At 40.0% G+C, this 72,089-nt stretch overlaps 1 protein-coding gene across 3 annotated transcripts; it reads left to right on the forward strand.

Moving 5' to 3' along the window:
* Window positions 1–29,846: 29,846 nt before the first annotated feature.
* Window positions 29,847–33,249, forward strand: LOC138378216 (spindlin-3). Of its 3 annotated transcripts, XM_069463549.1 has the most exons (3): window positions 29,847–30,120; window positions 30,428–30,654; window positions 30,958–33,249. In XM_069463549.1, the coding sequence occupies exons 2-3, from the start codon at window positions 30,430–30,432 to the stop codon at window positions 31,204–31,206; spliced, it is 474 nt and encodes a 157-aa protein (XP_069319650.1). In that variant the 5' UTR covers window positions 29,847–30,120; window positions 30,428–30,429; the 3' UTR covers window positions 31,207–33,249. The 3 variants fall into 3 exon arrangements, with proteins under 3 accessions (XP_069319650.1, XP_069319648.1, XP_069319649.1); XM_069463547.1 differs by having other exon boundaries at window positions 30,428–33,249; XM_069463548.1 differs by having other exon boundaries at window positions 29,847–30,081; window positions 30,428–33,249.
* The last annotated feature ends 38,840 nt before the right edge of the window (window positions 33,250–72,089 follow it).

Raw genomic sequence — 72,089 nt, forward strand, 5'->3', positions numbered from 1 at the left:
ATTGATTCTTGCAATCCATGAGCATTTTAGGGTTTTTCATCTGTTTTCATCTTCTGCAATTTCTTTTCTCCGTGTTTCATACTTCTCCCTATTTAGGTCTCTCACATCCTTCATTAAATAGATTCCTAAATATTTAGTGTTCTTTGATGCTATTGTGAAAGGGGTTGCATCTTTGATATGATTTTCAGCTTGACTATTATTGCAATATGTGGATGCTACTGATTTGTGTGCATTGATTTTGTATCCTGAGAATTTACTGAATTCATTTATCAATTCCAGGAGTCTCTAGGTTGAATCCCTGGGATTTTCTAGATGTAATACAATATCTTCAGCAAAGACTGAGAGTTTGACGTCCTCTGAACCCATTTGAACAACGTAATTCACCTCTATTGTCTGATTACTCTGGCAAGGACTTTCAGCACTATGTTGAATAGAAGGGGAGGTAGATGGCAACCATGTCTGGCTCCAGTTCTAAGTGGGAATGCTTTCAGTTTTACACCATTCAGTATAATATTGGCTTTGGGTCTGTAGTATATGGCTTCTTATCATTTTGAGGTAAGTCTCATCTATACTTATTTTGTTAAGTGTTCGTATCACAAAAGGATGCTGAATTTTGTCAAATGATATTCTGCACCTATTGAGAGAATCATAAGGCCTTTGTTTTGACTTCTATTTATGTGGTGAATTACATGTATAGACGTGCTCATGTTGAACCATCCCTTTCTCTCTGGGATGAAGCCCACTTGGTCGTGATGGATTTTTTTGTAAGCACCTGAATTCAGTTTGCTAGGATTTTATTGAGAATTATTGCGTCTATGTTGATAAGGAATATTGGACTATAGTTTTCTTTTTTCGGGGTGATGCTGTCTCATAAAACGTGTTGCGGAGGATTCCTTCCTTCTCAATGTTGTGGAATAATTTCTCGAGGATAGGCATCATTTCTTCTTTGTAGGCCTAGTAAAATTTGGGTGTGAAACCATCTGGTCCAGGACTTTTTTTTAGAAAAGTTTTTTTTTTCAGCTTATTATGGGGGTACAAAAGTTCAGGTTATATACGTTTCCCATGTACCGCCCATCCCCCCGAGTCAGAGCTCCAAGCGTGCCCATTCCCCAGACAGTGTGCATTGCACTCATCATGTAGTTATACCCCCATCCCCTCCCCCCAGAAAAGTTTTTTATTGATCCTTCCATTTCAGTACTTGATATTTATCTGTTCATGAATTCTATTTCTTTCTGTTTGAGCCTAGGGGGGCTGTGTGTTCCTAAGAATTTGTCTTTTTCCTCCACAGTTTCAAGTTTATGTGCATAGACATTTTCATAGTATTCATAGATGATATTTTGTATTTCCATAGTATCACTTGTAATTTCTCCTTTTTCACTTCAGATTGAGCTTATTATAGTCCTTTCCTTTCTGCTTCTGGTTAATCTAGTAAATGGCATGTCAACTTTGTTTATTTTTTCAAACAACAAACTTTTTGTTTTATTAATAATCTGTATAGTTTTTTGTTATCAATTTCATTTAGTTGTTCTCTGATATGGGTTATTTGCTTTTTATGGCTGGGATTTGCATTGGTTTGTGCATTCTTTTCCAGTTGTTTGAGATGATTCATTAGACTGTTTATTTGTGATATTTCTGTCTTTTGGAAGTAGCCATTTATGGATACAAATTTTCCTCTCAGGACTGCTTTAGCTGTGTCAACAGATTTTGATAACTTGTGTCTTCTTTATCATTTACTTTAAAGAATCATTTGATTTCCATATTAATTGCATCCTTAACCCAATAATTGTTCAGCAGAAGGTAGTTCAGTTTCTGTGACTTTCTGTAGAGTTGAGTGTTTCTGTTGAAGTTAATTTCTAATTTTATTCCACTGTGGTCTGAGAAGATGCATGGCATAGTTTCTATTTTTTAAAGTTGGTGAGACATGTTTTGTGGTTCTAGGATATGGTCAATCTTAGACAATGGCCCATGAGTTGACAGGAAAGACATATATTCAGTGTTTTGGGGTAGAATGTTCTGTTAATGTCTGTCAGGCCCATTTGTTGTACACTTCTGTTTAAGTCCTTTGTTTCTTTGTTTATCTTCTCTTTCTAGAATCTGTCTTGTTCTGTCAGACGGGTGTCCCAAGCCATTATGGTGCTGTTGCTTATCATCTTGTTGAGATGAAGTAGGATTTGCTTTATGAATCTCAGTGTACCTGAGTTAGGTGCATAAATATTTAGAATTGTTATGCCTTCTTGTTGAATTGTACCCTTTACCATTATATAGTGACCATCTTTGTCTTTCATTATTTTTGTTGATTTGAAGACTATGTTATCTAAAATCAGAACTATTATGCCAGCTTTCTTTTGGTTTCCATTTGCATGTAATATTTTTTTCCACCCCTTCTCCTAGAGTCTGAATGCATCCTTGTAGGTTAAATGTGTTTTCTGAGGACAGAAGATACTTGGCTTGTGTATATTTATCTATTTAGGCAGCCTATTTCTCTTTAGTGGGCAGTTGAAGCCATTCACATTTATTGCAAGAATTTATAAGTGGGGCAGATTTCTATTCATCCTCTTGAGTTGAACTTTGTTGCTTCGTTTTCTCTCTTGAGCCATTGTGGTATCTAGCCTTTGACCTTTAGCTTTTGGATGATTTTACACTGGTGACTGTCTTTTGTGCTGATCCCGTGTAACGCTGCTCTGACCACTTCCTAGAGGGCAGGTCTTGTCTTGATGAATTCCCTCAGTCTTTGTCTGAGAATGTCTTTATTTCTCTTTCATATAAGAACCTTGGTTTTGCAGAGTACAAGATTCTACACTGGGCATTACTCTGTTTGTGAAGACTGACAATGGGGCCCCAGTTCCTTCTGGCATGTATGATCTCAGATGAGAACTCTGCAGTTAGTCTGATGGGTTTTCCTTAGCAGGTTACCTGCTGCTTTCACCTTACGGATCATAGGAGGGCCTGTTTCATTTTTATTTTGGCCAGTCTGATGACTATGTATCGTGGTGTCTTCCTGTTTGCAATGAACCTCTTAGGATTCCTTTGAGCTTCTTGTACCTTGTTATCTAGATTTCTAGCAAGGCCAGGGAAATTTTCCTCCATTACATCCTCAAATACATTATCCAAACCTTATGCATTTTCTTCTTCACCCTCAGGGATGCCTATGATTCTTATGTTAGGCCTCTTCACATAATCCCATACTTCTTGTAGGCTTTGTCTTTTTTTCTTATTTCTTTGCCTCTAAGCAAAGCTTCCAGGGAGGGCCTGAAGCGGTCCCCCTCAACCAGAAAATATGGGTGTGGAGGTGGGACTGTCTGATACCTACAGTCTGGCAGTTGGAGCAGACCTTGCTCCTTTTTCCCTCCACCATTCCACAGTTTCTCCTGGGATTCTGCTGGTAGATAGGACCTTCAGCCAGCTGCGTTCCCCCATGACTCTGATGTGTGTGGGCACGTTCCCTACCCAGGATCTCATTCTGAGCTGGAAGCACGGCCCTCCCATGGGAAGAAGGATGCCCCTCGAGCATGCTGCAGCAAGGATCCACTCTGATCTGCCCCTGAAGGCACACACACCTCAGTAGACTAATTCACAAATATCCTGAAGGCGGTAAAATGGTCAAATAGAGGTGACCTCCTGGCTTCTCTGCTCCCAGAGAAAGAGGTGAAGAACTCGAATGGCTACACACATGTCGATCACTCCTCTGCAAGAACAGTGTTGTGAAACTACAGAGAAACAGCATGGGACACGCAACGCAGGAAAAAAAGGTGAAAGGGAGATAAGTTTGCAAATGCTGGAGAGAGCAAGAAATACAATAGGGAAGATAATGCGGTGAAAGAGGATTGTGCCCACCCATCCAGCCAGTGCAGTGTGATCTGAGCCACAGGAGGATGCCCAGCTCCCCCATAGACCTCCACACCTACTCAAAGAGTGAAGTGCCTGAAGTCAGCACAAAGTCATGTCACAGGATGACAGGCTCTGTGGAGATAGGACAATTTTAGGAAATATTTTGAACTCCCCAGTGCTCTGTGCTAGGACTGTACTGGGTGGGGGAGGGAATGGTCTGAGTGATCACTTCCCGTGACTGCTCGAGGGAGTATGGAGACAGGCACCTTTCCTCTGGTGGTCAGCGGGGCCAGAACAAAGGATATGAACACTGAAAAGGGGGCTCTGCCTCTAGTAACCACTGACTGGGCTGGCTAGTGGCGGGACAGAAAGAGCAAGATCTTTTGCCGGACGGACATGAGATTCTGGGACTGTGACACAGAAAAGACAGTGGGTGCTCTGCTGATTCAGCTTGCCAAACTGGCATCTGCCAACTCCTCAGCAGTCACCCACCAGCGCTTGCTCTACACGGGTGGGTGGCTGCCATTTGGGGGGGTCCACAATCCAGACGCTGTGGGTCAATATGGTTTTGGGCAGCAACCCTCCCTCAGCCTGGTGATTTTCACTCGGTGTGGTGGGCTCTGCCCTTGGAGGTGGGGATAAGTGAGAAAAGCCACTTGCTCTGTGCAGCTGGCATGAATCCACAGGATGTCCATGATCTGTTGATTCAGCTAGCCTGGCCTGAGTCAGTGGGCAAATTTTGATTGCTACCCACAATGCTAGTTTCCCATTGGTAGGAGACACTGGGGCACTGGGCAGTCTCGGGTATCACCCCTGCCCTAGTGCAGCGACGTTCGTGCCAGGAGTGGAGGACTCGGCCCCTAGAGATTGGGAAAAGGGAGAAAAGCTGCTTTCCCTGTGTGACTGGCGTGAATCTGCAGGGCCTTGGCACAAATGAATAATTGGCATTACATTGATTTGGCCCATGGGACCTGCTTAGTTCAGCTAATAAGAACATAATTCTAGGGTGTGGTCTCCACATCTGGGTGGCTCCCAACAGTGGGGTTTGTGGTCAGGGAAGGAAAATCCTGGCCAGAGACCCCAGCAGGTGCACCAAGTGAACAATCCCATCAGAAGCAGCCTATCAAGCGAGGTGGAAGAACCCTGACTAGCACATTAGTGGCTCCACCTAGCGGAAGATTAAGCAAACATAGAAGCACACACATCCAGGCTGGTAGGCAGCAGCTGTGATCTGCCTTGCACTTTCCCCCACTTTAAGGGGGAATAGAGTCCAAGTAACCAGCAAGAGGGGCTAGACACTTCCTAGAGATTGGGACATTAGTATTCCCCACCCAGAGCACCAGAGACCAACACGGAGGAATCAGATTACCTTGATAACAGGCTCCTCCATGCAATCTACAACCAATGACAGAGAGGATAACCCCATAGCTTAACACAGTGCCCTCCATCTCAAGCTATTAGAGGGCAGTGGAGTAATACACACAAGTGCAATTCACCATGTGGGAGGTTAAGCTGGGGGACCAAACTCAATAATCTCCACTGGCAAGAGGTGAAGAGAATACGTCAGAGGTAGCCCAACTTGCTAAAACACCTCCGAGACAATACAAGACCAGCATGCCTCATCCCACCACCATCAAGGAATGTCCCTTGGAGGCTTGAAGTTAGGGGCACAAACCAGTTCTAGCACTCCCAGTTCTCAAACAGGTACCCTAATGAGAAAGAACCAAAGAAAGAATGCAGGAAATATGAAAGATCAGAGAGAACAGTCACCCCCAGAAGAAACCATGAGACCCTCAAAATCAAATACAAATTTAAATGAAATGATTAAAATGATGGAGGAAGAATTCCGAATATGGATTGTAAGGAAACTCAAGAGAATTGAAGAGAAAATAGAAACCCAACACAAAGAAGCCACAACAACACAGGAAAAGTATGAAAAATTCTCTAAAGTAATTTAAATAATACAAGAGAAACCAACAGAAATCCTGGTGATGAAAGAGCCATTCAAGGAACTTCAAAACACAGTGGAAGGCCTTAAAAGTAGAATAGATCATGCAAAGAAAAGAATATCATAGCTTGAAGATAATACCTATGTGCTAAACAAATTAGATGAAGAAAAAGAACACAGAAGCAATACACAAGAACAAAACATACAAGAAATGTGGGATTATATAAAGAAACCAAATATAAAAATTATAGGCATCCCGGAGAGAGAAGACTATACACAAGGGCTGGGAAATCTATTTCTTGGAATACTGGAGCAAAATATTCCTGGTCTGCCCAGAAACCTAGATATCCAAATACAAGAAGCACACAGAACTCCTGGGAGACTCAAAATGAAAAGGCAATCACCACTTCACATAATTATCAGAGTGGCAAAAACAAACATGAAAGAGACAATCCTTTGAGCAATGAGACGAAAACAACAGATAACCAACAAAGAAAAACCTATCAGACTAACTGCAGACTTCTCAACTGGAACTCTACAAGCCAGAAGGAACTGGGGACCCATCCTTTATCTTCTAAAAGAGAATAATGGCCAACCCAGAATTCTCTACCTGGCATAACTAACCTTCATCTATGAGGGAAAAATAAAGACTGTCACAGACAAGGAATCACTGATGGAATTTGCAAAGACCAGACCTGCCCTGCAGGAAGAACTCAGACCTGCATTATACACTGAACAGTGTAAATAGACAATCACCAAAGAAAAACCACTCAGGAGCTAAAGTCCAGAACCTGGATTCTACAGTCACTCGAGAGGTTAAAAAAAAAAAAGAATTTACCCAAAAATGTGAACAGAAATCTACCACAAATATCAATCTTCTCAATAAATATGAATGGTTTGATTTGTCCCCTGAAGAAACATAGACTGGCTGAATGCGTAAAAAATTATAAGCAAAGTATCTACTGTCTCCAGAAAACACATCTAACCCACAAAAACGTTTTAAACTCAAGATCAAGCGTTGGAAACCAAACTTCCGGAAAAATGAAAACCAGAAGACAGCAGGGAGGGAGATTCTGATTTCAGGCAGCATCATTTTTACAGTAGAAAAATTAAAGATAGGCAAAGATGGTCACTATATAATGGTGAAAGGAAAAATCCAACAAGAAGACTTAACAATTGTTAATATTTATGCACCGAACACAGGAGCACCCAGATACATAAAGCAAATCCTGTTTGATCTAAATAGCATGATAAACAGTAATGCCATAGTATCCAGGGATTACAGCACCTCAATGACTGACTTGGACAGATCCTCCAAACAATAATAAGCAAAGAAGTAATGGACTTGCACAGAGCTTTAGAAGAAATGGATCTAACAGACCTCTATAGAACATTCCACCCCAATAAAGCCGAATATACATTCTTCTCCTCATCTCATGGAACTTTCTACAAAATTGATCACATCCCAGGCCACAAATCAGACCTCGACAAATTTAAAATAATAGAAATTTTACACATGTATCTTCTCAGACGATAATGGTATAAAACCAGAGATCCGTTCTAACAGAAACACTCACCACCTCACAAAGTCATGGGAATTAAACAATCTATTGCTGAATGACTACTGGGTCATGGATGAGATCCAGATGAAAATCAAAAGATTCTTCTAACTAAATGACAATGGGGACACAAGTTATCAAAATCTATCGGACACAGTGAATGGATTCCTGAGAGGAAAACTAATGACATTAAATGCTCACATCCAAAAACAGAAAGCTCACATTATCAACAAACTAATAAACTGCCTCAAGAGACTGGAAAAGGAAGAGCAAATTAATTCTAAACCTAGCAGTTGAAAACAAATAACTAAGATCAGAGTAAAACTAAATGAAATTGAGAACAAAAGAACTATACAGAAGATTAATAAAACAAAAGTTTGTTTTTTGAAAAGATAAACAAAATTGATAGCCCTCTTGCTAGGTTGACAAGAACTAGAAAGTAAAGGACTTTAATAACCTCAGTCAGAAATGAAAAAGGAGAGGTCACTACAGACATCATGGTAATATGAAACATTATCTTTGAATACTATAAAAATCTATATGCTGAAAAACTACAAAATGTGGAGGAAATGGACAAATTCTTGGAAACACACAACTTTCCTAAGCTCAATCAGGAAAAAAAAAATAGAATTCTTGAACAGACCAATATCAATCACAGAAATTGGAGCAGCATTAAAAAATCTTCCAAAAAATAAAAGTTCCAGACCATATGGGTTCACACCTGAATTTTACCAAATCTACAAAGAAGAACTGAGACCCATACTGCAGAAATTATTCCAAAATATGGAGAAGGATGACATAGCCCCCAATTCATTCTACAAAGCCAATATCACCTTTATACAAAGCCACAAAAGGACAAAACAAAAAGAGAAAATTACATACCATTGTCCGTCATGAATATAGATATAAAAACCTCAACAATATCTCAGCAAACCGAATTCAATAACACATGAAAAAAATAATTCATCATGACAAGATGTGCTTTATGCCAGAGATGCAAGGCTGGTTCAACATACACAAATCACAAATGTAATTCACCACATACATAAAAGCAAGCACAAAGATAATATGATTCCCTCAGTAGACACAGGAAAAGCATTTAACAAAATTTAACACATTTTTATGAAAAAAAAAAACTCTTAACAAAATAGGCATAGATGGGACATACCTTAAAATTATTAAGGCATATACGATAAACCCACAGGCAATATCATATTGAATGGGGAAAAATTGAAAGCATTCCCACTTAGAACAGGAACCAGACAAGGTTGCCCACTATCTCCACTTCTACTGAACATAGTGCAGAGAGTCCTTGTCTGAGCAATCAGACAAGAGAGGAGAATTTACAGTGTCTAAATGGGGGCACAAGAGGTCAAACTCTGACTGTTTGCTGACGATATGCTATTGTATGTAGAAAATCCCAAGGATTCAACCAAGAGACTCCTGGAATTGATAAACGAATGGAGTGAAGTCTCAGGATACAAAATTAATGCACAATAATCAGTGCCATTCATATACACCAATAATAGTCAAGCCAAAAATAAAATCAAAGACACAACACCTTTCACAATAGCATCAAAGAAAATTAAATATTTGGGAATATATTTAAGGAAGGAGGTGAGAGATATATATAGGGAGAACTATGAAACACTGAGAAAAGTAATTGTAGAAGATGTAAACAGATGGAAATTCCCACCATGCTCATGGATTGGTAGAATCAATATTGTTAAAATGTCCATTCTACCTAAAGTGAACTACAAAATTAATGCAATCCTTATCAAAATACCACCATCATTCTTTACAAATTTAGAAAAAATAATTCTACACTTCATCTGGAACAAGAGAAGACCTCATATAGCCAAAGCAATCTTAAGCAAAAAGGACAAATTGGAAGGCATCAGTCTGCCAGACTTCAAAATTTACTACAAGGCTATAGTAAGCAAAACAGCATGGTACTGGCACAAGAGCAGAGATATAGACCTTTGGAATAGGACAGAGATCCCAGACATAAAACCATTCTCATGTTGTCATCTAATCTTTGACAAAGTACACAAAAGTATACAATGGGGAAAAGAAACTCTATTCAATAAGTGGTGCTGGGAAAACTGGATATCCACATGCAGCAGATTGAAATTGGATACCCACCTCTCACCTCTCTCAAAAATCAATTCATAATGGATAACAGACTTAAACCTAAGGCATGAAACCTTAAAAATTCTAGAAGAGAATGGTTGGAAAGACTCTTTAGACATCAGCCTACGTAAAGAATTTATGAAGAAGACCCCCAAAGTAATCACAGCAGCAACAAAAATAAACAAATGGGACCTGATCAAAAATTTAAAAGCTTCAGCACAGCCAAGGAAACTATCATTAAAGAGAATAGTCAACCTACAGAATGGAAGAAAATATTTGCTTTCTACACATCCAATAAAGGGCTGATAACAAGAATCTATATAGAACTAAAGAGAGATAAAGGAAAGATGATGGACAAGAAAAATCTCCAGCCAGAGTGTCCCTGCAAGAAAGACAGATTTTAGAAGAAAGTAAAAAAAAAATGAAGAGGCAGACAAACACAGATCGGATGAGGGCTGGAAGAAGGGTGCCTGAAAATACAGGTTATTCCACAGTAAGAAGTTGCCAAGGATAACTGGAAAGAGAAAGGCCCCTGAGAGGCTTGGAGTCCAGGGACAAGGGTAGGTGGAGTGGTTAAATTCCCCTTCCCTTGCATCTTGGACTGCTGGTAGGCTCCTGAGCGGTTGGAGAGACCTGCCAACACTAGCCCAGAGACAGCTGCTGCCAGGGAGCAGTGAGATTCTTGCGGACAGGGTACCAGCCTCCCAGCTCCTTTGGGGCTCCTCCTGGCCCACAGACCCAAGCTGATCAGCAGGTGCCATATTGCTTCATTCTCCCCTTCCCTTTCCCTACACGTGGCTACTGAGAGAGACAATTTTTAGCAACCACCCAGAGGCATCTGTGTGGAATAGGACCTTTCCTTTTGGGGCCCAACAGTGGACTGAGGGTTACTCAGACTGTGAGCTACCTACTCGCCATCCCTCCCAGGTGCTGCTTGCCTGGTGACTCCAGGAGAGTGGGACAAATTTCAAGGCCAAGAGATATTGATCCAGATTCGGCACCCTTGGGTGACATAAGAACAGCACTTATCTGCCTAGCAGGGTCAGGGATTGACCTCCAGGGCCCAGAGGACAGGCCTGCAGAAAAGATCCCATAAATCCATGTCTTGATCACGTTGCACCAGGGCACAGTAGGGATAACTGTGAACGAGCCTACTGAGGTGTGTGTGCCTTCAGGGACATATCAGCATGCTTGAGGGGCAATGTTTCTCCCATGGGAGAGCCGTACACCCAGTTCAGGCTGCGATCCTGGGCAGGGACCCTCCCGGCCAGCATCACAGCCAGGGGAGATCCACTGGCTGGAAGTCCTGCCTGCTGGCAGAGACCCCGGAGTAACCACGCAATAGGAGAGGGTGGAAAGGAATGAGGCCTGCACCAGACTGCAAGTCTCAGACAGCCTCACCCCTACACACAGACTTTTTGGCTGAGTGGGGCCATTTAAGCCCTTCTCTGGCAGCTTCTCCCAGAAGCAGAGAACAGAACATTGACCCGTGCTAACAGCATTTGTGGTGCTTGAGGGCAGGCTCAACCAACCCAGCTCTGCCCAGCCTCACACCCCCACCTACCCCTACTGAGGTGGAGAATAAGGACATACTTGGACATCCCAGGGCACCACCCACCACCTGAAGCACTAGAGTGCCTCTCCAGAGGAACAAGAGCTGGTTACAAGACCCAAAATCAACCCTGCAGCCTGCTCCTCCCAGCAAGCTCCACCTACTGACAGGGAGGTCAATTTGCACACCCTTTAAGTGCATCTACTGACTCATGATACAGGGTGTGGTCAAATCTCACCCTCAAGAACCACCTCCTGGATCAGAGACTAAACAGGGCATGTCATTATTCAAACGACAACCTAAAGGTAAGAAGCAACAGCTGATCCAGATGAGAAGGAATCAGGGAAAGAATTCTGGAAGCATGAAGAATCAAATGAAAAGCACACTGGCGAAGGGGAACACCAGCTCTCTTGCAATGGACATCAAGCAGATTCAGAACATTAAAATGACAGAAGAATTTCAAACATGGATTGTAAGAAAACTCAATGATATGCAAGAAAAAAAGTGGATCACAACAACAAAAAACACACACACACAAAAATCCAGGACTTGGAAGAAAAATACACTAAAGAAATCGAAATGTTAAACAAAAATCAAATACAACTTCTGGAAATGAAGAATTTATTCATGGAATTATAAAACACAGTGGAAAGCCTGAAGAACAGGGTAGATCAAACAGAAGAAAGAATCTCAGGAATTGAAGATAACACCTTTAAATTAAATAAGTCAGTTGAAGAGATAGAGTGGAGAAATAAGAGAAAAGATCAAAGCATACAAGACATGTAGAATTATGTGAAGAGGCCTAACGTGAGAATCAAAGGCATCACTGAGGACAAAGAAGAAAATACACAAGGGTTGGATAAGCTATTTGAAGATCTAATAGAGGAAAATTTCCCAGACCTTGCTAAAAATCTAGATATACAGGGACAAGAAGCTCAAAGGACTCCTGGGAGATTCAATACAAACAGAAAGACACCACGACACACAGTCATCAGACTGATAAAAATAACCACCAAAGAGGCCCTCCATGAGCCATAAGGTGAAAGAAGCAGGTAACCTACAATGGAAAACCCGTAAGAATAATGGAAGAATTCTCAACTGAGACCTTACAAGCAAGAAGAGACGGGGGCCCCATTCTCACTCTTCTCAAACAGCATAATGCCCAGCCTAGAATCTTGTATCCTGAAAAACTAAGCTTTGTACATGAAGGAGAAATAAAGACCTTATCAGACAAGCAAAGTCTGAGGGGATTCATCAAGAAAGACCTGCCCTCCAGCAAGTACTCAAAACAGTATTACACACAGATCAGCATAATAAAAACTCATGAATGTAAAATCATCCAAAACCTAAAGGTCAAAGGCCAGATACCACAATGCCTCATGAGAGAAATCAAAGCAACAAAGTTCAACTCAACAGGATGAACAGAAATCTACCTGACTTATCAATTCTCTCAATAAATGTGAATGCAGCCAAAGAAACAGTCACGAGGAGTAAACAGACAACCTACAGAATGGGAAAAAATTTTCGCATACTACACATCAGATAAAGGACTGATAACAAGAATCTATTTACAACTCAGGAAAATCAGTAAGAAAAAATTGAACAACCCTATCAAAAAGTGGGCAAAGGACATGAATAGAAATTTTTCAAAAGAAGATATAAAAATGGCTAACAAACATATGAAAAAGTGTTCAACATCTCTAATCATCAGGGAAATGCAAATCAAAACCACAATGAGATATCACTTAACTCCAGTGAGAATGGCCTTTATCAAAAAGTCCCAAAACTATACATGTTGGCATGGGTGTGGGGAGATAGGTACACTCATACACTGCTGGTGGGACTGTAAACTAGTGCAGCCCCTGTGGAAAGCAATGTGGAGATACCTTAAACAGATTCAAGTAGACCTACCATTCTATCCAGCAATCCCATTACTGGGCATCTACCCAGAAGAACAAAAATCATTCTATAAAAAAGACACCTGCACCCGAATGTTTATAGCAGCACAATTCACAATAGCAAAGATGTGGAAACAACCCAAATGCCCATCGATTCATGAATGGATTAGCAAAATGTGGTATATGTATACCATGGAATATTACTCAGCTATTCGAAATAATGGTGATATGGCATCTCTTTTGTTCTCCTGGAGAGAGTTGGAACCCATTCTATTAAATGAAGTATTCCAAGAATGGAAAAACAAGCACCACATGTACTCACCAGCAAACTGGTTTCCCTGAGTGCACATTTGGGATTAACACCAATTGGGTACCGGACAGAGGTCGGCGCTGGGTGGAAGGGATGGGTGTATACCTACCTGATGAGTGCAATGCGCACTGCCTGGGGAATGGACATGATTGAAGTTCTGACTGGGGGGGATGGAGTGGGGGGAGGGGAGGAGTGCACACTTACATGATGAGTGTGATGTGCACTGTCTAGGGAATGGACACAACTGAAGCTCAGACTCGGGGGGATGGGGAGGCATGGGCAATGTATATAGCCTGATCTTTTGTACCCCCTTAATGAGCTGAAAAACAAACAAACAAACAAAAAAAGAAATTGTGCCCAGTGTACTCATACAACCATTATGTTTTTCAATTTCAGTACAATAATCAATAAATTATATGAGATACTCAAAACAAAACAAAAAAATAAAATAAAATAAATGTGAATGGCTTCAACTGCCCACTAGAGAGACATAGGCTGGGTGAATGGATAAATACGCACAAGCCAAGTATGTGCTGTCTTCAGGAAACACATCTAACCCACAAGGATGCATTCACACTCAAGGTGAAGGGATGGAAAACAATGTTTCACGCAAAAAAAAAAAAAAAAAGAAAAAGAAAGAAAGCTGACGTGGTGGTTCTGATTTCAGATAACTTAGTCTTCATATCCACAAAAGTGATGAAAGACAAAGAATGTCTTTATATAATGGAGAAGGGTAAAATTCAACAAGAAGACTTAACATTTCTAAATATTTATCAACCTAACTCAGGTGCACCCAGCTTCATTAAGCAAATCCTATTTGATCTAAACAACATGAGAAACAGGAACACTATTATAGCCAGAGACTTCAACACTCCTCTGACAGAACAGGACAGATGATCCAAACAGAAAATAAACAAAGAAACAATGGACTGAAACAGGACTCTAGACCAAATGGGGCTGACTGACATTTACAGAACATTCTACCCAAAAACCACTAAATGTACATTTTTCTCAACAGTTCATGGGACATTCTCTAAGACTGACCATATCATAGCCCACAAAGCATGTCTCAAAAAATTTTAAAAAATAGAAATTATACTATGCATCTTCTCAGACCACAGTAGAATAAAATTAGAAATCAATTCCAACAGAAACTCTAATCTCTACACAAAGTCATGGAAACTGAACAACCTTCTGCTGAACAATTACTTCATTAAGGAGGAAATCAAGATTGAAAGCAAAAGATTCTTTGAACAAAATGATAAAGCAGACACAAGTTATCAAAATCTGTGCAACACAGCTAAAGCAGTCCTGAGAGGAAAATTTATATACATGAATGCCTACATCCAAAAGACAGAAAGATCACAAATAAATAATATAATGAATCTTCTAAAAGAACTGGAAAAGGATGAGCAAAATGAACCCAAACCCTGCACAAGAAAAGAAGTAACAAAGATCAGAGTAGAACTAAATGAAATTGATAACAAAAAAACTATACAGGGCCGGGCGCGGTGGCTCACGCCTGTAATCCTAGCACTCTGGGAGGCCGAGGTGGGCGGATCGTTTGAGCTCAGGAGTTCGAGACCAGCCTGAGCAAGAGCGAGACCCCATCTCTACTAAAAAATAGAAAGAAATGATATGGACAGCTAAAAATATATATATATAAAAAAAATTAGCCAGGCATGGTGGTGCATGCCTGTAGTCCCAGCTACTCAGGAGGCTGAGACAGGAGGATCGCTTGAGCTCAGGAGTTTGAGGTTGCTGTGAGCTAGGCTGACACCACGGCACTCACTCTAGCCTGGGCAACAGAGTGAGACTCTGTCTCAAAAAAAAAAAAAAAAAACTATACAGGAGAGGGAACAAAAGATGGTGGAGTGGAGGTAACCTCCTGGATTCCTGCTCCCAGAGAGGGGGGCATAGATCTCGGTCTGCTACACATGAGTGGATTGCTCCCCCACAAGAACAGCAATGTGAATTGACAGAGAATCAGTGTGGGAAACAAAAAGCAGGAAAAGGAAAAGGTGAATGGGAGATAAGATCGTGAAAATCAGGAGAGTGCGAGATAATCAACAGAGAGTAGAGCATGGGACGGCTGCACCCGCCTCAACAGCGAGTGAGGTGGAATCAGTCCCACAGGAAAACATCTTGCTTCCCCACTGGCCTCCACACCCACTCAGACAGGGATTTCCCTGAAGTGGATGCAAAATCATTGCAGGACACGTGGGGCTCTGTGGAGAGGAGACATTAGTGGGAAGCATCTTGAACTCCCCAAGCTCTGTGCCAGGATTTCACTGGGTGGGGAAGGGACTGGTGTGGGCTACTGCTGGAGGCAGTTAGGAGACAGGTAAATTGCCTCTACTACTCAGTGGGTCCAGATCAATGGAGGTGAACATTAAATAGGGGACTCTAATCTGCAAACCGCCGTGGGCTAATAGACCCATTATGGGTGGATCAGAAAAAGTGAGAGCTCCTGCTGAACAGGCGTGAGATTGTGGGAGGGCGACATAAAAGAGACAAGGGGGCATCCTGATGACTCAGCCCCTTGACCAGGCACCTGCCAACCCCTGAACAATAACCCCCAGTGTTGGCGATCTGAAGGCAGGCAGTTGCCATTTGGGGGGTTCACTGTCTAGCTGCTCCCATGAAATACGGTGTCAGGTGGCTCCCTTCCCCCAGCCTGGGGCCTCTGATGATGAGTTCCACCCTTACAAGACCTACGGTCAACTATCTGGACCCATTCTGATGTGTGAACTCTGAGTGCTCCCCCAGTCATGAGAGACTGGCCCCTGGATCTTGCAGGTACTGGGGCACTGGGCAGTGTTACCACTCCCTCCCCCTAGCCAGCATCTTTCACGTGGAAAGTGGTAGGCACAGCCTCGGGAGGTAGGGAGAGACAAGAAAAAGCCACTTTCTCTCTGAAGCCAGTGTGAACCTTGGCAGCAGACCAAAAGTCGTCAACCCAGTGACTTTACTCGTCAGACTGGTTTTTGATCATCCAATCAGAACAAAATCCTGGGGCTGGACTTTTATCTCCAGTTGGCTGCTAGCAGTGGGATCAGCAGCCAGGGAACAAAAACCCTGGCAAGAGACCAAAACAGTCTCCCCAAGTAACCACTCCCACAAGTAGCAGCCCCCCAACTGTGGTAGAAGAACACTAAACAACACATAAGTGGCTCCCCCTAGTGACAGAGGAAGCAAGCATAGAAGCACACACATTCAGGCTGTTAGCAGTGGCAAACTGCCTTGCCCCTACAGCATCCACTGGAACAGAGCCTGCACAAGGTGTGTTACTTTCCAAATGAAACCTGAAAGGTGGGAAGCAAACATTGATCCAGATGGGAAGGGCTCAGTGAAAGAACTCTGGAAGTATTAAGAATCAAATGGAAAACACACCCCCAAAGAGGAACACCAGCTCTCTAGCAATGGACGTTAACCAAATTAAGAACACTAAAAGGACAGAAGAAGAATTTCAAGCATGTATCATAAGAAAACTTAAAGATATGCAAGAAAAAAATGGATAACCAACAAAAAGAAACCACAAAAAAAAATCCAAGACTTGGAAACAATTCACTAAAGAAATCAAAATATTAAAGAAAAATCAAACTGAACTCCTGGAAATGAAGAATTTATTCAGGGAACTACAAAACACAGTGGAAAGCCTCAAGAGCAGGGTAGATCAAACAGAAGAAAGAATCTCAGAGATCAAAGAAAACACCTTCCCATTAAATAAGTCAGTCACAGAGATAGAGCAAAGAAATAAGAGAAAAGACCAGAGTCTGCAAGAAATGTGGGATTATGTGAAGAAGCCTAACATGAGCGTTATGGGCATTCCTGAGGGTGAAGAAGATAATACACAAGAGTTGGATAAACTATTTGAATATATAATTGAGGAAAATTTTCCAGGCCTTGCTAAAACTCTAGATATACAGGCTCAAGAAGCCCAAAGTACCCCTGGGAGATTCATGGCAAATAGGAAGACACCATGTCAGGCAGTCATCAAACTGACCAACATATCCACTAAAGAGGCCCTTCTTCGAGCTGTAAGGAGAAAGAAACAAGTAACATACATAGGAAAGCCCATCCGAATAACGCTAGATTTCTCAACTGAAACCTCACAAGCAAGAAGAGGCTAGGGTCCCATTCTCACTCTTCTGAAACAGAAAAATGCCCAGCCTAGAATCTTGTACCCAGCAAAGCTAAGTTTTGTATTTGAGGGAGAAATTAAGACATTCTCAGATAAACAAAGACTGAGGAAATACACCAAGACAAGACCAGCCCTCCAACAACTACTTAAAACAGAGCTGCACATGGACAAGCACAAGAAACACTCACAAATGTAAAACTACTCAAAATCTAATGATCAAAGGCCAGATACCACAATGGCTCAAGAGATAAAACATAGCAATGAAGTTCTACCCAACAGGATTAATAGAAATCTGCCTCACCTTTGAGTCCTCTCAATAAATGTGAATGGCTTGAACTCCCACTCTAGAGACATAGGCTGGCCCAATGGATAAAAAAATACAAGCCAAGTATCTGCTGTCTCCAGGAAACTCATCTAACCTGCCAGGATGCATTTAGACGGAAAATAAAGAGGGGAAGCCAAAAGAAGACTGGTGTGGTGGTTTTAATTTCAGATAACTTAGTTTTTAAATCAACAAAAGTAATGAAAGACAAACATGGTCACTATATACTGGTGAAGGTTACAGTTCAACAAGAAGACATAACTATACTTAATATGTATACACCCAACGTAGGTGCACCCAGATTCTTAAAGCAAACCCTACTTGATCTAAACCAAATGATAAACACCAACACCATCATAGCCAGAGACTTCAACACCCCACTGACAGCACAGGACAGATCCTCCAAACTGAAAATAAGCAAAGAAATAATGGAATTACACAGAATGCTAGAACAAATGGGCCTGACTGACATTTACAGGACATTCTATCCAAAATGCACTGAACATATGTTCTTTGCATCAGCTCATGGGGCATTCTCTAAGATTGGCCATATCCTAGGACACAAAGCATGTCTTAAAAAATTTTTAAAAATCGAAATTATACCATGCATCTTCTCAGATCACAGTGGAATAAAAGTAGAAATCAACCCTAACAGAAATTCTCATTTCTACTCAAAGTCATGGAAGTTAAACAACCTTCTCCTGGATGATTATTTTATAAATGAGGAAATCAAGATAGAAATCAAAAGATTCTTTGAACTAAATGACAATGGAGACACAAGTTATCAAAATCTGTGAGACACAGCTAAAGCAGTCCTGAGAGGAAAGTTTATTTCCATAAATGCCTTTATCCAAAAGACAGAAAATTCACAAATAGACAACCTAATGAATAGACTCAAAGAGCTGGAGAAAGAAGAACAAACTGACCCAAAACCCAGCAGAAGGAGTGAAATTAATAAGATCAAATCAGAACTAAATGAAATGGACAACAGGAAAACTATGTGGGAGATTAATAAAACAAAAAGTTGGTTCTTTGAAAAGATAAACAAAATTGACACACCTTTGGCTAGACTAAGAGCAGAAAAGAAAAATCTCTAATAAGCTCCATCAGGAACATGAAAGGAGAAATTACAACTCATGCCATGGAGATATTAGATATCATCTATGAATTCTACAAAAACCTTTATGCACACAAACTGGAAAATGTGGTGGAAATGGACAAATTTTTAGAAACACACAGCCTCCCTAGGCTCAACCAGGAAGAAATAGATTTCCTGAATAGACCAATATCAAGAACTGAAATCAATACAGCTCTCTACAGGGAGAGCTATGAAACACTGAGGAAGGAAATAGCAGAGGATGTAAACAGGAGGAAAACCATACCATGCTCATGGGTCAGCAGAATCAATATTGTTAAAATGTCTATACTACCCAAAGTGATCTATATATTCAATGCAATCCGTATGAAAATATCAACATCATTTTTCACAGATACAAAAAATAATTCTACGCTTCATATGGAACTGGAGAAGACCCCACATAGCAAAAGCAATCTTAAGCAAAAGGAACAAATTGGAAGTCATCAATTTACCAGACTTCAAACTATAATTCAAGGCCATAGTAACTAAAACAGCATGGTACTGGCACAAGAACAGAGATATATACCCATGGAACAGAACTGAGAACCCAGATATAAAACCAGACTCATATAGCCATCTAATGCTTGACAAAGCAGACAAAAATATACACTGGGAAAAATAATCCTTATTCAATAAATGGTGCTTGGAAAACTGGATAGCCACATGTAGAAGACTGAAACAGGATCCACACCTTTCACCTCTCACAAAAATCGATTCACGGTGGATAACAGATTTAAACCTAAAGTGTGAAACTATAGTAATTCTAGAAGAAAATGTTGGAAAAACTCTTAGAGACATTGGCCTAGGCAAAAAAATTAAGAAGACCCCAAAGGCAATCACAGCAACAACAAAAATAAATAAATGGAACCTGATCAAATTAAAAAGCTTCTGCACTGCCAAGGAAACTATCATGAGAGCAAACAAACTACCTACAGAATGGGAGAAAATGTTCACATATTACACATCTGTTAAAGGGCTGATAACTAGAACCTACATAGAACTCAGGAAAATCAGCAAGAAAAAATCAAAAAGTGGGCAAAGGACATGAACAGAAACTTTTCAACAAAAGATAGACTAACGTCTAACAAATATATGAAAAAATGCTCAACATCTCTAATTATCAGGGAAATGCAAATCAAAACCACAAGGAGATATCACTTATTCCTAGTGAGAATGGCCTTTATTAAGAAGTCCAAAAACAATAAATGTTGGCATAGATGCAGAGAGATAAGAACACTCATACACTGCTGGTGGGACTTCAAACAAGTACAACCTCTATGGAAAGCAACATGGAGGTACCTTAAAGAGATGCAAGTAGAACTACCATTTGATCCAGCAATCCCATTACTGGGCATCTACCCAAAAGAACAAAAGACATTCTATGAAAAATACATCTGCACTACAATGTTTATAGCAGCACAATTCATAATTGTAAAGATGTGGAAACAACCCAAGTGTCCATCAATACATGAGTGTATTAATAAAATGTGGTATATATATATACCATGGAGTTCTACTCAGTCACAAAAAACAATGGTGATATAGCACCTCTTGTGTTATCCTGGATAGAGCTGGAACCCATTTTACTAAGTGAAATATCCCAAGAATGGAAAAAAAAAAAAAAGCACAACATGTACTCACCATCAAATTGGTATTAACTGATCAACACTTTAGTGCATTTATAGTAATAACATTCATTGGGTGTCAGGCTGATGGGAGGGGGGAGGAGAGGATGGGTATATACACACGTAATGGGTGTGGTGCACACTGTCTGGGAGATGAACACGCTTGAAGCTCTGATTCGGGCGGGGCAAGGGCAATATACATAACCTAAACATTCGTACCCCCATAATATGCTGAAATAAAAAAATTAAAGAAATAAATAGAAATTAAAAAAGAACTAAAGAAAATCAACAAGAAAAAATCAAACAACCCCATCAATAAATGAGCAAAGGACATGAACAAAAACATTTCAAAAGAAGACTAATGGCCAGCGAACATATAATAAACTCAGCATCTCTAATCATTAGGGAAATGCAAATCAAAACTACAATGAGATATCACCTAATTCCAGTGAGAATGGCCTCTACTATCACAAAGTCCCAGAATAAGAAATGCTGGCATGGATGTGGAGAGATTGGAACACTCTTACACTGCTGGTGGGCCTGCAAATTAGTACAACCCCTGTGGAAATTAATTGTAGATACCTCAAAGAGCTCAATATAGAACTACTATTTGATCCAGCAATCCTACTGCTAGGCATTTATCCAAAGGAAAAAAGACATTCTATAATAAAGACATCTGCAATTGAATGTTTATTGCAGCATAATTCACAATTGCAAAGATGTGGAAAAAACCCAAGTACCCATCAATACATGAGTGGATTAATAAAATGTGGTATATGTATACCATGGGATATTACTCAACTACAAAAAACAATGAACTAGCACCTCTTATATTGTCCTGAGTAGAGATTGAGTGCATCCTTTGAAGTGAGGTATCACAAGGATGGAAAAACAGGCATTACATGTACTTGCTATCAAATTGGTACTAACTAATCAACACTAAGGTGCTCACATGGTAGTAATACTCATTAGGTGCAGTCAGGTAGGGGATGGGTGGTAAATCCACAACTAATGGAAGTGGAGCACACTGTATGGGGAAAGGACACACTTGTAGCCCTGGCTTGGGTGAGACAAACACATTACATGTAACCAAAATATTTGTACCCCCATAATATCCTGAATTAAAATTAATTAATTAATTAAATATATATATATTTATATATATCCCTTCTGTGCCCCTGAGCATTTTGATTGAGACTGGGGTGTACAGGATCTGGCCGGCAGGCCTTTCTCCCAGGTCCTGGAGATGAATCCCTGACCATGCCATGGAGAAGAAAGCTGGTCGCAAGTCACCTATGGGGTGCCCAAGCTGGATCAATGTCCCTCCACCTTGGGGTTTGCCCTGCTCTGCTGGAGTCACTGGGCAAGTAGCACAAGGAAAGTCCAAGCGAGTAGGGAGCTCACAGAGGGAGCTCACATACATAACCTAAACATTCGTACCCCCATAATATGCTGAAATAAAAAAATTAAAGAAATAAATAGAAATTAAAAAAGAACTAAAGAAATTATGTATGTGAGCACCCCTCAGTCCACTACAGGGCCCCAAAAGGAAAGGTCTGAGCCCCGTTCCCTGTGGATGCTTCCAGCTGGTTGTTAAATCGTCTCTGTCAGCATCCAGGGATAAAGGAAGGGAAGAGAAGAATGAAGGACTAGTTGGAGGAAGGACTGCACACCGGTAGTCTCTGACACTCTCTCCAGGAGGCAGTTCTCCCAGAATGACCATGCTCTGGAGTCCTACAGATATCCCGAGGCCCACTGGGCCCCTGTGGCTCCTGCTGTCTGGGCTAGAGTTGGGAAATGTCTGTGTGGGCATAAGCAAGATGGATCCTGAGGAGTTGAGGCCCCTCAGGGAGAACAAAATCACCCAATGGGTACAGGAACAATATGGGGCCTGCCAACTGGTGTGGGTCTGTTGGATGGGAGGTGCCCTGAGGGAGGTTGGAGCCTCGTGCCCTGTCTGCAAGAGGCTTTCTGCTCACTGGTGGCAGCAGTCTCTGTACGGTATGGGCAGGTCTCTCCAGCAGCTTGGGAGCCCACCAGCAGTCCGAGATGCAAGGGGGGGGGGAGAATTTTAACCACTCCACCTACCCTTCTCACTGGTCTCCAAGCCTCTCGGGGCTTAATGCCTGCCGATGCCTTTCTCCTTCCAGTTCTGCTCCACAACCTCTTCCTGTGGAATCTCCTGTAGGTTCAGGCACCCTTCCTTCTGACTGTCATCCAATCTATGTTTGTTTGTCTATTTGGCTTTTTCTCTTTCATCTAAAATTTTTCTTTCTTACAGCGACACTCTGGCTAGAGGTATTTCTCATCCACCATCTTGCCATTCCCCTCCGTGGCTGTTAAATGAGGAAAGAAATGTCTTTTTAATAATCAGTTACATCAGGAAAATCAGGGAAAACTGGATGTACACATGCAGGAGAAGGATATTGGATCCTTACCTTACACCATATACAAAATTGTTTCAAAATAAACCAAAGACCTAATCATAAGCACTAAAACTATAAAACTCTAAGAAAGAATTATAGGGGAAAACCTGCAGGACAGTGGATTTTCCAATAATTTCTTGGATATGACACAAAGTCTACAAACATCAGAAAACAGATAAATTTGACTTTATTAAAATTGAAGATTTATGCATCAGTGGTCAATATCAACAGAATGAAAAGACAACCCACACAATGGAAGAAAATATTTGTAAATCACATATCTAGTAAAGAATTAATATTCAGAATATGTTAAGAACTCTTACAACTCAATAATAAAAAACATACACCAACTAAAAAATGGGCAAAAGACTTGAATGAATAGATATTTCTCCAAAGAAGAGATATAAATGGCCAAAAAAGGCATGAAAAGATGCTCAATATCACTAATCATTACGGAAATGCAAATCAAAACCATAGTAAGCTACCACTTCACTTCCATTATAATCACCATCGCAAACAATGGAAAATTGTGAACAAGGATGTGGGGAAATCACAATATCTTCGTATTGCCTATAGGAATTTAAAATGATGAAGCCACTGTGAGAAACAGTTTGGAAGTTCCTCAAAAATTTAAATTATCATATGATCCAGCAATTCTACTTCTTAATATATACTTAAATAAATGGAAAGCAGGTATTTGAACAATTATTTGTACAGAAATACTCCTGGCATCATTATTCGCAATAGCCCAAATGTGGAAACAAACATAATGACCACTGTCAGATGAATTGACAAACAAAATGTGGTATATATGTGCAATGGAGTATTATTCAGCCTTAGAAAGGGATGGGTTGTGATAAATTATGTTAACATGGTTGAATCTTGAAAACATTATGCTAATTGAAAATAAACAGAAAAGAACAAATATTATACGATTTCACTCACATGAGATATGAAGGAAAAGAGGTTATCAGAGGGAGAAGAAAGGAGGAATGGGGAGTATTTTTTAATGGGTACATATTTTATATTTTTCATAACAAAAATGATCTGGAAATGGATAATGGATATGATTACACAACAATGTGAATGTACTTATTGCCACTAAATTTACTCTTAAAATGAATAAAATGATTAATTTTATGTTATAGTATACTTCCCCCAATTTAAAATTCTGAAAAAAAAACAATGAATATAATACACTTCAATAGTATGAAGAAAAATGAAATAAAACCACGATTATCTCAAATGACACAATAAAGGCATGTGATAAAATCCAAAACCCTTTCATGATTAAAAAAAAATAGTCAACAAACTAGAAACAGAAGAAAACTTCCTCAACAAGATAAGAGACATATATGAAAAAATACCAAAGCTAAACTCATATTCAGTAGTGAAAGACTGAAAGATTTCCCTATAAGAGTAAAAGGGCAATAATATCCCCTCTTACTATTTCCATTCAACATTGTACTAGAGGTACTAGCCAGGGCAATCAAGGAAGGGGAAAAAAGGCATGTAGATTAGACATGAAAATGTAAGGCTATCTCTATTTGCAGATGATAAAATTTTATATAAAGATAATCCTAAATAATCCATTAATATCTATTAGAACTATTAAAAGAATTCAGTCAAGTTTCAAGATATGCTACAGATTACCCAAATTTATATGTTAATGCCTAATCTCCAATGTGATGATATTTGGAAGTGAGGCTGTTGAAAGATGATTAGGTCATGAGGGTACAGCCCTCATGAATAGGATTAGTGCTCTTATAAGAGTTCAGAGAGCTAGATCGCTCTCTGCTCTCTGCCATGTGAGGGTACAATGAGAAGATAGCCATCTGCAACCAGGAAAAGGGCCTATCCACAGAAACCAAATTGGCCAGCACCTTTATCTTGGATTTCCCAGCCTTCAGAACTGTGAGAAATAAATGTTTATTTTTTAAGCCACCCATTCTATGATAATTTGTTATAGCAGCCTGAACTAAGACAGGATAGAATATCAGTGCCCCAAAATTATGAGGACTCAATCCCATAAGACTTCCCCCACACCTCAGATACTAAATCACAAGTTCTAGGTTGTGACCTGTATTTCTGACAGATAGGCTATAAATTGAGGTTCCCATGACCCCCTCCTAGGGTTTAATTAATTTGCTAGAGCAGCTCACAGGATTTAATGAAACACTTTGCTTATATTAATATTTACCCATTTATTGTAAAGAATATTACAAAGAATGAACAGCCAGATGGAAGAGATGCATTAGGCAAGGTATGTGGGAAAGAGCAGGGAGCTTCCATGACCTGTTCAAATGAGCCATCCTTTAGGAACCTCCAGGTGTTCACCTATCTGGAAGCTCTCTGAACCTTTTCATTTGGGGTTTTTATGAAAGCTTCATTACATAGACATCATTAGTCACTGGTGATCAATTCAACCTTCTCCCCTCCAACCTTCTATTAATACACTGATATTTCTAGTGAACAGCTCAGCCCCCATCTCAAAGCAATCTAGGGTCCTCCAATCATCAGTCATCTCATTAGCATACAAAAGACACTCTTCTCACTCATTATGTTCCAAGGGTTTTAGGAGCTGTAAGCCAGGAAAGGGGAACAAAAATCAAATATACATTTCACAATATCACAGTAAACAATTTTATTTATGATAGCATCAAAAAGAATAAAATGCCTTAGAAATAAATTTAACCCAAGCTACACAACATTGCTGAAAGAATTTACAAAAGACCTAAATAAATTGAAGGATATCCAGTGTTCATGGGAAACTGTGTTTGTTAATTGGAAGACTGAGCATTGTTGAGAGGACAGTATTCCCCAACTTTATCTACATATTCAGTCCAATCTCAATCAAAATCTCACAATTTTGTGTGAACTCACACTTCCTTATTTCAAAACATACTACATAGTTATAGTAATAGCAAAAAATGTGGTTCTGGTATAAGGATGGACATATATAGAGCAGTGAGATAGAATTAAGGGTCCAGAAATAAGCCAATACATCTATGGTAAGTTTATTTTAAACACGTGTTCCAAGACAATTAAATGGGCACAAAATTGTCCCTTTAACAAAAGGTGCTGGGACAAATGGATATCCATGTGCAAAAGGATGAATTTGGTTCCCTTTGTCACACCATATACAATAATTAACTCAAATTGATCAAAGAGATAAATATAAAAGCTAAAAATATAACATAAAATTCTTATAAGAAAGCATAGGGGTACATCTTTATGGCATTGGATTTGGCAATATTTTGTTAGATATGACTCTAAAAACACAAGCAATAAACAAAAACATATATGAACTAAAATAAAATCTTATGCCCTCTCCCCCAGCTGCCTGAATGGACCACCTCTTGGCCAAAGGAATCCCCTAAAATTTAGTTACTGACCATGAGAAGGGAGGTCAGATATGCTTAATCATGCCCCCTCCCTTCTTGTAGATATCCTTTGTAACTCATTAACAGGCATAAGGCTATGCAAGACAAACCTGCAGGTTCTCAGTTTACATAACAAATAACTTGAGTCTGGACAGCAGCTTCTGTCTGATTGACAGACTTCCTTAACTTAACTTAAAACATTCCAAGCCTTTAGATAAAGCTTCATTTCTTTAACCACTTACAAATCAAAGAGTCTTTAAGCCCACCTACAACCTGTAAGTCCCCACTTTGAGATGTCCCACCTTTTCAGGTCAAAGCAATATACACCTTCCATGTATTGATTTAAGACTTTACATGTAATTCCTTTCTCCCTGATATGTATAAAACCAAACTGTAACCCAACCACAGCAAGTCTACTTGCTCAAGGCTTCTTGGGCATGGCTCCAGGCCATGGTCCTCAAATTTGGCTCAGAATAAACCTCTTTAAATTATTTTACAGAGTTTGGCTTCTTTTCTGTTGACACATACATAAATTGGACTTCATCAGGTTTAAAACTTTTGCACATCAAAAACACTCTCAAAAAAGTGAAAAGACATCCCACAGAATGAGAGATAATAATTTCAAATCATATTTCTGCTAAGGTTCTCCTACCCAGAATTTAAAAAGAGCAATTAACAGCTCAGCAACAAACATTTCAAATAAAATTGGATAAAAAACATGAATAGACATTTCTCCAAAAGTACACAGATGTTCAACAAGTACACAAAAAAGATGTTCACCATCATTATTATTAGGGAAATGTAAATTAAAACCACAATGAGCTACCATGTCACACCCACTAGAATGGCTGTAATGATAAAAATGGTTGAATCACTTCTAAAATAAGTCTTTCTCTGCCCCGTATAGCAAAAGCAATTTTAAGCAATAAAAACAAAATGGGAGGTATTAATTTGCCAGACCTCAAACTATACTACAAGGCTGTGGTTCTTAAAACAGCCTGGTACTGGCACAAGTACAGGGACACAGACCAGTGGAACACAACAGAAAATCCAAATATAGAACCATCCTCATATAGACACCTAATTTTTGACAAAGCAGGAAAGAATATACTCTGGGGAAAAGAATCCCTATTCAATAAATGGTGCTGGGAGAATTGGTTAGCCACCTGTAGAAGACTGAAACAGGACCCACAGCTTTCACCTCTCACAAAAATCAAATCACGGTGGATAACAGACTTAAACCTTAGACGTGATACAATTAGAATTCTAGAAGAAAATGTAGGAAAGACTCTTATAGACATTGGCCTAGGCAAAGAATTTATGAAGAAGACCCCTAAGGCAATCACAGCAGCAACAAAAATAAATGAATGGGACATGATTAAATTAAAAAGCTTCTGCACAGCCAAAGAAACAGTCACGAGAATAGACAGACCACCTACAGAATGGGAAAAAATTTTGCATACTACACATCAGATAAAGGACTGATAACAAGAATCTATTTAGAACTCAGGAAAATCAGCAAGAAAAAATCAAACAACCCTATCAAAAAGTGGGCAAATGACATGAATAGAAACTTCTCAAAAGAAGATATAAGAATGGCTAACAAACATATGAAAAAATGCTCAACATCCCTAATCATCAGAGAAATGCAAATCAAAACCACAATGAGATATCACTTAACCCCAGTGAGAATGGCCTTTATCAAAAAATCCCAAAACAACACATGTTGGTGTGGATGCGGAGAGACAGGAACACTCATACACTGCTGGTGGGACTGCAAACTAGTGCAACCCCTGTGGAAAGCATAATGGAGGTATCTTAAACAGATTCAAGTAGACCTGCCATTTGACCCAGCAATCCCATTACTGGGCATATACCCAAAGGAAAAAAGGTCATTCTGTAACAAAGACACATGTACCCGAATGTTTATAGCAGCACAATTCACAATAGCAAAGATGTGGAAACAACCCAAATGCCCATCAATACATGATTGGATTAGTAAGCTGTGGTATATGTATACCATGGAATATTACTCAGCTATAAGAAATAATGAAGATACGACATCTCTATGGTTCTCCTGGAGAGAGTTGGAGCCCATTATATTAAGTGAAGTATCCCAAGAATGGAAAAACAAGCATCACATGTACTCACCAGAAAATTGGTTTCCCTGATCATCACCTAAATACACATCTGGGAACGACACCAATCGGATATCAGACTGAGGTGGGGAGTGGGGGAGGGGATGGGTGTATGCCTACACAATGAGTGCATTGCGCACCGTTTGGGGAATGGTCAGGCTTGAAGGTGCTGACTCGGGAAGGGGGGGTGGGAGGGGAGGGATATATACCTACATGATGGGTGCAACGTGCACTGTCTGGGGAACGGACACGCCTGGAGCTTTGACTTGGGGGGACAGGTGGTACATGGGCAACGTATGTAACCTGAAATTCTGTATCCCCCATAATAATAAGATGAAATAAAAAATAAATAAATAAAATAAGTCTTTCTCTGAAGAGTTATGATCTCACAACGTTGAAATAATAAATTCTTATTATAATTACACCAATTGTTCTGCTTATAAGTTTGATGTACAAGTTATTTATTCTGTTCAAGTAAACAGATTGATAACACATGTGCAAACACAGTTTATAAACATTAAAAAAAATCTAAACGTCTGAAGATAGGAGGGAATGGTAAAAAGTATGAAAAAAAGAATTTGTGCTGAATTATGAAGCCACTACAAGACATGTTTTCAGAAAATATCTAAAAACCCAAGCAAATGCTTATTCTACATGGAAAAGGGCATAACATGAAATTGTAGATACATAATTATCCCAGTCCTGCCTCTAGTTTTGGACCATACAAAAAAAATTACCTTAGCTTTGTAAGAGCTTAGAAAAATGCAAAGGGAATAATGAATGTTAACATTTTGCTGTGAACCCTGGGAAATGGGAGGTGGGCTTACAGTTTATTTTCTATTCATGTCAAGTTTTTTATTTTTACGAAGTGTCCACATTGTGGATGCAATTCGTTTGCAACTGGGGGAAAAGATTTTTTAAAAAGAAAGAAAAAATCCTCAAGAAGTAAATGGAACAACAAGTCAGTAAAAATTATGTAGATTGGGTCAAAATGGCAGACTGAACACTGAGCAATAACGCATTTCTCTCATCCTACCCCAAATCCCCTTCAATGACAGGAAAGGCAAGTTTTTGTATATAAAGAATAACCCCATAAGGGCACAGGAGCAGAGGAAGGGAAGAATTCTTGGAAGATGGAAAGCATATGGGGGACGGGCGCTGAGAGGGTGAGGGTGAAGGTGGAGGTGGAGATGGAGGTGGGGGGTGGACAGTCGGAGGGGGCGGTACTGAACTGGAGGAGGTGAACCTAGGCGGTGTGAGAGAGGTGGTTGTGGGCCCGACAGCTCCTGATTTGGGGGAAGAGGCGGGGCTTCCCCTGCCCAGGGCTGTGGGGCTGGTTGGTGGGGGGTGGCGGAGGAGGGGCGCCGCGGTGTTTGGCAGGAAGGGGAGGCCTCTCTCCTGGCAGGCGGCTGCGCTAGGAAAAGAGGGAGGAGACTGCGGCGGCTGCAGCGGCTAGTGGGAGTCCTATGTGGCAGGGGGGCCGCTGCCGGCGACAGGGAGGTGGAGGTCTCAGGATCCAAGCACTGGAGACGCCGACACGGTCCTCTTTGCCGGCCCTGCCGCCCTCCTAGACGCACTCCTCGCCTACAGATCGTCCTCTCCCAGCTCTTGCAAGCACCCGGCTGGACGCCTGCTGATCTTCCTTCGCCACAGGGTCACTGCGGAGGCAGCGACGAGGTGTCCGATTTGGGCACGTGAGGCCAGCGATCCGGGACGGTGGGGAATCTGCGCCTACAGGCCGTGATAGTGTTGGATGCAGTGCGAGGGGAATGGGGGAATGCCTCCTATTTCTTCGACCTAACCGCAGCTTCCTTGCTCTAGCGTAGTGGAACCGAGCTGGGGAGGAAGGTTAATGCAGGCACGCAGCCTTGATTTCCAGCTTTGCTATGTAGCTTTCGGGAAAAACAGGCGTGGGTGCACGGGGTGAGCTGATAAGGAGAAAAAGCGCACCGTGTTTCATGCACTGAATTTATTTTTTCTTAATTTCCTTTTTCGATCCACCTGGCGAATGTGCTCCTCACAGGCATGAAGACCCCATTTGGAAAGGCGGCTGCGGGGCAGCGGTCCAGAACAGGCGCAGGACACGCCAGTGTGTCTGTTACCGTGATGAAGAGAAAGGCTGCACACAAGAAACACAGGAGCAGACCCACCTCCCAACCTCGGAGAAACATAGTGGGCTGCAGAATTCAGCACGGATGGAAAGATGGAGATGAACCTCTTACACAGTGGAAGGGAACCGTTCTGGATCAGGTACCTGTAAATCCCTCTCTGTATCTTATCAAATATGATGGATTTGACTGTGTTTATGGATTAGAACTGCACAGAGATGAAAGAGTATCATCACTTGAAGTCCTTCCTAATAGAGTTGCATCATCTAGAATCAGTGATACACATTTAGCAGAAATCATGATTGGCAAAGCAGTGGAACATATTTTTGAGACAGAGGAAGGTTCCAAAAATGAATGGAGGGGGATGGTCTTAGCTCAGGCACCTGTCATGAACACATGGTTTTACATTACCTATGAGAAAGATCCTGTATTATATATGTATCAGCTCTTAGATGATTATAAAGACGGTGACCTCCGCATCCTTCAAGATTCTAATGATTCTCCTGCCACAGAGAGGGAGCCAGGAGAAGTCGTAGACAGCCTAGTAGGCAAACAGGTGGAATATGCCAAAGATGATGGCTCCAAGAGAACTGGCATGGTCATTCATCAGGTAGAAGCAAAACCCTCTGTGTACTTCATCAAATTTGATGATGATTTCCATATCTATGTCTACGATTTGGTAAAAACATCTTAGAAGTCATCTTGAAATTTGCCAAACATATAAGACTGTAAAATCTGTAGACACAAAAAGTCTTGATTGCTTTCCTGTTTGTAAAAACCATCTTCTCCCTTTTTGCACGTTTTGCCTGGCAAAAAAAAAAAAATGGGGACTTCCGCCCTCTCAGATGTTTTTGAAAGAAACCTTTTGCCCTTCTCTCCAACCTTTTCACTGGTTCTGGTTCCTCTCCACAGGAGAATGATTGAATTCACTGATTAGTGAGAAGGGTAAAGTCTGACATCCATTGGCCCATACTTTTATCTTGGGTGGTGTTAATAGGTTCAACGTAGCTGAACAGCTCTCACCTCACTCTTTTTGGCACTTGGACTCATTGAGTTGTGAAGCTTCCTGAGATATCCCACGTGACTGGCTGGGTAAATGTCTTTGCAATCTCAAATCCCACTCCCCCCCCCCCCCAGGTGGCTTCAAAAGTCTAACTTGGGGAGGAGCTTAAATCCTATTTTGGTCTCCTGTTCAAGTTGCATTCTCAATTATAATTATAACTGTACTAAAAGTAAGGCTGATATTTTGCTCCCTTTCTGAGTCTTGCACCTATTGCTCAACTGGTTCAGAAATAAGAGAGTAATTATTTTGCATTTTAGTACATAAGCATAGTCTGAGAAATCTTACAAAACTGGTAAGAAGACAAACATTTAGGGACCAAACTCCAAGTGGAGTGATCAAGATTTCTGGTGGAGCTTAATGGAAGGTTTTGGTCATCAATGACATTAGTGTCTCTCTTGTCTGCAATAGTTATGGCTGGTATCTGCAGACATAGAGTGAGTTTTAACAGATGCAGGCTGTGCAGGCAGACTTTAGCACAAGTGGGCTTTGCCAGCTAGTAGAACATTAAGCCAGCCTCTAGTTGGAGTCCTCAGTCACAGTGCAAAAGCTTGGTTTAGCAACAGTTGACAAGTTTATGCAGAACCTCAAAATGGAAGAAAAGAACTCTGGAATCAGAATGAGTTATAGATTTCTTTCCTGTACCAAGAGAGACTTTTTCAGAAGTTTTAGATTAGGTTTTAGATTTGATTCTTAGAAGACTTCAGAATTCCAGAATATGAGGTGGGCAAGGCACTTGCTAGAAATAGGAAAGGCTGAAAATAGATTTTGCTTCCTTGCAGGGACAGGTGCAATCATCTATTATGGTGTCCCAGCAGGACTGTGGAACACAATTAGTGTTAGATAATCTATAGTCTTAATGATGTTTTCAGTGCTGGCATTGGCAGATAGAAATCTAATAGATTTTTGTTAGTGTTTTCATTTTCAACTCAATTTTGATTCTTGGCTGGTCCTGAGAAACTCATGTGCAGTTAATGGTAAGCCCTACTGTGTCAGAAAAGAAGCAATAGAAGGGGCCTTGTACATTCCATTATTAAAGGCATTAGTGAAGGTTAAGCAAAGCCTAGGAAAGAAACATTGAAAAGTAAGCAAGGTTTTGGAGAGAAACACCTGGCCAAAACCAATGCCTTCTCATTGGGGTTCTGACAGAAGTTCCATTAGCAGTAACAGGCTAAGAAGGCCTTGGACTTCTGCATATTTGGGGCTGGGACTCATGGCAGTGCAATCAACCACTTGGGAGACATCTTCCAAATTAGTTTAAGTTCACAGGTCATGGAGTCCAGACTACTGGCAGAGACAGACTGGCATCCTGCTGAGGATGAAACCAAGAAGATATTCTCTTTTCTCCCATGTTTTCTCTGTCTACTTTCCTTCTTTTTGATGCCACTAAGTCTCTGCTGTGATATTTGACTGACAACAGCAATGTGGGTCTGTATTGCCCTATGTACTAAGTCCTGGGGGCATAAATGTGCTTGGGAAAACTGTTCTGGTGGCTGGAAATTAGTGTACTTTTTAATTTTTTGGATGTGAGGCTGATACTGTGATAATCTTATGTCTTATTGACCCTTTGTACTCTTAAAAAATGTATAACATGCAATTGTGGGGTTAGATTAATTCAGCTCCTGAGGTCCTGAAGGAACTACACCCAATCAAGAGGAAGACAGCCAGGCTGCAGCTGCTGAAGGAACCCTATATCTTCCCAGACATCTTTATGAAATCTGTATGGCTGAAATGAGAAAAACAAGAAATTGGGAAAGGCAGAATTTTGGACTTTAATTCTTTGGACTTTAAATTAGAAATTTAATTTGGGGCATTTATTTTTCCCTTGGAGTTTAATATCTGATGGGGAGTGGGGTCATATAGTTCAAATTAAGGAAGTTTCATTATGTTTCTCACATTGTATTCTTTGGAGTATTTTAATGGTATCTTTGGGGATCATTATATAATTGTTATAAGCTATGTCAGGTAATATTGCTGGGCATAATTGTAAATTGGGGATAAAATAGTGAGTGAATTTTCAGCCTAGGGTATAAGATAACCTTGGAGTTCATTTAATTACTGCCAAATTTGGACTCATTTCAGAGCCTTTTGGGAGCAAAAGCAAAACTGCTCACCAATCTTGCACAGATGGTAGCAGAACTTTCCTAGGACACTGCTTGTCGCCCCAGAAGGGGACAGCCACAGCCCTCTTTGTTGACTAGAGTCTTGAGTGTTAACCACTGTGACTTAAGAGAACAAAATTGGCCAAGAGTGTGATGGGATCTATCTTCTGCCTCTCTCCATGTTCCTGACTGAAGAAAAAAAAAAAAAGACTTGCATCTCTCAAAAATATTTGGAAGAAAGTTTCTACCCATCTTTTCTTGCCACTCATTCAAGGGATGAGGGATAGCTTGATGAGATTGAGAAAAGGGTTACAATGAATAGGCAAGCTAGGCTCCTTTTGACTCTTGACCTCACTCCACACAGCAAGATGTGGAAAAGACTGCAGTCCTTCACTACATGTCTGGGTAAACATCTGCTCTATAGACATAACTCTCCCGTTGGGGTGGGGGATCCCAAAGTCCTTAGACTTGAGGTAGAAATTCATTTCAGCCTCAGGTCCAAGCCATGTTCTCCAATCCAGTGCTATCTATCAGCTATAAAGCTAGTGTTTATTTTTATTCTTTTTTAATTTTAATATATAAATTGTTTTTTAAGAAAAATAACACATGCCTATGGTAAAATTCAAACAGTACAAAGGGTACACAATAAAAAGTAAGTCTCTTTTCCTCCTTCCCACCTCTGGCCTCGGTTCCCCAGTCCTACTTTCCAAAGGTAACCACTGTTACCAGTTACTTATGTATCCTTCCAGAGATACTCCATGTATTTACAAGCATATTGTGTATGGCTATGTGTGTATATTCGGTTTTTTTTTACACAAGTGGTGGCATACTATACATGCTGTTCTGAATTTTGCTTTTTTCACTTAACAATATATTAAAGCTGATATTTTAATCCCTATTTGATTCTTGTGTATATTTTTTAATTGTTTCAGAATCTGGAAGGGAAGAAGGTATGATTAATTCAAACCTTCAAACCTTAACCCAGTGTAATGAAAACTTACATGACCCTACAAACCCAAAATTTCTGCCAAATTTTTCCTAATAGTAGAATATGAAATATATGTGAACATGATATATTTTGTGAGAAGAACTCTTCCAGAGAGGCCAGTATATTTTTATTGAGGGAAGTTAAAGGGAAAATCAACTATACATTGAAGCTGTGGGAAAAGTTAATGTACTGTAATCAGTAATCCAAAAATGAAATGAACAATCATTTTGTCTATTCAAACTTGCATTCACATCTATTGCCATATGCAAATATATGCTAATAGTTTTGATTTACCTTTTCTAACAGAACAGGAAACCCATTTCAAACAGGTTTAAACAGTTACCAAACATCATTGATCCATATAACTAAAAAAAATATCCAGAGGTCAGATGGGCTTCAGGCATAGTTTAAATTGGGTCTCAGGCTCGATGTCTGTGATTCTTTAGGATTTTCCCTCTGTGTGTCAGTTTTATTCTCATGCTACCTTGCCTTATAGCAAAATTGGACCAGCAGTTACAGGCTTCAACAGTCCAGTCTAGAGAAAGATAGATACCCTATGTCCTATGATGCATTCTAAACTGGATTAAGTCCTACCCCCAGATTAATCACTGAAGTCCCCGGGATGAAATACACTGGATTGGCTTAGCAAGGTCATATGCTCCATCCCTGAATCCTAGGGTATATATCTCTGGAACCAAATGGATTCCCAGTAAAATCAAGGGCTTTGGGGAAATGAAGAAGGAATGCTATGAACCAATCACAAATATGTAGTATACCTTCTTCTTTTGAGTACTTAGCATCCTTGGACACCTTTCTTCCCACACATTCACTTTCAAAAATGCCCACACCGACATGTAGTGAATTTATGTCCCCACAGGGGGAAAACCTAAAGTCTTACCCAATTGTTGTATTTAGCATTAAGTTCAGGATCTCTAGGTGATATACAGCCACCTTAAGATCCATCTTCCTAGCAGTCTGGTCACTTATAGTTAAATTATATACTACCCTTCACCTGAACATACCCAATATACACTGGTGGAGAGATAACCAGAGACTTATAATAAAACTACCATTTGAAAAAGGGAGGAAATATGAAACAATACACAGTAGTTTCTGGTCCAAAGCATATATCATAACCTGTTAGACAAGGACTCCCTGTCCTGACAGTTGAGCGAGTCCTCTGGTCAGATAGCCTCTTTTTGTTTTCTGGGAGGGTTGCCCTTGGAGCCGTATTTTGGGTGGATGCCCTTCCTGGGGGCTGAACAGCTTTACCAGTCTACTTCATTTTATGCCATTTCTTGTGCCTGGAGGTTGAACAATCCCAGTGTTTTGTTGTTGGTCATGATTAGAGTATCTTTAGTACAGTAGTTCTCCAATTTTAGCACACATCAAAATCACCTAGAGAACTTGTTAAAATACAGATTGCTGGAGATTCTGATTTAGCAGGTCTAGGGTAGGGTCCAAGAATTTATATTTATACAAATTCCCACATAAGACTGATGCTGCTGGTCCTGGGATGCCACATTGAAAACTCACTGACTTATAGGTGGCAATTGAGTGAAGCCAGAGTCATAATTTCCTAAGCTTACCTGAAGATAAAATTTACCTGGGGTGATTGTTAAATATAAATTGCTAAGCCCCACCTTAAATTTAATTAAAATTTCACAGGGAGGAAACTGGGGAAGCTTTACAAAATACCCCATGGGATTCTTATCATGAGTAATGATTAGGAAACAATTGTCTAGGAAATTAGGTTTTTCTTGCCCCAATCTTTTTTTTTTTTTTGTTGACTCATAATAATACAGGCTTTATTGGTTAAGTATAATAATCTGTGGAGATGGAAATCTCTGGATGATAGAATAAGTGCTCATGTATACTGTCTTTCTAATAGTCATTAACATGGCATGATGGCTTCTCAACCAGTCTATGGAAAGCTATTCCACTGCCAAAATAATAACTACTTTTCCCTTCTTCCAATTTTACATTTTCTCTAATTTAGCAAGTTTTTTATTTATAGGTTTTTTTTTTTTTAAAAAAACCATAGTGTCATATTTTTTCCCCACCACCCCCCTTTCCCGAGTCAGCACCTTCAAGTGTTACCACTCCCCAAACGGTGCGCAATGCACTCATTGTGTAGGCATACCCCCATCCCCTCCCCCACCCCCCACCTCAGTCTGATGTCCAATTGGTGTCGTTCCCAGATTTGTATTTAGGTGATGATCAGGGAAACCAATTTTCTGATGAGTACATGTGATGCTTGTTTTTCCATTCTTGGGATACTTCACTTAATATAATGGGTTCCAACTCTCTCCAGGAGAACCATAGAGATGTCGTATCTTCATCATTCCTTATAGCTGAGTAATATTCCATGGTATACATATACCACAGTTTACTAATCCAATCATGTATTGATGGGCATTTGGGTTGTTTCCACATCTTTGCTATTGTGAATTGTGCTGCTATAAACATTCGGGTACATGTGTCTTTGTTACAGAATGACCTTTTTTCCTTTGGGTATATGCCCAGTAATGGGATTGCTGGGTCAAATGGCAGGTCTACTTGAATCTGTTTAAGATACCTCCATAATGCTTTCCACAGGGGTTGCACTAGTTTGCAGTCCCACCAGCAGTGTATGAGTGTTCCTGTCTCTCCACACCCACGCCAACATGTGTTGTTTGGGGGGTTTTTGATAAAGGCCATTCTCACTGGGGTTAAGTGATATCTCACTGTGGTTTTGATTTGCATTTCCCTGATGATTAGAGATGTTGAACACTTTTTCATATGTTTGTTAGCCATTTTTATATCTTCTTTTGAAAATTTTCTATTCATGTCCTTTGCCCACTTTTTGATAGGGTTGCTTGATTTTTTCTTGCTGATTTTCCTGAGTTCTAAATAGATTCTTGTTATCAGTCCTTTATCTGATGTGTAGTATGCAAAAATTTTTTCCCATTCTGTAGGTGGTCTGTTTATTCTCTTCTTGCCCCAATCTTATCTCCTGATAAGTCTTCTTTCCCTTGCTTTTGCTCTCACTAAGCTTAGTTTGGGGTAAAGAATTCAACTTTTCCACTCCTACAAAGTTCCAAATTACGCATATCTCTTTCAACTAGGATTTTGGGCAACCAGTGACTAAACTAGTACAGCTTTATTTTCTTCCCTCACTGCTTTCGGATAGGACCATTTCAACAAGGCAGGTGGTATGCTTGACCTTAGTTTAAGAAGCATAGATCTGAGGGCACATGCTCCCAAGAGAGCAAAAAATAAGAGAAATAAAATAGGATCAGCTGGTTGGACTTAATTTTTGTGACCCTATTCCTCATCTTGATAGTGGGAGTAATAATCCTTACTCTTCTGGGTTCTCTTGAGTGCTAAATGAGAAATTATATCCTTAGCACCAAACTCCACTGACATTTAATTAGTGAATATAGTTCCAGAAATTCCATTACTGAAATGTGAAAAGAATTATTTAAATAATTCTATGTATGTACATTGTGGCTCTTTCCTTCTCTGCTAAGAACTGAGATTGCTTTCTCAAGAGCTCATTAATCTTCATAACATTCCTGGGGGAGCAGGGCATTTTCCTGTTTTGTAGATTCAATCATTTATTTATTCAATGATTGATGGATTTGTCCATCAAATAGTGATGAAGGAGATAGATGCTTTCCATACTCTCAGGGAGCTTAGATTCTCAAAGAGGGGAAAAAGACAAGAAAGATGTAGACAAACAACCTCTATAATTTCAGAGAGTGATAAGTTGAATGAAGAAAATAAAGCAGAACAATAGATGGAGATTAACTGAAATAAGGGGCTACTTCAGCTAGATGTTGTCAGAGAAAGGCCTGAGTTGTGAGTAGATATTTGAGCCAATAACTGAATGATGAGCAGCCAGCCCATACAATGATTTAAAGGATGAGTGTTTTAGAGAGAAAAACAAGTTGAAAGGCTGGGATAGCCGATGTCATTTATCTATGGCTATTAATTCAGCAATGTGTTTAACACTGAGACCTAGAGCCCATGATTTTTCTCTACTGTTCAGTACAGCTAACACTATGTCTCTCATTTTCTGGTATTTTTGTGGAGGTCAAAGGACATTACTGACAACATGTTTGTGTGTTTTCCTGTTGCTATCCTTATTCTACAGAGTAAATAAACGGGTAAGAGGTTACTGACTGAATGGGAATGGGGCAGATTTCTTACTTTATCCCAAATCCATGAAACAGGTAAGTACATAGTATAAAGTTGAAGCCCACATAAAAGGTAATAAATGTGCATACCTATTTTTATGGTTGCATTTTCAAGCACATACTACGAGACATTTGCACCATTTAGTTTATATGATTTGTCTCTGGAGGATGTTGGGATGGCAATAAGCATTTGTTGAACACCTAATATGCAACAAGCACATCTTAGTCTTCACAGAATACTGGAAGCTAAGGGTTACTGTCTCCATTTTACAGATAGAGAAATCAAGTTTAGAGAGAAAACTGGGTTACATAGCTAGTAAGAGTGCTGGACGTGAACCTAGGTCTCTTGATGACAAGTAATACTCTTATCATTATCTTTTTGCTAATATTTCCATAAAGAAATGGGAAAGAAGCAGGAGCACCAAGGGAGAAGTCAAAGTGATTCGCAGCTGTGATCTTCCCCATGACTCATTCATATTCTTCACTCTATCATCTTCCTTCAACAAACACTTTGTTCTTACTGTTAAATGCACTTTATTCATTCATTTGTTCAACAAATTTATTTAGCTCCTACTTTGTTCCAGGCACTGTAAGTAGGCACTTGGGATATTTCATAAACAAAACAATGATCCCTATCCTCATGGAGCTTATGTTCAAGAAAGAGGATGCTAACAATAACATAATAAGTAAGTAAATTGTGTGAGATGTCAAAAAGTGATAACTGTTATGAAAAAAGAAAATTAGAACAGGGTAAGAGGGAAAGGGAGTGTGGGGTTGCAATATTAAATAGGGCAATTAGGGTAAACTCCATGAAGAAGATAATATTTGAGCGAAGAAATGAAGGAAGTGAGAGTTAGCAAAGCATATATCTAGAGAAAGAGTATTCTAGGTAAAGGGAACTACTAGAGGGAAGGCCCTAAGATAGGTGTGTCCTTGGCATGTTCAAAGACCAGCAAGGAGACTGATTTGGCTGGCGCTACATAGGTGAAAGAGAGAGATGTAGGAGAAGGCAGAGAGGAAATAAGGAACCAAATCATATAAGGCCTTGTAAAGCATTGTAGGGACTTTGGCAATTATTCTGCATGAAATAGGGAGCCTGTCACAAGTTGGGTTCCCCAGGAAATAGACCCTGCAACAAAGTTGATCCTGCAGGAGATTTATTAATCAGTGCCCTTGGTGTCTATACTTATGGCAGAAATGGGAAAGCAGCAGAAGCACCAAGGGAGAAGTCAAGCTCTGAAAAAGATTCAATTATAGTGTTAGCTATGCCCACAGGAAGCTCTGGAGCTAGAATGGCCCTTCAGGATTGGGGCAAGATTGACAGACCTTTAAATTCCTACACTGTTCAGTCATTGGATATAGACTGCCCCAGGAAGGGGTGTGACCTTGGACAAGACTACTCTCTGCAGCTGAGGCAATTCCTAATGGGTATGACAGCTGAAGCGGGGTAATAAGTCCATCATAGAAGCATAACCTTGGTGTTGCATCTCCATGTCCACAGAGTCATTGCAGATTTTGAATGGAGAATTGACCTGACTTATGTTTTTAAAGGAGCTCTCTGCTATTTTGAGCACAGGCTATAGTGGGCAAAAATGTGGAAGCAGAGAAACTGGTTAGGGTATTGCAGTATCCCATGTGTAAGATAAAGATATCTGAGAGGTAGAAATTGAGGTGGTGAGAGGTATTTGGATTTTGGATATATTTTGAAGTAAGAGCCAGCAGGATTTTCTTACAAATTAGAAATGGAATGTGAAAGAAATAGAGGAGGAGTCCTTGGTGGCTCCAAAATTTTTGGACTAAACAACTGGAAAGATGGAATTGCCGTGCCCAGAGGTGAAGAAGGCAGTGGTTTGGGTGAGTGAAAAGGGGAGATCAGGAATTCAGTTTAGGACAAGTTGAGTTTTAAGGTGTTTTTAGGACATCGAAGTGGAGTTGTTGATCAGTTATTAAACATAATGAGTCTTCAGTTCAGGGGAGAAGTCTGGCTGAACTGGATACATAAACTTGGGAATTTTTCTGTGTAAATGTTATTTAAAGCTCTGGGACTGTATGAAATCACCATAGGGAATGGGTGTATACAGAGAAGAGCAGATGACCATGGACAGAGCCCTGAGTCATAAAGAAATCAGGGAGAAGAGGAGACACAAGCAAGAAACTGAGATATCAACACCAGTGAGGTAGGAGGTAAATGAAGAGTGTGGTGTCCTGGAAGTTCTTCCTTCTTATCCATTCTCCTGTCCCCTAAATCTTTTTCTGACAAATTCTTTACATTCAGTCTCAAATGTCAGCTCTTCCACACTGCTTTTTCTGCTTTTCAGCTTCTTTGAATAAACCTGCCTGCCACCAAGAACCCATACGTGACATTCTTTTCATTGTATCAAAATAATGTGTCAACCGGTCTGAGCACCTTCAACTCACTCCTTCCTCAGACATCTCTAAAGCTGGAAAGATTTTGAGGGACAATGTGGTTTCCCTCAACCCACCCCAGTGCTATGAATGAGGCCAGCAGACACCTAGAAGATAAGAGGTTTATTTTTATTAATCTTCTCACCCCATAACAGAGCAGAGGGCAAATGGGGTGGATGGAGTATCACAGAAGAATGTCTTTGTCAAAGGGAGAGAGGGGAAGTAAGCTGCCAAAAGCCTAGCACTAAACTCAGTTGACTAAGCACCAAGAAGGAAGTCAGAGGCCCATACAGGCAACATAGCGAGACTCTGTCTCTGAAAGGAAAAAAAAAGAAGAAGGAAGTCAGGACCAGTGAAAAGAGAGCCCTAGTTAACCTAAGAGTCTATTATTATTAATATCTGTCCTCTGTACTACATATTCACAGCCAAGTACTACCCAGATACTATCATTCAGGGATTTGGCTCTTCTTACCAGTATTTATTTACAGAACACAGAATATTTCTGGTGCAGATGGCCTCAACAGGGTCCTCAGTAGTCAACATCCACCCTGGCATGGTACTGGCCTTGCACAGCCTTTGCCAATCCCACCCTCCCAGGTCTACTAAAGCTGTTGGATATCTGTTGATTTGTTATTTTCTGAATATTTGTTGATTCTTGTGGATATATTCTTTGGCTGTAGGGCCTCCTTTGCTTAAACATGGATGTCAACAAATCATTATGCACACACTGTCAGATTCAGCCAGTCACATTGTAATCCAAATGGTTCTTGGCCCACTACTTTTCAAAACCTCAGGTACTTGGGATGCCATCAGTTCCTCTGTGTGAAATTGTGACTGTTCCTTATGAGATTTCATTCTGCATAGGAAAAGAGAGAAGAATTCAGGAATAATGTGATGGCTGCAAGAAGGATAGAGAGCCCCATAGTTTTCTAATACTTACCTCTTATCCTTTCTCTCTCACATTCCTTCTTCCCTTCATTCACTAAAATGTAAGTGTCCTACACACATGAGTGCTACCAGCTGCATGGCAGAAAAAGAACATATGTCCCAAGGTTGACTATGTTGAAAACTATCACCCTGGATAAGGATAGGCAGGTACTGGAATGAATTTTAACATATCAGTATTCCATGTGAAATCGATGATGCCTCTTAAGGTAGATAGTTTCACATAATGGAGGAAAGGTAGTTTGTAATTTTGCATGATAAATTCAGCCATTGAACTGTATGACATTACATAATTTGCCTGGAGTGAAGACCACCTTTTCAGCCTGGCATTCAAGACTCTTCATGACCTGGATTTTTTCTCCCTTTCCAGTTTCACCATGTACTATTCCTGCACTATTTACCACTATTTCATGCTCCTTATGTTCCAGGCCATTTCCCTCAACAGTCCAAGTTGTTCTGAATCTCTTGGCTTTTGCACTTATTTCTCCTGCTTGGAGTGTGCTTCCTCACACTGTTTCCTGGGTGAAATGTGCTCAATTTTTCTAACTTAAACATTTCATCTCTGAAGTCTTTTTTTTAATACCCTAGCATGGTCACTTGCTCTCTCCATTGTACTTACATAGCCTTCATCTCTTTGTTACACTATTTACTGCTACCTCCTGTTCCCCTAGAATGACATCTTCTCTGTGATCTCTTCAGAGGCAACAGCTGTGCGGTTGGATTTCTCTCCAAATCCTAGACATTTCTTAGCACAGAACAGGGTTCCTTCCAGGGCATCAGGAAGTGTTTGTTGACTAACTGGCCAGCTGAGAGAGATAATACTGGCCCTGGATATTTTCCTCTCAAAACAAGCAGAAAGGGATTTGCCACAATGGTCCACAGAAGCGTCGGAGAGGGAAAAAGCTGAGATTATAGTAATAATCTTATGACCATTCTTTGAGTTGATAGAGCCAATGCCTCTGTGAGGTCAGAAGTTTGCCTTCCTTTTTCCACAAGAGGAAACTAAGAAGGGAAGTGGCAGGCCTCCCAGGTCCCACAGCCAATCAGCAGTGGGGCTGGAACTCCAACCTTGGGCTCCTGACACCAGAACCTAAACTTCTTGCTCCATCTCCCCTGAATTTGGGCAGGAGTTGGAGCTTGAGCCTGACCTGGATGCAATCAGAATAAGCGGTTTCTCCATATGTTGCTTCTGGCTGTGAGAGTACCAAATAATGATCCTCGGTGACCTGTGATGTTATTCAGAGTGAGCCCATTTACACTGAGAGAATGTAATAAATAAAACAAGGCTCCTCTTGGAGTCAAGCGTCCACCTCTGTCCAGCCTCAAGACAACAAAGAGGTTTTCTCACCTGTCACTGAGCTGTACATTTTGAACAAACCCAGTGGGGAGCAGTAGATACTGGGGAGCCTTCTTGCTCCACTTCTACTGTCTATTGCCTGTGGGACATGAGGAAATCAGTCAACTTCTCTTTCCCCTTGGGCCCATCAATTTCTGAAACAAAATTAAAGGCACAGGGAATTAAGGGTGGGGTGTGGCATTCCTGAGCCATGCACCTCACAGGTTTTTTGTGATGTTCTAGTCATAATGAACAAGGAAACACTTGAGAGGTATAGTGGGATATTTAAGTTTTAAAAAGTTTATTATAAATCAGTAAGTGAATGTTACTCTTGCAGGAAAAGTGCAGATAGGAAATAAGTGTAAAAGCCAGAAACTAGTTAAAGACCTGCAGTTACTGTAGCTATAAAGTATGCTTGTCTACGCGATGATAGGAATTATAAGAGATTTTAGAGCCACACTTTGGGATCTGAAGTTCAGGACCTTTTTATCCATTGGTAGTTTAAAGTTTGCATTAACAATTATGTAAACCTGGACCTGTAACTGGCCACCTTTCAAGGTATATTAAGAAGTCACACATGAGAATTAAGGTACTACAGGGGAAAACCAAATGACAAAATGAAAACAAACAAACAAAAATTTTTCCTAATTATGCCATTTGAATCTGTAGATTTAGAGATGTTCTAGGCCACTTCTTTCCTCTGTTCTTTCCAGCATTATTATCCAATATATTGCTTTCATTATCTGTCACTTACAAACAAAAAAGATTTGACTAATATATTTCATTTTTTGTCTTCTCTTTAATCCCCTGTAACATTTTTTATCAGTAGTAGAAATGTCAATTTTTTAATTAGATATATATATATATATATATATATATAGAAGATTGTTAACCGAGTACATGGAAATTAAGGTTGTAAGCATATACAAACAAGGACCCATGGTAAGAACAGCACAAGAGAATTTAAGAACTATGTGGGCCTTGGAGATTATCTAGTTGACTTCCTCATTTGTACAGAGTATGAAACAGGTCCAGAGAGGGGAAAAGATTTAAAGTAACAGTAAGGTCCTAAAGGAGTCAAGCCTCAAATCAGTATTTCCTGACTCCCAAGCCACACTGCTACTGCTGCTGCTGCTTCTCCATCTTTTTTTCCTCGATTTTTTAAAGGAAATAAAATGTTAGAGATACATTTGTAGTCCTTATATTATCCCTACCCCATTTTTCCCCTTTGTCCCTGAACTACAGCTGGTGTGTTTCCTTCCTACTGTTTACTTATTGTTTATTTTTTCACTACCTATGTATCTCTTGAAGAAATAGTATTATTTTTGTGTTTTAAATTTTTACCCATATGGCATACTATGCCAATCCTTTTGTGCCCTGCTTTTTTTCATTCATTAGTTTTGTGACCTTTTCATGTGGATATATAAAATTCCATTTTGTGTCTATACCATAACATATTTATATATTCTGAAAGGATAGATATTCAGGTAATTGTCAGTTTGAGTTTTTTTAGTTCTTACTATAAAATATCCTGATACATGTCTCCTTCTACACATGTTTCTTAGTGCATATGCCTAGAATTGCTGGGCCATAGAGTAGGTATATCTTTGATTTTAATAAATAATGCCAAACTTCTCTTCAAAGTAGTTGCATAGGTGTGTCCCATGGAACCATTATCAGCCCCGAGTACCTCTCAGGGTTTGGTGAGGATCCAAGCAAAACAAAAGTGTGGAATCACTTGTGACCTTGTCAATCGTGTGGTGTCATGAATCATGAGGAGGCAATTTTAAGTCAGTGTGTGGACATGTCTGTCCATAATAATTATCATAGGTAGACATGGATAAATAACCAACTCATCCTATGAATAAGTTCCTAATAAAATCTACCTTAGGACTCTATCCTGATAATCAGCAAAAACAATTACATTTAATTATGCCTTAAAGTACTGTGAGGACTTTAGATATGATGTAAATGCACAGGAAAAGATTCCTTTTTAAGATAGCTGAAGGAGAAGTAACAGCATCAGCTACTGGGCAGGAAATCATTCCTATACAAATTCAAAAGACCTGTTACAAACTGGAGAAGTTGTAACATGGTTTAAAATGTTTTCACAGAAAACTAATACAGTTCCTTTGTCTCTCAGAAAATAGGAAAATGAATCAATTATGTATTCACAATGTAATCCATATTCAGTTATATTTTGCAGTTTAAAAGGCCATTAACTGACAAAAAAGAACAAAGTAAAATGAATCTTGCCTAGGGTACTGGTTGTTTTGTTGATTGGTTATTTTGGTGTACTTTCCTTTTTACTGTGTCTTAATTTCCAGGTTAAGATGGTAGCTAACTGGTGATACATCATCCACTCTTACTTTCCCACTGAATGATCCATGATGGTCTGGAGAATCTCAATGATTGCCTCACCATAGTCTGGTAGAAATTTCTACCAACTGTCATATAGATAAGGCTTGATTAAGAAACTCTTAGTAACCAATCCAGACTCAGACCTCTTGATAAAATACAGCTGGACCAAGCTGGAGGGAAAAAAAGCCTAAGTTATTATGTTCATAAAAGTACACTGTGAGGCTTTATATAATGGCTAGGACTCCCATATACTTGAGGATAGGGGAAAGATGGGTAGAGATTGCTGAGGTTGGAAACATGTTGTGTTTAATCTAACACTGTAATCTACAATGGCCTTTCAATGAGGACTTAAGGAGTTTGGAATCTGTTCTGCAGAAAGAATGGAAAGTATTTATGATTTTGAGGAGGGTGGCAATAGGATCAGGTGCATGTTTTAAAAGGTCCAGGGAAATTATAAAGGATAAATAAGGGCTGGAGTGTGGGAGACAAACTGATCGAAAGACTCCACATAAAATCATATGGACCTTATTGAGTCCTGTCGTCAGGTAAATACTGATAACTAAAATGGTTTCACCTTTTACAGAGCTTTCAGATTATTTATTCTTAATATTATTATCCCCACATGTGCTCACAAGCAAGCCTCTCAGGTTCTTCTGCTCCAGTCTTCTTGTCAGGATAGCATGCTCTTGTTTCTGGGGTGCTAATCCTTGGACAATGATCTCTGCTAAGAACAGCTGTTCTCCATGGTGACTGCTGTGAAACCAACACTATGGCCTCTTTTCTATTAAATACTAAGAGTGGGCACAAGGTAAGCTTTTATGAGATTTTACCGCAAGTTTGGTAGCATTAGAAGGAAAATACTACACTGAACATAACTACAACTATTCAGGCACAGACCCATTATAGAGTTTCTTGCTAGGTTGACTGCCTTCCCTTCTTGCCTCCACTTGACTGAAGACAGCTCAACTTCCTCCAACCACTGAAAGTGTTCACAGCATCTCCACACCTCTCCACAAGGTGGAGTTCAGGGCCAAAGTTTTCACTGGCCCCAGCTACTAGGAGTATTTTTTCTTCACTCATATTCAATATAAGACACGCTGCCTGGTTATTGTCTATTCACACATTAAATCTGACAGTGGCAACTTATTCCCTCTGGGGGAAATTCTGTCCTTGCCTGCAGCACTGTGGTGTAGCTTTACGGTTTGAAAAAGATGATAATACAATAGCTGGTACATTCCCTACATTACATGCAGGCCAGCAACAGTCTGATCAAGGTCGGGCTATGGCAAGTTCAACACAGTTCCTAAGTTTCAAATGATCATAAACTCCGAAAGTTCAATCTCAGTCATGGTACCTTAGTTCGTTTTCTGTTGTTTATAACACAAAATAGCTGAAACTGGGTAATTTATAAGGAAATACAATTTATTTCTTATAGTTCTGGAGGAAGTCCCAGATCCAGGGGCCATAACTGGTGAGAGCCTTCTTGCTGGTGGGGACTCTCTGTAGAGTCCGGAGACGGCATGGAGCATGTGAGGGGGCTGAACGCACTAACACCTGCTAGCTCAGGTGTCTTCCTCTTCTTGAGCCACCAGTTCCATTTCCATGATAACCCATTAACCCATTAATTCATGAGTGAATTAATCCATTCATGTGGGCAGAGCACTCATGATCCAATCACCTCTTAAAGACTTCACCTCTCAATAGTGCCATATTGGAGATTAAGTTTCAACATGAGTTTTAGAGGGGACATTCAAACTACAGTGGTTCCTGTGTGTGTTTGTGTATGTGTATGCATGTGTGCACATGTGTATAGGAACACAGACACAGAGAGGAAGAGAGATTGCATATATATATATATATGTATATATATATACCTGTACATCAAATGTATCTATGTATGTATAGATATACAAAGTTTCAATAATGGAACCATAGTATATAATCCTCCTTTATAAGTTGCTTTCCCCACTTAATGTAACATTGACATGTTTGTAGGTTCTTTTATGCAGAGTTACTTCTTTATATAGCATTCCAATGTATGGACAAAGCATAATTTATTTAGCAAATCCTTTTTGATACACATCTGGACAGTGTAAAAAATTTGGTTATTATGAACAATGCCACCAAGAACACTGTCATACACATGTATTTGTTCACTTATACAGGAATTTCTATAGGGTGAGTTGTTAATTCAAATCTTTAGTTTTTATCTTTCCAGGTAAAATATTGTGGATAGGGCCTTTTGAGTTCTAGAGTCAATGTGAGATCATAGGAGATGTACATTGCAGCTCAACATCTTCTTCGGATGTAGTCCCAGTTTCACTGTATTTCATAGATTCTTTATAATCTATGTTAAGGAATTGTACAATTGCCTGATTTTATTATAGATGGGTAGAGTTTTTAGGGAAGTTTTTGTTCATTTCAAGGAGAAAAAACACATAAATGGATAACATCTCCACTCAAAGCTGTGTTTTAAATTAACAAAATATTTGGTACAAATGTGGTACTTTTTATTCCTGTAATCATTGGCTACCAATTTTATTAACTAAATCTATACTCACAAATTTGTTTTGGTTCATTGATTTAAGTTCAAAGTGTATTTCAGTCCCTTCACAGTGGAACTGCCATGTGCCACGGCTATTGTCAGAAGAACTAAATATATAAGTAGCTGCTTCCCTCGAAAAAGATGGCAAAGTTTTCTTTTCTCTTTAGAGCAGAATTTCGGTGGCTGGTGAAACTATTTTAGCTACAGTATGCTCATTTATTTCATGATATTCTTTTCTTCCCCACTAAGTTCAAAGTTTTCTCTCAGTTGCCATAGAAACTCACAATTGTTCTATTTCTCTAGCAAACTCAGATTGCCCTCTTCCTTAATCAATAGGACATTGACATTTAGAATCATTTCTGTTTCAGCCTCTTGTTTTGAGGCCAGCATTTTAATTTCCTCAGAGAATCTGCAATGGAATGAAAACTTTTATTTTTCTTCTTTTTACATATGTATATTTTATGAGTCGGGATGTTTTCAATAAAATTTTGATTCATGCAAAGGTATGTTACCAACAATGTGAAGGGTAAAAAGATTAATGATAGTACAAATATCCTTGTACCCATCACCCCAAAAAATTCTAGTTATAGTTGTCGTAAGGACAAAAAAGAAAAAGTATTTAAAGGGGACACACAGCCTTAGGCAAAGAAGGATCTCCAAAAAAAGCTAATGCACTGAAAGGATGAGGTCCATGCATTTCGGGTGATTTTTGCACTTCACCTAGGAACCTCCCACAAACAATGTATATAGGATCAAGACTGTGACTAAAGTGTGGCTACTAATTCCTTAGGTTTACCCATCCTTTCTAAAAACTAGGGTAGGCCGGGCACGGTGGCTCACGCCTGTAATCCTAGCACTCTGGGAGGCCGAGGTGGGCGGATCGTTTGAGCTCAGGAGTTCGAGACCAGCCTGAGCAAGAGCGAGACCCCATCTCTACTAAAAAAATAGAAAGAAATTATATGGGCAGCTAAAAATACATATAGAAATAAACTAGCCGGGCATGGTGGTGCATGCCTGTAGTCCCAGCTACTCGGGAGGCTGAGACAGGAGGATCGCTTGAGCTCAGGAGTTTGAGGTTGCTGTGAGCTAGGCTGACGCCACGGCACTCACTCTAGCCTGGGCAACAGAGTGAGACTCTGTCTCAAAAAAAAAAAACAAACAAAAAAAAAAAACTAGGGTATTAGCCCTGATGTGCTCTCTTTACTCTTCGCTCTATTTCTGGGTGGCTGGGAGGACAGGGGAAAATTCGTTTTTATAGAAGTTGGAAAAGGGAACCTGACTACCTAAGGTCATATAATTACTAATCTATTTTACACTGGGATTAACAACTGCTGATTTCTGTCCTACAAATGTATTTACTCACTTTGCTCTTCTGATTGTTTTCTTCAAAGACTCAAGTGACATTTTAGACAATCAGTTTGCATGATTTTTCCAATGTTAAAGTAGACCTACAGGGTTAAAGAAAAAAGACAGATAAAAGACATAGATCATCGCATACTACATTAACAAGGGCTGTTCAGACAGGACCTGGCCCACACTTAATTTGATTCTCTGCTTTCCACTGAATTTCCTCTGTACCAGTGTGAAGTCTTCCAAATATCCGTCAAAATTCCATAAAACGTATGATACCCAATTTACATATACTGTCCCCAAAGATGTTTTCTCTCCTAAAATAGCATCATATTTTTGAACCAAGCCCTTAAAGACTTAATCTGTGACACGGTTTTCATTCTATGAGTATCATAGATATCTGTGTAATTACCCTCACCTTCTATTTACTTTCCCTAAGAGGGAATCCCTGTGATCATAAACCACTTCCTTTCCCCTCCACTCATCTCTTTTAGACACACACACACATCTGCGCACCTGCACTGAATAAGAGTTAAGACCATGAAAGGCAAAATGCGAACACACAATAACCTGGCTTTCCAAGCTTTCAATGCCCATCACGAGGGGGAATATTTCCAAAGGAGATGGCTCAGGCAGAGCCATCCCAAACCTAGCAATTGGCTGTGCAGGAGCTGGCCCATCCCTACCGGCCAGCCGGGGGACACACCCACGGCTTTCATTTCTGAGGCCACCTTTGGCCATAACAGACTAGATTACCCGGCGCCACCCCCCCCCTCCCCCGCCTCCTGCTTCTGTGCTCTGGCCTCTCGCCTCCACTCACTGCACTCCGCCTTACTCCCTACCCCCCCACCACTCCAGCTACTCTCATACCACCCCGCCAGCACACACCCCCCACCCTCATCGCTCAAACTCAAGAACGGACCAATCAGCCCGCACACCCGCTATGGCTCGGCCAATCAGATTGTGTCTCTCTGAGGGTGCGAGTCTGGCCTTTTCCCTTACCTGCGGGATTTATGACACACTAGAGCCCCCCAAGTGCACCGGTTGAAAGTCAATTGATTTCCTGTGGGCCAGCGCTCAACCAGAAAGCGGGGAGGGGCGGGTCTGACGGCCCTGTCTGCTGCCAGGAGGTCCCGGTGATCCCCAGTTGGAAAAAAAGCCAGGAGAGACTGGAACTCGAGCTAGTTTATTAGTCCTTGTCCCTCTGCCCCCATCCCGACCTCCGCCCTATTGGTTGTAGGGCAAGTTGTTTTTGTTTTAACTGGGGGTACAGGCTCCTGTAAAACATCCAGGGAAAGCACAGACCTTGTCCCTTGGAAAGTTCGCATTCACAGGCACACACCATTCGGCTTCCTGTTTGGCTAGGCCTTTTCGTGATCCCGGGGAAGCTCGAACGTTCAATATAGTTAAAGCTTTTGCGGAGGACACCACCACAATGGACAGCGGATATACAGATGGATTTTCAGATGCATTGGCATGGCAAATACTGATTTTATATAAAAGGTCAGCATAGCCAATTGGAGAAATGTCAAAGAATGCGTCCTATTATAACTACTTCATTATATCTTAATCACAAAAGCAGACAGGACAACAACACATTGAAGACAAAACCAAATGCAAGTTGTCACGGTCAGGCCCTATGAAATTATTAGGACAATAGAGGAAAGAGAAAAGCAGGTCCAGGTTAGTTTAAAAATACCATGTCAGCCAGGTGCCTTGAAAACAATCACAGGCTTTGTCCCAGAAAGGCTCCTCAGGGAGAACTCTATCTTAAGAACAAAAGGAAACAAAAATCAAAAACTGTTAGGTCCAGCGGGGCACGGTGGCTCAGGCCTATAATTCTAGCATTCTGGGAGGGGAAGGCAGGCGGATCCTTTAAGCTCAGGAGTTCCAGACCAGCCTGAGGAAGAGCAAGACCCCGTCTCTACTAAAAAAATAGAAAGAAACTAGCTGGACAACTAAAAATATATACAAAAAATTAGTCGAGCATGGTGGCGCATGCCTGGAGTCTCAGCTACTCAGGAGGCTGAGGCAGTAAGATTGCTTGAGCCCAGGAGTGGGAGGTTGCTGTGAGCTAGGCTGATGCCATAGCACTCTAGGCCAGGCAACAGAGTGAGACTCTGTCTAAAAAAAAAACAAAAACAAAAACAAAAGACAAACAAACAAAAAAACCCAAACCTGTTAGGTCTGGAGCAGAGAGAGAGAGAGAGAGAGAGAGAGGAAAGAGAGAGAGAGACACAGAAAGCCTCATGTGTAGCAAAAAGACTTGGGTTTTATAGAGGGTTTCTCATGGGGGAGTGAATACCTGGGCCAGAACAGCTGCTGCAATAAAATTTTCTTTTAAAAACAACCAATTTCTGGGACCCCTGGGTCAGTCTCATCCTGTAGAGATAAGAGAGGGGAGTAGTTCTGTCCTTATCAGGGGGATAGGAATGCTGGTGTCTGCAGCTGTCTGTCAGATTTTACAAGCTCTGGGGACTCTCCAGACCCCTGTAGCTATTGATTCACAAACCTCAGGTTTCCATTAACCACATTCTGTCCCATACATACTTTTTGAGTTCCCACAGGGAACAAACCTAACATTCCATTCTTTTTATTATATACATATAAAAAATGAAGGGTAAGGTATGGGAAAAGAGTAAAAATTAAAAATTAGAAAGATTGGGAAGTGACGTTGTGGTTGTCTTCCTGACTGCTTTTTCCTGTTCCTGGAGATTTGGTTATTTCTTAAATGTAGTCAGGCCTGTGGCAGGTGATGTGATCTTTGTTCTTGAGTTATCATTTTTTGGGGGGCAGGAAACAAAGGCCTGGAGTTTACCCCCTCTGTAGTCTGGGAGTTTCTCAGGAATGCCTTGAGGCTGTAAAACAAATTTTAAAAGGTATGAGCTGGGGAAATGTAAAGAGAAAGATTTACATTTTTTGTCTGGGCTGTTTTAGGTGTTTGTGAAAACAGAGTCCCAGCAGGTTGCCTGCTACTTTGGGAGAGAGAGACAGCAAAGAGTTTTGAGAGCTCAGAATTGATTTTTAGCTGTTATTAGAAAATTGGAAGATTCAAGGCTGCCCTAACATTCCCCTTTTCTGGTGTTAAAATTAAATTTTTATGTAAAATGAACCCAGAATTTGGGAAAATGGGCAGAGATCTTTCTTCTGTAGCTTCTTCAAGCTGAGGGGGGCATAGAGATCTTTTTATGGAGTTCATTTATTAAAAGGGAGGGGGTTTAAAATGGAAGGTCTTGAAGTTAGAATAGAGACAGGATGGGATCTCACTGGAGAGAAATAGTTAGGGCCTGAATGTTACTAGATAGTGGAGAATGTAGGGTTTGAAAATGAGAGTTGAAAGTACAGCCACTAGGGCCTTTAGTTAAGAGTTTAGCTGTAGTGGTGGATACAGTGAGAGAATCATTTAAAAGGCTGAAGGAGGCCCAATTTGTTCTGGGAAATCCTTCAGTAAAATCTCTTCTTTAGACTGTAAGTGTTGTGGTCCCTTTAAGAAGCTGTCCAGTGAGTTTCATTGCTGGCAGGTAGGCACCAGGTGGGGGTGGTGGAGGAAGACAGAACTTACTAATTTTTATCTCCTGAAATCGATTTTTACATATTGCTCCTCTTTTGCAATAGCCCTTAAGCCTAGAGAGGATAAATAAGGTTCTGCCAGGTGGAATTTAATAGTTTAAATCTTGGAGATAACCCTGTTATTTACTTCAGTGGCTTTGGAAAGCAAAGCAGGAGAATTAATAATATTTTTTGTTTTGTTTTGTTTTGTTTTATTATTATTTCAGCGTATTGTGGGGGTACAAAAGTTTAGGTTATGTATATTGCCCTTGCCCCCGCCCCTCCCCGAGTCAGAGCTTCAAACGTGTCCATCCCCTAATTTAATAATGTTTTAAATAAAAAGTCATAAAAATTTTAGTTTTTTCTGTGACATTTTCCAAAGAAGCAAATCTTGGACTGCAGTTGATATACACTGTTGTTGAAGAAGAATCAGAGCAAAACAACAACCATCTGCAGATAGTAAAGATTCCATAGTAGTCATGCTTACACATGTAAAGGAGATTTGGTTATTTTTGTGACACATAATTTAGTATATGTAATTATTATTGATAATATATATTAAGGCTTACTAGAACCTCAGGAATTTTGCACAGCCTTGGGGCAGATATTTATAAATTTGAATAAATATTTTAAGAAAACTTTGTTTTATCACATACTAAATTACTTCTTAAATTCCCTTTATAAACTTCATTCCAACCTGTGCTATCTACCAAACGTGTTTAAAACTTTCTGTTTTGTCCTCACTTTTCCCTAAATAACCAGTCATTTAGAACAAAAAAATTCCATACAAGATCCTTTCTTACCAAGAATATATTTCCACACTCATTGCCTCTTTACATCTCTTTCTGTTACTCACAAGTTGCTTTGTATTTTGTTTTTAAAGAAATATTTTATGTAAGCCAATTAATTACAGCTCTTTTACATATTTTGGTAGGGAAACATTACATATATATGGTCATTAAAACATATAGACATATAGGCAATTTTAGATGAAGTGAGGGGTAAAGTTTTATAGTTTGAAAGTTCAGAGCATACCAAGGAAAAGTGGCACGTAAAGTTTCAGTTAAGCTTTTCCATAAGTCAGAGGGAGGAAGCCATAAGATACTGTGTAGTGGGTGGTGGACTGTGGGATAAGAGATAGGATAGTGTAATGGTTAGGGACTACTGGGTGGATGGGTCTCACACCCTGGTTAATGAATCTTAGATCTTGGACTAGGCAGTATGAACCATGTGGCTTTTTTACTGGCAGAATAGGGGTGTTATATGGAGAGTTAGTAGGGCGAAGTAAGCCTTGGGAGGAAAGATGAGTAATGATAGGTTTCAATCTCTGAAGACCTTATAAAGGAATTGGGTATTGGGCTTGGCAAGGAAATTGGAAAGGTCTTTTAAATGTATTTGGATGGAGGAGTGGTGAGTGGCTATTGAGGGGGTTGAAATATCCCAGACTTTAGGATTGACCTCAGATTCAGAAAAAGGTATAGGAGATGGAGGGGATTCTGTAAGGAGAAGAACAGCGGTATTTGCCTGTGGCTCATGATCAACAGGTAGGTAAATAGTAGCATGTAATTTTGAGAGAATATCTCTTCCTAATAGTTTGAGGACCATCCTATAATGTTTTAAGTTGGCATCTAATGTCAGGTGCATCTTGGGAGATAAAATGCATATTGAGAATAATATTCCCTCAGGAGTTCCTACATGCCAGGTCACATTATCGGTTGAGAAGGAACCTAGTCTTTTCTCTATCTGGCAGAGATCAGAAAGGGAGGAGGGAACATGTACGCACACAATGCCCTCCATCCCAGCCACTTCTGGTGGTTCAGGGGCTGAGGGAGGAAGTTGGGAAAGGAGTTTAGTGTGTAGTAGAAAGATTTGTGCCAGCTTCTAATTCTGACACAGAGAGGATCATGAGCAGAGAGTAAAGAAGGCTTGGACATAACGGATTTCGGACCATTTGCTATTGTGGTAACAAAAAATATCCAGATCTCGTAGTATGTTAAAGTCAAAAGCTCCATTTTCAGGCCACTGAGAGTTATTATCTAACTTATATTGTGGCCAAGCTGTATTACAGTAAAAGATAAGTCGTTTTGGCTGAATTTCATCAGTGAGACCTAGTGTTTTAAGGCTTCAGAGAAGGCACCCTAAAGGGGTAGTTTTAGGAGGAGTAGACTGAGAGTTTCCCATGTTCCTGGAAAGAGCAGGGGTCACACAAGGCCAATTCTACTCAATTCTAGGCGTCCCTAGAATGAGGGAATGGCACGGGAGTGAAGAGAGTGTTTGAGCGCGAGCGACTAGTCGGAACAGGCGTCCCTGTGTCCAACCAGGGCCCCAGGGGCTGAGAGTCCTCTGGCTTACCAGCAGGACTTTTGAGTCAAGATGAGTCGAGAAAGGAGAGCGAGAGTGAGAGCGAGAGAGGTCAGGAAACGAGAACGAGCTTGTGAGAGTCCACTCACCAGGAACAGGATATCTCAGGGTGTAGATTTTGGAGGTCAGCAAGGAAGATCTGAGTCCCAGTCCAGTGTCTCTTTCTCTCACTTTGGTTCAGGAGGTGTCCGGGTGGACAATTACCTTACCTCGGCTGAGCTAGAGCGCTCTGCCTATACTCCAGGATCAGAGACAAGTTAGAGAGAGACCCCTGCACGGCTCGGGTCTTCTCCCAGCCACCGCATCAGAGACAAGGGACGTTACTTGGCTCCGAGGGACTCTTGGTCTACTGGGGAGACTGGCCTCTCTCAGTTTAGTCAAAGATCCATGGAAACCTTACCCGTGACCCAGAGACTCAGCAGAAGGCAGGATTCAGGAGTTAGTCCAGGATGAGCTGCTGCTGCCTACGGCTTCCCGAGTTGCAAGCCTTGCCTGCTAGAGACCCAGAGGTCGTGTTCACCTGGTGTACCCTCCCGGGTTTCAGCACCAAATGTTAGGTCAGGAGCTGAGAGAGAGAGAGAGAGAGAGAGAGAGAGAGACACGAAGCCTCGTGAGTAGCAAAATGTTTATTTTGGGCATCTGGGTGGAGGCCAAAGAGCATCCAGACTGAGGGAGGGGAAAGACTTGGGTTTTATAGAGGGTTTCTTATGGGGGAGTGAGTACCTGGGCCAGAACAGCTGCTGTAATAATTTTTTTTAAAACAACCAATTTCTGGGACCCCTGCATCAGTCTCATCCTGTAGAGATGAGGGAGGGGGGTAATTCTGTCCTTATCAGGGGGGATAAGAATATGCAGCTGTCTGTTAGACTTTACAATCCCCAGGGACTCTTTAGACTTCTTCCGGTATTGTTTCACAAACCTCAGTTTTCTATTAACTGCATTCCATCCTGTATGTACTTTCTGAGTTCCCACCTGGAACCAACCTAACAAAAACAACCTGAAATGCACAGCACATTCGTGCCCAAAGATATTTGGCACAGTTACTTGGAATAGTATTACCTTGCACTAGCTCAGCAAGAAAGAAATCCCTAGGTAAACCAAGATCTGTCCATTTGATGGTATGGCACGTGGGCATGGTAAATCCCATCCACCTTGGGAGGAAAGCCAACTGTAGAATGTGGAAAAGGAAGAGCCTGAGGCATTTTCTGGATCAGCGAATGATAGGTATCCTGACCTGCCTGCCTCTTAAGTGTGTCTTTCCCTTCACTCTGCTGGGTGCAGCTGGTAAATCTGAGAATGCAGAGGTGGTTGGTTGGTGGCCCCCGGTGCCCCATCACTAGGGAATCTGAACTGGGGTGAAGGTTCGAGCCTCCCTGGGATCACGAAAAGGCCTAGCCAAACAGGAAGCCGAATGGTGTGTGCCTGTGAATACGAACTTTCCAAGGGACAAGGTCTGGGCTTTCCCTGGATGTTTTAAAGGAGCCTGTACCCCCAGTTAAAACAAAAACAACTTGCCCTACAACCAATAGGGCGGAGGTCGGGATGGGGGCAGAGGGACAAGGACTAATAAACTAGCTCGAGTTCCAGTCTCTCCTGGCTTTTTTCCAACTGGAGATCACCGGGACCTCCTGGCAGCAGACAGGGCCGTCAGACCCGCCCCTCCCCGCTTTCTGGTTGAGCGCTGGCCCACAGGAAATCAATTGACTTTCAACCGGTGCACTTGGGGGGCTCTAGTGTGTCATAAATCCCGCAGGTAAGGGAAAAGGCCAGACTCGCACCCTCAGAGAGACACAATCTGATTGGCCGAGCCATAGCGGGTGTGCGGGCTGATTGGTCCGTTCTTGAGTTTGAGCGATGAGGGTGGGGGGTGTGTGCTGGCGGGGTGGTATGAGAGTAGCTGGAGTGGTGGGGGGGTAGGGAGTAAGGCGGAGTGCAGTGAGTGGAGGCGAGAGGCCAGAGCACAGAAGCAGGAGGCGGGGGAGGGGGGGGTGGCGCTGGGTAATCTAGTCTGTTATGGCCAAAGGTGGCCTCAGAAATGAAAGCTGTGGGTGTGTCCCCCGGCTGGCCGGTAGGGATGAGCCAGCTCCTGCACAGCCAATTGCTAGGTTTGGGATGGCTCTGCCTGAGCCATCTCCTTTGGAAATATTCCCCCTCGTGATGGGCATTGAAGGGTTGGGAAAGCCCAGTTACTGAGTGTTCATATTTTGCCTTTTCCTGGCATCTTTTTTTTCACATAGTAGGTGTAGGTAGGGATGTTGAGTGTGGGAAGAATGACTGGTGGGTAGTAGCTGCCTGTAAACTGGGGAGGCAAGGTTCTTAATGTTTTCTTTTATCTCCTGAAAATTCCCTGTGTGAGCCTATTGTATGTGGTAGGTGTGATCCCAGTCTCATTCCTATTTCTCAGAACCATAACTATGGCGCAGGAAACAATGAAATGAATAAGCTCATCCTCCTTCTTGGAATTTCTCAGCTTGTCTGTTCCTTGAGGTAGAGTGGAAGAATCCGTGTGACCACTGACATCACTTTCACCTCAGTAGTTTTTTGGGTCTGGAAAGTGATCAGGCAATTATGTCTATGTTAATCTCTCAAAAGTGTAAATTGGAAATAAAATCCCAAGCCCCCCACCAACTGAATGGACCCCTTTCTTGCCCAAGACAACCCAGAAAAGCCTTAAAACTGAGTTCCCAGCCTTGGCAAGAAGGGAGGTTGGACAAGCTTGGTTCTAACTCCTTCCTTTTCAAGTTTAGATGCAACTGATGAGCATTAGTGTTAAAATAGAGATCATGAGACTGAAAATATAGACTCTCTGTGGCAAAAAAATACCAAATTATAAAGAAAACCTAAGGCCATGCAAGGCCATGGTTAAGTCTTGCCTTACAATGCATAAATTCTAAAGAGGTCTTTTTTTTTTCCACTGGTGTGGTGTCATATGACGTATAACAGACCCCCTTAAGCATTCCTTCTGTCAGGGGAAGAACAACTAGGTTCATAAATTTGGAAAGGAGAGCTTTATTTCTCACAAAGTGTTGTAGCCTGCAGGGCTGGGAAGCATGTCCTCTGGCCAGAAGCCATAAACACATATGTAACACATACTTCACATACTTTGAGGGAAAGACAAGGGGAACATGAATTTATCCTGAGTTGGGTAGCTGAGTATATACATTTAATAAGGTATAGGAGGACTCATGAATATTTATGAAAGGGGAAACATGCACAACTGAGTTTCATGCCCCTTCATAGATCACAGGTACAAAAACTGGTAGCATTAGTGATAAGGAAGACCCCTATGTATTACCTGGCACATCAACCACCTGAGACCCCCACCCCTCGGAAGACCGTCATCAACATAATACTAACCTATTATCTGGCACATCAACTAACCTATTACCTGGCGCATTAGCCACCTAAGACCCCACCCCTTGGACCACCCCAACCTAATAAAAGGGGAAAAATCAGGTAGACGGGGCTCATAATTTGGTGGCAAGACCCCTCTGAGCCTGCCGCGAATAAACCTTGATTCTCCGACTCTCCGTGTGCCGCTTGGTTTGTCCTCAGAACCACCTGCTGTAACACTTGCTGTAACATTAGCATGGTCCAAGGATGGAGTTTTTGGCCCTCTGATGTCAAAAGGTGAAGCAGAGGCCATGAAAACTCTCACTGTGCATCCTCAGTAGACTGATCAGAAACACTCCATGGTCAGTGATCTCTTATGAGAAAGGAATGTTGGTCAGTTGTTTTGCCTGTCAACAGAAAAGAAGCCAAACTCTGTAAATAATTTAAAGAGGTTTATTCTGAGCTAAATTTGGTGACCATAGCCTGAGTCATGCCCAAAAAGCCTTGAGCAAGTGGACTCACTGGTTGAGTGATAGTTTGGTTTTATATGTTTCAGGGATACAGATGTTACAAGTAAAGTCATAAATCAATACATAGAAGGCATACATTGCTTTGGTCTGAAAAGGTGGGACATCTCAAGGTAGGGGTTACAGGTTCAAATTGGTTTAAAGACTCTTTGACTTGTAATTGGTTAAAGAAATGAAGCTTTGTCTAAAAGCTTGGAATGTTTTAAATTAAGATTAGGAAGTCTGTTAATCAGAGGCAAGCTGCTGTCCAGACTCAAGTTATTTGTTATGTAAATTGAGGACCTGCAGGTTTATCTTGCATAGCCTTATGCCTCTTAATAAGTTACAAAGGTTGTCTCCAAGAAGGGAGGGTAGATGATAAGGTTTGTCTGACCTCCCTTTTCATGACTAGTAACTCAGTTTTAGTATCCCCTTGGCCAAGATGGGGTCCATCCAGTCAGCCGGTGAAGTGCGGAGCTTTCTGATTTTATTTTAGTTCACATGTCAAAAACCACAGAAAGGGAGGAATAGGGTTAGGCAATTGATTGAAATCAGTGGTTGAGCAAGTCTTTTCATAAGGCTGATTCTGTTTAAACCTTAGGGAAGAAAGCTTAATGACCCTTAAGGAAGGAGGGGGTATAACAGGCATGTCTGACTCCCTTCCTGTAATGGCTGAGAACTGAGTTTTAAGGTTTGTCTGGAGTCCCTTTAGCCAAGAGTGGGCCCATTCCGTCTGTTGTGGGGGCTATGATTTTATTTTTATTTCTCATTTCCTACTGACTCCAAATTTTTAGACAAAGCTTAACACTTAACCAATTGCCAACTGAAGAATCCCTAAACTCCCCTATGATTTGTAATCCCCTGCTTTGAGATGTCCCACCTTTTGGGGATGAACCAATGTATACCTTCCATGTATTGATTTATGATTTTATCTGCAATTTCTGTCTCCCTAAAACGTATAAAAGCAAACTGTAATCTGACCTCCTGGGGTACACTTTCTCAGGACCTCTGAGAGTGTTTCCCCAGACCATGGTTACTCACATTCAGCTCAGAATAAAACTCTTTATTTTATAGAGTTTGTTTTTTTCCCATTAACAAGAGGAAAAATAATATATGTATAAAATTCTTAGCAGTCACTGCACTAGGGGGATCATAGGAAGGTGATGTCACGTGTAGGGAAAGAAAAGGAAATTAATCTTATAGAGGGGGCTTCATTTTAAAATAGGTCTCAATTCCTCAATTAATTTTGAAAGAAATATATAAAGCTGAATGGTGGAATTAACACCAAGTCCAGTATGATTTCATTCCCTGTGATCACAATACCATTCTACCATGCATAGACAATCTCAGAGACACCAGCAACAGGATTTGCCTAAAGGAAATGTGTAACATCTCAACTGTGTTCCACCACCAAAATAAGAGTGGTGTTAAGTGACTATAAATGTGTGCAAGACAGCACAGGTAGAGGGAGCAGCAGGAGCAAAAGTGTATGGACACCAGACGGTGCAGGGCATCATTTGGAATGGCAATTAAGTCATTGGAGTTGGAAATTCAGGGGAAGAGTGGTGGGGAAATGAGTTGCCTAGGATGGTCCTAAGGTTCACAGCCTGCGTCCCATTTTTTTTTTTTTTTTTTTTTTGAGACAGGGTCTCATTCTGTCACCAAGGGTGGAGTGCAGTAGTGGCACCATCATACCATCATAGCTCAATGCAGCCTCAAACTCCTGGACTCAGGTGATCCTCCTGCCTCGGTGTTCTGAGTGACTAGAGTTATGGCATGAGCCACTGTGCCCAGCTTCAGCCCCATTCTTATTTGGAGCATAAGACACCCCTGGGGGAAATGAAGGGAAGAAAAAGGGAGGGAAGAAGTTCAAAAAGCTTTATGTGGCTTACTTATCACTAACTCTAACTTCTCATTCTCTTCAGTCAACACATTATCTTCTCTTCCTGTGTTCATTTATCTATCAGTAGTTATCCATGGAGAGCTGATCATATCCCCTGCTCTGTCCTGGCTGCAATGGAAGAAACATGAAATGCATTCAAGAAAATTGGCATCTTAGAGGAGGTGATTATGTGACTTGATAAGAAAAGCTTGCAGATCTGAGACAATTTAGGTAAATGTTACCTGCAACCCCCTGTGACACTAGCAGCTCAGTACAGGTCCAGAAAAGGAAACCATAGCAGGGGATTTAGTAGTCAAAGAAACTAAAGTAACCTGAGACAGTAACAGGTGACTAGACTTGGGAGGGAGGCAACTCTTAGAGCAAAGAGTGTGTGTTGCAGAGTGAGAAAAACAATGGTTGATTTTATGGAAAACTAGTGGTATGTATGAGATGCAGTGGCCATTTTCCATTCTACAAGAAAATTAGGTTGAAACTGGTGCAAGAATAGATAAAGCAGATCAGTGGCTCAGAAGGAGCAGCCCAGAAATAGGCTCTAAGTCATAAAGTAGCATTCCATCTATGGTAGAAGATGTATTAGAAAATAATCAGAAAGAATGGATTATTTAATAATCTGTGCTGGGACACTCAGCTACTTGGATGTGGGGAATCATTTAAATTTTTACCTCATATGCATGCAAAAATAAATTCCAGATGGTTCAAAGAATTAAATATAAGGGAAATATTTGCAGGAAAAATAATAAAATGTCTGAGAGTTGCTTAAAATATTCCACAAAAGAAAATTAGGAAAGAGGATGATAGATGAAACAGGAATGGCATCCCCTCAAAAATATCTGGGTCACTGCTACCTTACTAAACTGTAGCCCGTTAATTCTCTTAGAAAAAGGCCTACATGAATTATCTCATGACATACTATCCAATAGATGAAACAGCATTGTTGGCATCAATGCAAAGAAACAAACATAATTTTCACTAGAGAAAAAACCCATAATCCTATCACCCTTCTTAGCGTGGGCTACTGCCCCAATCCCACCTCACCTCCAAAAAAGAAAACTATGAGAATTATTTCAATACAGATAGTGTGCCCCATACTAATATAACTACATTTTCACAAGCAGTAGGGTATAAGTTAGATAGTTCTTACCATTCTATCTAATCATTTATTATTTTTCCTCAGCACTATTATTTCAAATTTTTTTTATCTTTCTAGAAAAGTCGACATATGCTCCCCATTACTTTTTTTAATCTCTATGTGCAGAAGTTAGATATTAGAACCTAGAATGTCCTTTAGAAATAAGGAGCACAAAACCCAACTTGCACTGTGCTTGGGTTCAGGATGTGCCATTTTTTGGATCACAGACGTAACTCAGTTTGTGCTGCAGTATACTGGAGTGTCACAAAAATTGTCTAAGCAAGATAGAAACACATGTAATCCATGCTTGCTCTTTGTTGATATAACCAGTACTAAGTGTGAAAAAGTTGCTCTCTGGTTTCTGTATTAATTGAATAATAGCACTATCTCACAGTTTTTGAGCAATTACTATATTCCAGGCACACATAGATTTTTCTCATTGACACCTCATAATAAAGTAGGTACTGATAGTATGTTCGATGACAAATATGGGAGTGAGCATATGAGTGTTGGGGTGGAGGTCAGGGTTGGGAAGATACACAAATCTTAAGATATGTCTCAGTGCTACACTACCAATACGTACAGTATGCTAGAAGAACATAGACAATTATATCTTGGAAACAATGTAGAGGAACAAGTATGTTTGTTTTGTAATTTGTGGGAATTTTGAGTTTGGGGAGGATTTTTTTTAAATAATAAAAGTGAAAATCCCAGGGAAGACTAAATACCTTGTTTTCCTACCACCCAGAAAAGGTGGTTGTTAAAATTCAATCTTAATTGTTTTGTTTTTTAAATAAAAGAAACAGTGTAGATAAATTTCAAGTTCCTTTTGACCTCCCAGCCCAGTCCCATTTCTCTCTCTTCACATGGACAATTGTCATGAATCTGTGATTCTTTTTAAAAATTTTACATAGCTGGCCGGGCGCGGTGGCTCACGCCTGTAATCCTAGCACTCTGGGAGGCCGAGGCGGGTGGATCGCTCGAGGTCAGGAGTTCGAGACCAGCCTGAGCAAGAGTGAGACCCCGTCTCTACTAAAAATAAAAAGAAATTATATGGACAACTAAAAATCTACATAGAAAAAAAAATTAGCCGGGCATAGTGGCGCATGCCTGTAGTCCCAGCTACTCGGGAGGCTGAGGCAGTAGGATCGCTTAAGCCGAGGAGTCTGAGGTTGCTGTGAGCTAAGCTGACGCCACGGCACTCATTCTAGCCTGGGCAACAAAGTGAGACTCTGTCTCAAAAAAAAAAAAAATTTTACATAGCTATATATGAGTCTGAGAGCAATATGTGACACATTGTACATACTTAAAAAAATAATATAGGCCGGGTGTGGTGGCTCACGCCTGTAATCCTAGCATTCTGGGAGGCCGAGGTGGGTGGATCGCTTGAGGTCAGGAGTTCGAGGCCAGCCTGAGCAAGAGAGAGAGACCCTGTCTCTACTAAAAATAGAAATAAATGATTTGGACAGCTAAAAATATATATAGAAAAAAAATTAGCTGGGCATGGTGGCGCATGCCTGTAGTCCCAGCCACTCGGGAGGCTGAGGCAGGAGGATCACTTGAGCCCAGGAGTTTGAGGTTTCTGTGAGCGAGGCTGATGCCACGGCACTCTAACCCGGGCAACAGAGTGAGACTCTGTCTCAAAAAAAAAAAAATAATAATAATATATTGTAGGTATTCTGCACCTTGCTTTTTGAACTCAATATTGCCTTTTAATATTTATCCATACTGATACATGGAGATCCACATGATTTATTTTCACTGTAGTATTATATTTAATTTCACAGTTTATTCACTCTCATTTATCCTATTCATGTATGCTTAGGGTTTATTGGTTGTTCTTTAGCTTTTTTGTTTCTTTACTATCATGAACAGTTACTGCTATTAACTTTCTAGAACATGTATCCTACTATACATGTACAAGAGTTTCTCTTCTGTGAAATCAAGGAGTGGAATTGCTAGGATATGGGCATATTTTAATTCTTACTGAACACTGTCACACTGAACTCCTAACAAAAGTTTTTAAAAGGGGGGAGATTATACAATAATCCAGGCAGACAGTGTCACTATGAACGAAATGGAAAGAAATATCATAAGTAGAATTAACTGAATTTTTTGACTGGATTGATTGGGAGTAGGAGTTGACAGAAAAGGATAAAAGATTTGTTTTGAAATAAAAGTAGAGAGTAGGAATCCAAGGGCACTTCCAGTTACTCTAGTTACTCATAAAGACTTCAGTATATATCTCTCTAAAAGGTAAAGACAATTTTATACATAACCACAATACTATTAATATTATCACACCTAAAAATAACACTCAAATACAAGACACATAATAATTCCTTGATATCATCTAATATTTAGTTGGAGTTTAAATTTACCCATTTGTTTCATAAACGGTTTTTGTTTTGACAGTTGATCTGTTCAATTCAGGATTGCCTGTAGTTGGTAGTTCTCTCAAAAATATTTTAATCTATGAACACCAACACATTTTAAACTCAGGATATCATCATTCACAAGGATTACAACCAAAGACCCAAAGATTCTCTATACTCTCCCAGTAGGAGTAAAAACATAGTGGTTCAACCAGAACATGTACGCAAGTAAAACCCAGTGTGGTCAAGTATTACATTATATGGCACTACTAATTGGCTTTCTTTGGTGGCGTGGGGATATGGGTGTATCTCCCCTTATTTTTTTTTTCTCTTTGAAAAGATTATTGTGTATGTAGTTTTGAGTAGAGAATCATAAAGGCAAGTCGAGTTGTGGATCCTAGCCAACTGCAGAAGTGATCTACATATCAACTACAGTGTTTCCCATTCAAAGCGATGTCTGCACAAATTTCTAATTTATTACATGTCCCCTTTGGAGTAACTCAAGAGTATGTTAAATCTATGTACATAAAAATGTATATTAATTATTCTGAAAAAATGGGACTTAGAAAAAGAAGCTCATGAGATTCTCTAATATTTCCTCTACCTGTGTAATATACTATCTTCGATGATGGCTCTTTTCCATGAAGTCTCTAACATGTTCAGGGCATATATTCAGTAAGTACTGTCACAGACAAAGGCACACCTACACAGAGGAGTAATTTGCCTACTGACCCCCCCCCCCCGCCCCCAGCATCATGTTCCTCATGTCCTGATTGCTTCTGTTCATTTTGTTTCTCCAACTCAAAATTTCTTCTAGGCTATTTTCCACTCTTGCTTTCTGTAATCCATTATTCATATTACAACTTAAGTCTCTTGCCTCTTCTGCAAAGCCTTCCTAACCATTCCAATCCACAGTAGGGTCTCCCTTCTCTGAATTCTGTAAACTCTTAATGCTTTCTGGTTGATGCCTAATGTTTTCTAATGCCCTACTAATTTCTAATTGGATTTCTCTTCTCAATTAGACTATAACCTCATTGAAAGCAGAATATACTCCCAGAATAGTGGTAGAGGCATAGTATGTGTTGGTGTAACCCAGGGTTTTCTCTTTGAACCTCTTCTCTTCATATTGATTCTGGGAGTTCTCCTATTTTGCATGCCATTGCAAATATTTAGTGAACATATATGATGAAAATGACTAGAAACAATATATACAGAGGTGGAAGACATATACCTCATCCCCAAAACAGATCTTATATGGAGCAAATTGTCCATTTAGAAAAAAAAATAACTTAGATGTCCAGACCTAGGTTTAGAACTGGCACCCCATTAATTCTGCCACATTCTATTGGACAAAGCAGATCACAAGGGTGGCTGATGAAATTCAAGGAATGAGATAATAGACTTTACCTGTTTTTAAATCACTTTACTTCAGGTATGATTGACATAAAAATCTGTACATATTTACTGTATACATCTCGATGAGTTAGTGATAAGTACACAATTGTGAAACCATCACCACCATTAAGGCCATAAACTAATCTATCACCTCCCAAAGTTTCCTCCCATCCCCTTTATTGTTATTATTGTTTGCGTGTGGTGGGAGGGTCAAACATTTAACATAAGAGCTACCCTCTTAGCAAATTTTAAAGTTTACAATGCAGTATTGTTAGCTATGTACAGCACACTGTATAGATCTCCAGAACTTATTTATCTTGCAGAACTGAAACTTTGTACACTTTGACCATCACCTCCCCATTTCCCCTTCCCCCCAGCCCCTGGTAACCATCATTCTACTCTCTGCTTCTATGAGTTTATGTTAGCTTCCACATATAAGTGAGATCATGGAGTATTTGTCTTTCTGTGTCTGGCCTATTTCACTTAGCATAATGGCCTCAGGTTTATCCACATTGTCAAAAAGACAAGATTTCCTTCTTTTTTAAGGCTGAATAGTATGCCATCGTGTGTGTGTGTGTGTGTGTGTGTGTGTGTACACACACACACACACACACACAATTTCTTTATCCATTCATCAGTCAACAAAAATTTAGGTTGTTTCCATATCTTGGCTATTGTGAATCATGCTGAAGTGAACATGGGAGTGCAGATATATCTTCAAGATCCTGATTTTAATTCCATTAGATATATACCCACAAGTGAGATTGATGGATCATATTGTAGTTCTATTTTTAATTTTTTGAGGAACCTCCATATAGTTTTCCATAATGACTGTACCAATTTACAGTCCCACCAAGAGTGTACCAGGGTTCCCTTCACATCCTTGCAACACGTTTTTGTTTTAATAGTGGCCATCTTAACAGATGTGAGGTGATATTTCATTGTGGTTTTGATTTTTATTTCCCTGTTGATTAGTGATGTTGAACACCTTTTCATATACTGGTTGGCCATTTTTATGTCTTCGTTGGAGAAATGTCTATTCAGGTTCTTTGCCCATTTTTATTTTTAATTTGTTTTTTGGCTATTGAGTTGTGTGAGTTCCATGTATATTTTGGGTACTAACCCCTTATTGGATATACAGTTTGCAAATATTTTCTCCTGTCCCATAGGTTGCCTTGTAGACTTTACCTATTGATGGGAGGTGCTTCGATGTCTCATTTCAAAAGGTATACAGAGAGTGGCAGAGAACTGGGGCAGTTTTTCTCTCAATTAACCACGCCATCTTCAAAAAATTATCTATCTATATCTATATATACATATACATATATGTGTATATGTATGTACAGTGTATATATGTACACATATACTCACACATTTGTATATACAGTCATATTCTGTATAACAACATTTCAGTCAACCGTGGATTGCATATACGATGGTGGTCCCATACGATTATAATGGAGCCGAAAAACTCCTATCACCTAGTGACATTGTAGCTGTCATGACATTATAGCACAACCCATTATTTGCATGTTTGTAGCGATGCTGGAGAAAAGAAACTACTGTGTTGCCAGTCTTATAAAACTATAGCACATACAATTATGCATACTTGATAATTATGCATACTTGATAATGATAATATACAACCATGTTACTGGTTTATGTATTTACTATACTATACTTTTCATTTTTATTTCAGAGTGTACTCCTTCTACTTATTAAAAAAAGTTAATTGTAAAACAACCTCAGGCAGGCCCTTCAGGAGATGTTTCAGAAGGTATTGTTATCATAGGAGATGACAGCTCCATGCATGTTATTGCCCCTAAACACCTTCCAGTGGAACAAGATGTGAAGATGGAAGACAGTAATATTGATGATCCTGACCTTGTGTAGGCCTAGGCTAAAATGTGTGTTTGTGTCTTAGTTTTTAACAAAAAAAGTTTAAAAAGTAAAAAAAAAAAAAAAAAAGATTAAAAACAAAATAAGCTTATATAATAAGGATATAAAGAAAGAAAATATTTTTGTACAGCTGTACAATGTGTTTTTGTTTTAAGCTAAGTGTTATTACAAAAGAATCAAAAAGTTGAAAAAAATTAAAAGACTAACCACAGACTTCTGAAGTGAGACCCTACAAGCCAGAAGGGATGGGGGCACCATCCTCAGGCTTCTCAAACAGAATAATACCCAGCCTACAATTCTGTATCCTACAAAATTTAGTTTCATATATGAGGGGGAAATAAAGATTTTCTCAGAGAAACAAACACTGAGGGAATTCACCAAGACAAAACCTGCTCTACAGAAAGTACTCAGAACTGCATTATTCATGGATCAGCAAAATAAACACTTACCAAGTTAAAATTACCCACCAGCTAAATGTCGCAGTTCAGATACCACAATGGCTCAAGAGATTGAAAAAAGCAGGAAAGTTCAATTCAACAGGAGGAAGAGAAATCGACCCCATTTATTAATTTTTTCCATAAATTTGAATGGCTTGTATGCCAACTGAAGAGACATAGGCTGGCAGAATGGACAAAATAAATATACAAAGGACAAGTATCTGCTGTCTCCAGGAAACACATCGAACCCACAAGAACTCACTCAAACTCGAGATGAAGGAATGGGAAACATTCCGTGCTAATGGAAAACAAAAAAATCTGGTGTAGCAGTTCTCACATCAGAAAATTTAGTCTTCAAATCAACAAAAGTAATGAAAGACAAGGACGGTCATTATATAATGGTAAAGGGAACAATTCAACAAGAAGACATAATAATCCTAAATATTTATGCACCTAACAAAAGAGTGCCCAGATTTATAAAGCAAATCCTACTTGACATCAACAAAAGGATAACAGCACCATAATATTCGGGAAATCGAACCCTCCACTGAGAGAATTGAACAGATCCTCCAAACAGAAAATTAACAAAATAACAAGAGACTTGAATAGAACGTATGGGCCTAACAAACATTTACAGAACATTCTGCCCTATAACCACCAAATATACATTCTTTTTATCAGCTCATGGGACATTCTCTAAGACTGATCACATACTAGGCCACAAATCATGTCTCAAAAAGTTTTCAAAAATAGAAATTATACCATGCATCATCTCAGACCATAGTGGCATAAAATTAGATATCGACTTCAACAGAAACACTCATCTCTACACAAAGTCATGGAAAATAAACAACCAACTGCTGAATGATTGGCAGGTCAAGGAGGAAATTAAGAAGGAAATAAAAAGATGTTTTTGAACTAAATGAAAATAGGGATACCAGTTATCAAAATCTGTGGGATACACCTAAAACAGTTCTGAGAGAAAATTCATAGAAATAAATGCATACATCCAAAATGCAGAAAGATCACAAATCAACAATCTAATGAATCATCTCAAAAATCTGGAAAAGCCTGAGCAAACCTATCCCAAACCAAGGAGAAAAAAAAAAGAAACAAAGAAGATCAGGACAGAACTAAATGAAATTGACAACAAAACAAATATATGGAAGATTAATGAAACAAAAAGTTGGTTCTCTGAAAAGATAAACAAAATTGATATGCCATTCACTAGATTAACCAGAATCTGAAAAGAGAGGACTCTAATAAGCACAATTAGGAATGCAAAAAGAGAAATTACCACTGATACCATGGAAATACAAAATATCATTTCTAAATACTATAAAAATCTCTATGCACATAAATGTGAACACATGGAGGAAATGGACAAATTCTTAGGAACACATAACAACTCTAAGCTTAATCATGAAGATATACAATTTGTTAACAGACCAATATCAACTACCAAAATTGAAGTAGTAATAAGAAACATTCCACTAAAAAAATCCCAGACAAGATGGTTTCATACCCGAATTCTACCAGACCTAGAAAAAAGAACTTGTGCCTATCCTGTAGAAATTATTCTACAACATTGAAAACACAGGAATAATCCCCAGCACATTTTAGGAACCCTATATCACCGTGATACCAAAGCCAGGAAAGAACCCAACATAAAAAAAAAAGTACAGAAAAATATTTCTTATGAATATAGATGAAAAAATTATCAAATAAATCCTAGGAAATCAAATTCAGATGCTCATCAAAAAAATAATACACCAAGACCAAGTGGGCACCATCTCAAAAATGCAGGGATGGTTCAATATATGTAAACCTATAAATGTAATTCACTACATAAATATAAGTAAAAACAAAGACCACATGATCCTCTCAATAGAAGCAGAAAAAAGTATCCAACAACATTCAATACCCTTTTATGATAAGAATGCTTTAAAAAATAGGCATAGATGAGACTTAACATAAAATGATAAAAGCAATATATGACAAGCCTACAAGAAACATCATACTCAATGAAAAAAAATTGAAAGCATTTCTGCTTAGAACTGGGACCAGAAAAGGTTGCTCTTTATCTCCACTTCTATTCAACATAGTGCTGAAAGTCTTAGAGCAATCAGACAGGAGAAGGAAATCAAGGGCATCCAAATGGTGCTGAAGTGGTCAAAATATCGCTCTTTACAAACAATATAATATTTTATCTAGAAAACCCCAAAGACTCAGCCAAGAGACTAGTGGAATTGATAAATAACTTCAGCAAAGTCTCAGGTTATAAAATCAATGTACACAAATCAGTAGCATCCATATATGCCAACATCAATCAAACTGAGAACCTAATCAAAGTCTCATTAACTTTCACAATAGCAACAAAGAAAATAAAATACCTAGGAATATACTTAACTAAGGAGGTGAAGAACTCCCACAGGGAGAATTACACTGAGGAAGGAAATTTTAGAGGATGAACACAGATGGAAAACAACACGATGCTCATGGATTAGCAGAATCAACATTGTTAAAATGTCTGTATTACCCAAAGTGATCTACAGATTCCATGCAATCCCTATCAAAATATCATCATTTTTCACAGATCTAGAAAAAATAATTCCACACTTCACATGGAACCAGAGAAGACCTCATATAAGCAAGGAACCTTATGCAAAAAGAACAAATTGTGAGGCACAAATCCACCACACTTCAAGCTATACTACAAGGCTATAGTAACCAAAACAGCATGGTACTGGAACAAGAACAGAGACATAGAACAATGGAACAAAACTGAAAACTCAGGAATAAAACCATCCTTATACAGCCATCTGATTTTTCATAAAGCAAACAGAAACATATACTGAGGAAAAGAATCCCTTTTCAATAAATGGTGCTGGAAAATTGGATAGCCACATGTACAAAACAGAAAAAGAATCCAAACCATTCAACTCTCACAAAAATCAACTCACAATTGATAACAGACTGACACCTAAAACGTAAATCCATAAGAATTCTGGAAGGAAATGTTGAAAAACTCTTACAGAAAATGGCCTGGGCAAAGAATTTATGAAAAAGACTGCAAAATCAACTACAGCAACAACAAAAACAAAGAAATGGGACCTGATCAAATTAAAAAAATTCTGCACTACCAGAGAAATTATCACTAGAGTGAATAGGCAACCTACAGAATGAGAGAATATATTTGCATGCTATACACCTGATAAAGCACTGCTAACTAGAATCTATATAGAACTCAGGAAAATCAGTAAGAAAAAAATCAAGCAACCCAATTAATTACTGACCAGAGGACACAAACAGAAACTTTTCAAGAGAAGATAGACTATTGGCCAAGAAATATATGAAAAAATGCTCAACATCCGTAATCATCAGGTAAATAGCAATCAAACCATGATGAGATATAA

Source organism: Eulemur rufifrons, chromosome 30 (genome assembly GCF_041146395.1).
Source record: "Eulemur rufifrons isolate Redbay chromosome 30, OSU_ERuf_1, whole genome shotgun sequence".
NCBI lineage: Eukaryota > Metazoa > Chordata > Mammalia > Primates > Lemuridae > Eulemur > Eulemur rufifrons.

Excerpts from the sequence above, each read along its gene's own strand:
- LOC138378216 (XM_069463547.1), top strand. The coding sequence starts at position 30,430 with ATGAAGACCCCATTTGGAAAGGCGGCTGCGGGGCAGCGGTCCAGAACA.